At 39.4% G+C, this 72089-nt stretch overlaps 2 protein-coding genes across 2 annotated transcripts in view; both read left to right on the forward strand.

Annotated features, from left to right (window-relative positions):
• Positions 1-6766: 6766 nt before the first annotated feature.
• SLC17A8 (solute carrier family 17 member 8) lies at positions 6767-46198 on the forward strand. The gene is made up of 12 exons (XM_075209251.1): positions 6767-7440; positions 10675-10927; positions 11036-11154; positions 24235-24349; positions 24531-24618; positions 28405-28491; positions 31428-31567; positions 33635-33784; positions 33936-34068; positions 34809-34919; positions 43634-43761; positions 45002-46198. Exons 1-12 carry the CDS (start codon positions 7340-7342, stop codon positions 45341-45343), a joined length of 1767 nt encoding a protein of 588 aa, XP_075065352.1. The 5' UTR covers positions 6767-7339; the 3' UTR covers positions 45344-46198.
• A 20210-nt stretch (positions 46199-66408) lies between these two features.
• NR1H4 (nuclear receptor subfamily 1 group H member 4) overlaps positions 66409-72089 on the forward strand; it is a 95946-nt gene continuing 90265 nt past the window's right edge. The window contains exon 1 of the mRNA XM_075209243.1: positions 66409-66511. The gene's annotated coding sequence lies outside the window, so the exon portion shown is untranslated. The remainder of the gene's footprint in view (positions 66512-72089) is intronic.

The raw sequence follows: 72089 nt of genomic DNA on the forward strand, positions 1-72089 counted from the left end.
CCAAATTTCTTAGATGGTTCAATAAGTGGAGGGAGTCTCGAATGTGTGATTTAAGTTGAACCACCCTAGGTTGAAGAAATGTGTCTACATAAAAGGAGAGAGAAGAGGTCAGAGATCCTATTCCCGAAATTATCGGTCTCCCTGGAGGAGAGACCGCATTTTTGTGGAGCTTAGGTAGATGATAGTAGATCGCTGTGACAGGATACAGCGGATACAAAAATCTAAATTCATCTCGATCAATCACCCCAGATTCTAGGGCTTCATCTAATAGCATCCTCAAACTTCTTTGGAAATCTAGAGTGGGGTTGGAATGTAATTTCTTATAGAAAGCTAAATCAGTCACTTGTCTATATCCTTCACTAATGTAATCCGTAGTGTCCTGAACAACTACCCCTCCTCCCTTGTCCGCTGCCCTGATGACAATTGTGGAGTCCTTTCTCAATTCCTGTAATGCTGTTCTTTCCAGTTTAGTTAAATTAGGATGACTATATCTACTTTTCTCACATAACTCCTTAAAATTATTTAGAGTTAACTGATAAAAGCATTCGATTTGGGGCCCTTTACATGAAGTGGGAAAAAATTCTGACTTCAATTTGAATCTCTTCAAAGGTGGATCCTTCCCATTAAGATTTGTAACATCATAGATCAATTCAGAACTGTCATCCCTCATTGATCCCCTACCCTCACAGCTAAGCTCTTCTAGTATATGGAGACATTCACGATCACTACTATCCAATACAATAGGACTCAAATCTGAATCAATTTTCTTTATGCTTTTATTAGCAAAGTATTTTTTCCTGCATAAAGTGCGTACAAACCGATTGAGCTCAACAAATAGTTCAAACAAGTTAGGTTCTTTAGTTTCTTATTAGACTGGCATGCTGTGCGTCCTTACCACTAGAAGTCTTGAAATCTCTGCTCTTCCATATTGGACCAAATTCCTGCATCACTCCCAAAAGCATACCTGGAATCCGTGTAGATATTGGAAGTGGTTCCTTCTGCATATTCCAATGCCTTGGTGAGTGCTATCAGTTCAGCAGCTTCTGCTGACAGTATCGATGATGGTGGTTCTGAGTCAACTACTTCATTTTCTGTAGTCACTGAGTATCCTGTAAATGGTGATCCGTTATCATAATACCTGGAACCATCTACAAAAGATCATACACAGCATTAGACAAGGGAGAGTCAGTAACATTTGGAAGAGTCTGTGCTTCCATATCCATAAGAGCGAGGCAATCATGTGAAAAAGAAAAATTGTGGTTAATATTTTCACCCAATTCATCGTGATCACCTTCACTATCACAATGTCTTTCTTCTGACGGCTCTTGTTCTTCACTATTATTCCCTCCTTTTGAATCTTGAGATTCATACATTAGTGGTAACAATGTTGCTGGATTTAATACTGTGCACTGTTTGACTGTGACATGTGAAGCACTTAACAATGCTACCTCGCACTTAGTGAGTCTGGCTGCTGAAAGGTGTTTTTACCTGTTGTATCGCTTGTACTCTTTGTGGCGTCAGATGTTTAGTGCCCTATGAAATGCAGTGTCCTAAGAAAATTACCTTCTTCTGAGCTGCATGGAGCTTGGATTTGGACACTCTGCAGTCCTGCTGGGCCAAAAAGGTTAGTAGAGAAACAGTTTCTTCTTTACACTGTTGTTCACTATCAGCAGCTATCAACAAATCATCAACATACTGCAATAGTCGGGTAGTTTCAGGATATTGCGGTAACCAACCTTGTAAGACAGTTGACATTGCTTCAGAGAATTATGAAGAACCTAATCCGCTGTACCGTATTACCGGCAGTAGTGCGCATTACCGCGGATCGGGATCGGAATTGAATATGCCCCATTGTGTGTCTGTTTTGACTAACTATTGTCTAAAGGTGTGTGAATGTGTGTGTGTTAAACTTTACCTATTGTTCTAGGTGTTTGAATGCATTGTGTGTGTGTGGGGGAGGGAGAACACACAGACAATCAAGCACACGTTTTAAACCTTTCAAATATTCTCACATACTCTACCACATTTAGCCCTCTATCATTTAATTTCACTTATCTCAGTCAAAGTCCAACAGCCATTATTCACTATCCACATTCCCTTCACATGAGAGTTTCTAGATAGCAGACATTTTACAAGCATGCCAGATACTAGATCCATTTTCTCTATTGTCTGAACTTGGCATGCTCTAAACACATGGTATTTAACCTTGCTGCCATATTAACTACATCAACATTTCCAGCAATAAACCACATTATTTCAGAGATTCAGAGTTACAAACTACGCTTTAAAGCAACAGTATAACAAAATGTTATATTAAACAATCTGACCACTTCCTGAACAATCCAATCACTTGCTATGCATCTAAATACTAATTTCCTCCACACTTTTAAACAGCAGCATAGCAGACTTTCCAATACCATCTACACAGTTTCTTCACTTTCCCATGAAATACTTTTCCAACTCCACCATTCTATCTTAGAAACAAGCTATGCACAACCATTTCCATACACTTACTATACATTTTACACTAAACTGCATAAAACAACTATTTCCATACACTTCTATTACACAACATTTGCAATTTGCATTAGCCTTCCAAGAATAACCTTTGTCAAAACCACATATGCTTCCATGACCAAAACTTTACTAGCTCCATTTTATCTGACAATTTTAAACCAACACAGAACCACACAGAATTATGTATAACACAAATGCTACCATTTAAACCAACAATACATCCCAAATATAACAGGAACTCCAGGAATTGTACAGCATTACAGGAGTCAACACATTGTCAGCCATATTAATAACATGTGCTTGTAATGGCCTAATTTACTGCCAATGCAACTTTCATAGCAACAGGGCGCAGTTCTTATTAGGCTACATAATCACATACAAATCAGACTAACAACATACCATTACCTATGTTATATCTACACAGCATTACAATATTATTACAAGACATGCCGTTATGTAACACTATCCATACCAAACTGAAGTCTAACTTTTAAAACCAACACAAGCTCCAAATAACTCTTGCACTAAACTCAGACAATTCCATTCACATTTACCATCTGTAGTCAAACTTCCATATAACCAACGACAAATGATCATTCATTCTCATATACTCTACCACATATGCGTCCAGATTCGACCACCTTCCATTCAAAAACACATTACAAACTATATATTTCCATATTCATTCACCTTTCATTCATTCCATTCAAAAACTCCATTATAACATTCATCCTGCTAGCCAGGGCCAAAGGCCCTCGGCAACTTACTTTCCTGCATGTCCAGCTAGAAGCTCTGTCTGCATGACTTATCGGGTTGGGAGCAGGGTACGAAAAGACCTTTGTGCTCTTTGCTACATAAGATGATACCTTTTCTGTGGGCAGAGGTTACCTTTTCACAGGAACTGCTCACAGCATTCATATGCTAATAACTGACCAACTGAATAGACTTGAGCAAACATTCACAAACCAAATGTTTCCAGTGGGGGGAGGAGGGTTTGGTTCAGACCAACTTCTGCTTCAATTATAAAATGAAATATAAATAATAGATTATTTATATACTCTTCATCAGTAAGTCTCTTGCGCATAAAAGTTTGTACCTTGCTTTGGCACAATTAGTCATGGTTTGACACACTTATCAAAGACTGCTATGGTCCAATTGGTTAGGATCTGCTGGTATGCTGCAGGATTCTACACTAGCCATCAAAATCTGTGCTAGTTGTTTGACCTCTTTTTCAGGTAAACAGGACCCAACAGACCCAGCACACCTCCCAGCTACAGACTGGACCCTTCCAAGTAATCCATATAGGCTTCATTCAACTTCTAGTGGTAAGAAGGTTTATAGTATGCTTTAGTTTGTGTAGGTGTATTTTCTGGTTGGGTTGAAACATGCCAGTGGCCACAGCAACAACAAACATAACTGCAAAGAAGATAGTTCAGGAATTTGTATGCAGGTATTGGTTACTACAAGTGCTATACTCAGTTCAAGATATGCAAAACATCCATATCTGCATTTTACTCCCACAACTTATTATAAAGTAAATGTAAGTATGATCTTTCTAAAAAGGGCAGATTGGAGTTAAAATATTTAAGTAAAATAAATAATACATACCATTTTTCCTGCTATTGTAAGTTCATGCTGTTTTTAGATCACAGATGATGTTTTCCGCTATTTGTTTTGACCATATTATGGTAGATAATAAAATCTGAGGTGTAGTACAATGGATAGTGTAATAATTAGGCTCCTGCTGTTGACATATGATTGTATGTTCCTCTAGCATTTCTTTCGTCTTAATTTGCCTAACGTAATAGAACAGCTGTTTTCCTTGCCAATTAATTGAGGTATTCATTATATTCTAATATTAACTTTTTAATGGAATTATGATGATTTCACAGTTTGAAATATTTTGTTGTTTCTACTTAATACACCAAAATCCAGGATTCGGGTTCTTGATTTAGCAGAATACTGTTTTTTCAAGATTAGAATTTGGAGGCATCCTTATGATTTCATCACAGTACGATTCATCATAATTCTGCCAAATCTTTATCCCGATTTCATTGTGATTACAGTGTGATAGGAGAGAGATTTTTTATTCCATGAGCTAACATTACAGAAAGGATTTAATATTTAGGCCTCTAATGTTTTACTTTAAAAATGTAATTACAGTTCTTATTTATTTCAGTGTCTGACAGAATCTTTTGTAAAAGGATCTATAATTTTTCTTGCCTCTTATTGTGGTTTAGTTAGGGCCCCCATCTCCCTAATGCAAATCTGAATCAGGCCCCCTATCTTACTTGCACTCCTCTACCAGTCTAATGCTGCAATATACACTGTTGCACAGGAAAACCCCTTGAGTGTCTCTGATCACAGAAATATGCATGTACTACTGACAATACACTGTATCCTCTGTGTTTTTACTATGTAGATTGGAAAATCACATTTCTGTTGCATATGGCGCTATTGCTATTATTATTTGGGGGCAGCACGGTGGCTAAGTGGTTAGCACTACTGAATCAAAGTCAAATCCCGACCACGGCCTTATCTGTATGGAGTTTGTATGTTCTCCTTGTGTTTGCGTGGGTTTCCTCCGGGTGCTTCGGTTTCCTCCCACACTCCAAAAAAACCACATTTGTAGGTTAATTGGCTGCTATCGAAATTGACCCTAGTCTCTCTCTCACTGTGTGTGTGTGTGTGTGTGTGTGTGTGTGTGTGTGTGTGTGTGTGTGCGCGCGCATGTGTGTGTGTGTGTGTGTATGTTAGGGAATTTAGACTGTAAGCTCCAATGGGGCAGGGACTGATGTGAATGAGTTCTCTATACAGCGCTGTGGAATCAGTGGCGCTATATAAATAAATGGTTATGATGATGATGATCTGTCATGGCAACAATGTTGTGCAGATGCCATGAAGATTGTAGCCACTCCTCTATACACTATAGTAGTAGTAGTAGTAGTAGTAGTAGTAGTAGTAGTAGTAGTAGCATGACAAAAATGGCTCATTATTTTTTTTAGTACTATTGTCTCTGCATTCCCGGTAATATAATATAAACCAGTAGTCAAAGTGGATATTTAGAAGTGGTGGTATGGAAATATAAGTGGAATTTGTTTAGTTCGTTTTACATTGAAGGCAGTAGGAGAAGTGGCAGTATGACATACCATCGTATACATCCCCACTTTGACCACTGATATAAACTAATATTATAGTATGGTGTTTGAATTTTTCTTTTACATTTTACACAATAGAGCACATACATGTTATTTGTTGACTTTATTTTACACTATATTAAGCACTTATTTTCTCTTTCACATAATTAAAGTGCCTCTTTTGATTAGACACAATGGAGGCAACCACTTTGGCTGGATTCTAAAGCATGCTGGCTCAAACCACAATCAGTTCACTAGGAAGCAATGATATCACTGAAGCACTTTCTGATAAATATTCAACTAGTATTCATGAGGCTGTAGTAATGAATTGATAAGCTGTATTTTCATAAATCTTTCGTCCGCCTATAAAACGTCTGTCTCTGCTGTGCATAAGTGACAGATGCTTTTTACCTATGTGTGCATTACATTAAGAAGAGACACACAGGAAATTATTAGACCTTTACGCTGATCCTCAAAGTTATTTTTTCTAAATGATACTCTATAGTTTATTTTATGTTAGTATAATATTTTATTTTAGTTAACTTACATTTGAAATCTAAATGCTGTTTTTACTTTATAGGTTGTTCCCTAAATTTATCTTCTCTTCATTGTGAAATATACACTTTATTGATAAAGTCAAGAATCTGGATGCTGTCAGCATCATCCAGACTTTGTTGGTAATAACTAATAATTGCTGTTCTTATCGTTCTTATCATTCATATCCAAATATGCCTGTTTACATGTAATCTTGATAGGGTCCACAGTATCCACATTTCTGACATCCACATATTATAGCTCAGTGATGACTATTAAAAGATTCAGTTGAAGAGTAATGTTAGTTTATTCACTGTTTGCTCTCAATCATTTGAACACAGCAGATGAAACACGGAGACGCAGCTGCATTAATGAGACTTGCTGCTCATGAAAAAAAAGAAAAGGCTCAGTAATAATATATGTGAATTGCAGTCCATGACCACCTGCATGCGTCATGGAGACGGGAGGAAGCCCTTAAATGTTTAATAAATGTGTTCTTTGTCTCCATTTTGTATGGGATGCTATTAATAACTAAACTGGTAGGATCATATGGTATCCGTTACTATAGTATCTACTAGTGTAGCATCGCTACCAGGTCAGGGACACATGACAATCTAGGAGGATCATTATCACTTCTCAGAATCCTGGGACCCTGACTGGGCAGAATATTAGAAGGAACTTTTCTTTCTTTATGTTCCCATACTGTTCATTAGCATCATGTGTGGTTTTGTTTAATATTTTAACGAGGAGTTTTCCAAAGTCTGTTCCGCATCAGACACTATTGCCCAACACTCCTTATGTGAAATTCGGTTGATTGGCTTTGCTTCTGTTCTGAACAGCTGTCAGCTTCCCCTACAGATAGAAGATCTTTGATGTGAGCTTCAACCATTTCTTGGATAATTACACTACTCATATACTTTATTTCAACATCTCACTTTGACTCCATAAAGACTTATCTGTCTCATTCAATACTTCTAAAAGTGGAGGTATAGGGCCATTTGGCTTAGGAATATTACTTGCTGAGATGTGTTTGTAAAAAATGTGATCACAAGATTTGATATTTTTAATCAAAGTGGCAGAGTTAGTTCTGTGTGACACATAACGGTGAGGATGAGTGTTGTGCTGTAGGGTTGTACAGATAAAGAAACACCATGCCTTTCCAAGCAATCAGTTCGTTCAAAGAGAAAATCCTCAATCCAGGAAAAGAAGAAGTGAAGAATAGCATTGGGGACTCGCTGGGGAACCTGCAAAGGTAAAAGCATTTTGTATCATTTTTTACAATGTTCTAGTTAATTTCGTAGAGCTAAAGCATTTAAATTAAAACTGATTTTATGTTGTCTTTAATAAAATCATACAAACTCAATGGCTTACATTTACATTTTTGCATGTATCATTTATTTTTAAAATAGCATTTCTGTGAATAATTATATGGTTTATCTGATTATTGTTTACATATATATATTTATATTTATTTTAAATATTCATTAGAATTGTATACATAGACAGGAAATCTTATCCTGTGTATTCAAAAGCTAGTTCTGTATTGAAAAACAAATTGGCACTCTACATAATAGTGATAAACAAAAAACCCCAAAATAAAACACATTTTAAAATAAATCAAATAGCTCCAAATGTTATAGTCTTTAGTTAAAAATGAAAAGGCAAAGCAATTAACACAGTAGTTATATTATTTTTGTATGCAATAACCTGGTAATGTAAAAATGAGCTGGGAAACCACATCAAGGTGTATTATTTTCAGATGGTTCTTCAAATTAGTGTAAGTCTTTACTGCAAAACATGTTGCTATTGTTTATATCTTCTTATGACACAACTTTTAATCTCTTTCTTGGTTACAACATTATTTCAAACACTTAACACTCGTTTATAAAGTATACCACAAGTAATGACCCTTGTAGTTACATTAAAACATGTAATAAATTAAAACATTTTTTTTATCTGAAATGGAAATCAATACTACCATGTCAGGCACTGTTTCTGCAATATTATGTTTATGCTCTTTTTTTAATGTTTTATTCATGTGGAGTTCTCAGAGGTTGGAATACAGACAAAGTGTCTGCTTCTATCCCTTGTTCAGTTAAGTCACGATTCATTCAGTACTTTCACATATAGACATATAAAATAATGACAAGAAACTGTATTTAATAAATATATGTAAATTAATCTCATTCTAATATACATATTCCTTATTTAATACAAGATAGAAAGTGGTAAAGACCCCTCCAAATTACATTTATTAAAACATGTATAAAATAGTGTTTTTTTTTTCTTACATAAGGGAAACTCTTCAGTTGCTGCACTAAACAATTTTATGGTCATTCTACAGTATCAAGTTATTTAGAACAGTAGATAAGTCTTTTTAATTGGGTTCTTAATGTGTGATCCCAATATAATATGTCACCAACACATAAAAAAGTATTCCTCAAATAAATAAAACTAGAAACTAATGTTCAATATAAAGCATATGTTTACACTTTTTTCAGGTAACATATTAATACGAATGCTAATAAATGATTAATGGATCACAATGAAATTCAACAGCTTGCAGACATCCAATAGGTTTTATGAAGTTCATACCAGCTAATTTGTCACCTAGTGCTCAACATGAATTTCCATATATATATATATATATATGTTACATGCACACATTAAGCATACTTTTAGACAAGTGTGCACAGTAATGCAACCATTTTTATAACAATCCTTTGTGGTTTTGCAGAGGCTATGCGTGGAGGTGCATATAATATATTATATATACAAGAATAGAGTGCTGTACAGCATATTACAGTTGTTGGCAGGAGGTATTTAAAGGTACTCGGCAAACTGTGTTCCAAGTTTTGATATCACAACTTTTATTATGGTATCAATAGCATACTGTCCCATTTAGAACATCTAGCTACAATAACCTGCCCTTTATTTTAATGTCTACATTTATTTAATCAACCTTGTATGTCTCTATTTTATGTATGACCTGTTTTCTTCACTATCTGGTACTGCAGAGCACTGTGGTGCCGTACAAATCAAATATAATAATAATTTCACAGGAATTTATAGTTTACAGAAATTCCCATATCATGGCAGTAGTTAAGATGTTTGACATTGAGTGACACAAATCACCTGCACTTCCTCCTGTAGTTATTGCATTAGCACTGTAGAGGGTGGCAGTGTAAGTAGAAGAGGTAAAGAAGGGAAAAGATACTTCCTCTCCCTCCTGACTCCTCTACCGACACCTCTACTTACACTGTCAGCCACTGCTCAATGACTGCAGGAGGAAGCGCCCATTATAGGTGGCGTTGCACTTCCTCCTACTATCAATGTTACAGGAGATGACAGGAAGACTCATGTTTATAAGAAACATGCTTTCCCCTTATCACACAGATATTATTTCTGATTACCTCTTTCAACATGTACATCTATACTTGTGGATAATATTAGCAATGCTTTTATATAAATCCCTTGGCATGTTAAGTCGTTCTGATCACATGATGCAAACATATCATGTGACACTTTTCTGTTATGAATTCCTATGTGTTGTGTACAGAACAAAATACATACAAAAATTGACCCCTACCGAATGTGAAATGACCACTTGACATGACCATAATAGCCTTCAATCATACTCCATACAGACATAAGGAACTAAATCTACCCACCATGACCTGACCACTGGGCATGATTCATATTACAATCCTATTACACTCTGTACAGACGTAGAACACTACACCTACCCAACATGATAGGCTGGCCGGGGAATTACTACTGGAGAGTAAGCCAATATTAACATTGAAGGGTACAATCTACAAAATCTTTGACTGTCTTTACATGTCAGAGGCTGTTGCCAAATATGCAGCTAAATTGCAAAGTTAATTGCTCCTCATAGAGTAAGGAAGTGCACAGCTGAAAGTAAATGCAATTATAGTTGTGATCTGTAACAGCAGGTAATCATCATCTCCATTTATTTATATAGCGCCACTGATTACGCAGCGCTGTACAGAGAACTCATTCACATCAGTCCCTGCCCCATTGGAGCTTACAGTCTAAATTCTCTAACATACACACAGACAGAGAGAGAGAGACTAGGGTCAGTTTTTGATAGCAGCCAATTAACCTACTAGTATGTTTTTGGAGTGTGGGAGGAAACCGGAGCACCCAGAGGAAACCCACGCAAACACAGGGAGAACATACAAACTCCACACAGATAAGGCCATGATCGGGAATTGAGCTTATGACCCCAGCGCTGTGAGGCAGAAGTGCTAACCACTACACCTCTCAATGTCTGAACAATTTATGTTACAGTTAAATAATGCTCATTTCTTACTATACGGATATGATACATTATGTGACAATAAAGCAGCCTGGGTGGATATATGTAATATACATAATAGTAAAGATTAGTTTGGAAAACATAAGGTACTAAGGTTATTATATAGTGTATAGCATGATAACGACTATGCTGTGTTTTGATCAGGAAAATTGATGGAACAAATGCTGAGGAGAACAACATAGAACTGAATGAAGATGGACAGCCAACCCATGCCCCCACCCACACGCCCCCCAGATTTGACTGCTATTGTTGTGGACTCCCCAAACGTTATATCATTGCCATGATGAGTGGGCTGGGTTTTTGTATTTCCTTTGGAATTAGGTGTAATCTTGGTGTAGCTATCGTAGAAATGGTGAACAACAACACTATTTATGTCAACGGGAAACCTGAGATCCAGGTGCGTCACAGTTGCATGATTTAAATTGTACTGTATATCTAGATAGAAAAAGAAATTTACTCCTCATGTTTACACTGTCTTCAATTAATGGGAAATGTGTCTTTACAGAAAGCCCAGTTCAACTGGGATCCAGAAACAGTTGGTTTGATCCATGGGTCATTTTTCTGGGGATATATTGTAACCCAGATCCCTGGAGGGTTCATTGCGAACAAGCTTGCTGCCAATAGGTAATTACACCTGCTATCACTTTATTATTATACACTAACATTTCCATAGCACTTTTAATGAAAACTCAATTTACAAACATCACATATAGATATCTGAAAATTGGCTTTATCCAAACATATAATCAATATACATATTTATGTGTTGTTGTGCAAGGAAATAATAATAGAAATCAATACAAAGTTTTGGTTTTATAAATTGTTATGATGCTTCTGGTGTTTATTGTGCTTCAAGCTGTAAAATGCTTTTAGACACAGGCTAAATATCTTATTGGACGTTATGGCGTAATGGCATATTTTTTCTTTTAAAAATTATTTAATTTTTCCTAATGAAATACAAAGCGTAGTTAAATTATATACAATGTAAAAATATATTTTTATAATAGTTTCTCTCTAAACCTAAAAAGTTTGGTAATCATATGATAACCACTAAAATGTACAAATCTAACAGTTCAAATCTTAGAACCTTATTAGAATTGTAGATATCCAAGGTAAATTTGGGAAGAATATATGTTTCCTATTCATAAGACAGCTCAGCAGTAATCATTGGAGAACACTGAAGTCAGTCTCTCTAAATCACTGCTAGTTCACTTCTCAAAACACAGTATTGATTAAGCTGTAAACCTGACTCCTTTTAACAGTGTAATGATAGTCTGCTTTTGTTTTGTTTTTTTAGCAGGGGAATAACATAGCAAATTTTTGGTGAAGAGGGTCCAGCAATGCTGATCCATCCTCCAGTGGCCCTGTCTGTGCTGAACATGTGTGGGGCTGGCACTTGAGCAGTGTAGCTCTGTTTGGTCCTTCAGTTCGACAACTGAAAACCCAAGCAAGGCTTTACTTATCATTAACTGCCCCCTGCCTATGCTTAGAAGAGCAGACCAGGGACTTTGCACAGATGAACCGGCATTGCTAGGCTCCACTCATCTTGGACCACATAGCCTCTTTAGCTCCTGCAACAGTGGTAGTTTTACCACTGGCTTTCAGGTTAGTTTAAGATGATTCTGTAATACAGGCACAGGGGATAGCAAGGTGACCAAGTATTACTATAACATTCACTTTGTTTTGTGAGTTTTTAAAGTTTTTGTTGTTATTATGTTTTCTTAAAGCACCAACATACTACGTAGGACTTTATATTGAGGGGACCAAGATACAATCAAATGGCATACAATGACGTAAAACATAATGCAACGATGGCTTTGCCCAAATGAGCTTACAATATAAGAGGGGTGGGCTACACCTTATACTAAGGGTAGCAGAATAAGAATTTGAGCTGTTGCTAGTGATACATGTTCATGGCTACAGGCACAGTGCTTGCTCTCAGCTCCAGGCAGCTAATTACTGCTACAGTTAGTAGTTGGTGACTACAGGCAGGTTGCTAGTTCCTAACTCCCAGCAGTTTGTGATTAGTGGAACTATGCTAGTTCCTTGCTGTGGGAATTGTTTAATTACAGTTATTGTGCTAGTTCCTGGCTCCATGCAGCTGATGATTACAGACACTGGAAAACATTATAAGAAAGGTAAAATGTCAGTGAGAGACGGGCACACAGACATAAATGTAAATCAAATTGAATGCGTTATGATGGCTAATTTTAGTATAAAGTAGTTATATGTCTCTGTAATTGGCATACGGGTTGGCAAATTACATAATTATATATGCTTGGTTTTCGAGTAACTTTATTATACTTGTTTTGTTTTTTACTGCGCAAATTAATTTTATATTGCAGTTAATTTCCATTTTTATTAAGGGTGTGCACCGGGCACTTTTAGTGTTTTGTGTTTTGGGTTCTGATTAGCTTGAGGTTTTGGGTTCTGATTTGTTTTGCCAAAACACCTGACGAAAGGTTTTGGTTCTGATTTCGGGTTTTGGGTTCTGATTTATATTTAAAAGAGCATAAAAAGTACTAAAATCCAGTTTTTTTGTTTTTTTCCACTCCTACGCTATTATTAACCTCAATAACATTCAATAACTATCATTTCCACTAATTTCCAGTCTATTCTGAACACCTCACACCTCACAATACTGTTTTTAGTCCAAAACGTTGTACCGAGGTAGCTTTCTAGACTGCGTAGTGGAGTGGGCCCGGTACCCAATTTGGTACCGGGGCCACAATACCTCCTCCAACTGGCCTAAATTCCACTGCACATATAGCTGCTCCTACATCCTCTGCAACATATACAGGGTGTAGTTCGAGCGTGTCAATACCTCTTGTTTTTGACGATGACAGGTCATTTTCATCAATTTCGCATTTGGCAGCAACAGTCAACGTTTTTTAATATCTGATACACCTCTATCTGGACTGCGTAGTGGAGTGGCCCTGGTACCCAATTTGGTACCGGGGCCACAATACCTCCTCCAACCATGGTACAGAGCATTCATCATTGAGATCCCATCAAGTATGTAAAAGACAGACAGGGTCGAAGTGTTATTTGTTGACTTTGGGAACAAAAAAACTGTTCCTGTTGCAAATCTTCGTGCAATGAAGAGTGACTTTTTCATTTAAAGGCTCAAGCTTTCAAGTGTAGTGTTTATAAGTTATAAACACTACAGTAGTTCTAGCATGTCAATACCTCTTGTTTTCGACGACCATGGTACAGAGCATTCATCATTGAGATCCCATCAAGTATGTCAAAGACACGACAGGGTCGAAGTGTTATTTGTTGACTTTGGGAACAAAAAAACTGTCCCTGTTGCAAATCTTCGTGCAATGAAGAGTGACGTTTTCATTTAAAGGCTCAAGCTTTCAAGTGTAGTGTTTATAAGTTATATTATTCTTTTGGTTTAATTTGTTTAATTTGTTTTAATTTTGTTTTACTTTGTGCTCATGGCAAACGACTGTTGAAGGGTCACATAATGCCAAAAAAAGAGTTGCAAGATGGAATTGTCCTTGGGCCCTCCCATCCACCCTGATGTTGTTGAAATAGGACATGCGCACTTTAAAAAACCAATCATTTAAGCGAAAGGGCCTACCAAACTGTGGCTGAAATGATTGGTTTGTTTGGGCCCCCACAAAACGAGCTGGCAAAGAAAAAAAAAAGGTGCAAGATGGAATTGTCCTTGGGCCCTCCCACCCACCCTTATGTTGTTGAAATAGGACATGCACACTTTAACAAACCAATCATTTCAGCGACAGAGCCTACCAAACAACTGTGGCTGAAATGATTGGTTTGTTTGGGCCCCCACACCAAAAAAGCTATTCATCTCTCCCTGTACAAACTAAACTGGCTCTACTGAGGCAAGATGTCGTCCTCATCCTCATCCTCTGATTCCTCTCCCCCTTCAGTGTGTACTTCCTCATACATTATCAATTTGTCCCCGCTGGACTTCACAACCACAGGTCCCTCTGTAGTATCTGGAGGGCAGTGCTGTACTTGATTGAGGAATTGATAATTCATTTTTGTGAACATCATTTTTTCAACGTTCTGCGGTAGCAACCTCCTTCGCCGCTCACTGACCAGGTTCCCCGCTGCACTAAAAACTCTTTCCGAGTACACACTGGAGGGGGGACAACTCAGGTAAAATAGAGCCAGTTTGTACAGGGGCTTCCAAACTGCCTTTTTTTCCTGCCAGTAACAATATGGACTGTCTGACATGTCTATTTTGATGGTGTCAGCAAAGTAATCCTCCACCATTTTTTCAATTGTGACAGCATCAAATGCAGCGAGAGTAGACATGTCTGCAATGGTTGGCAGGTCCTTTAGTCCGGACCAGATGTTCTCAGCATCCCCACCAGTGGGTCTTTGAGGAAAACTGAGCTTTTTCCTCGCAGCCACAGGTGTGGAAGAAACTGATGGAGGAGCTAGTGGCATGTCACGGTCCTCTTCAGAGGACAATTTCCTGACCAGCAGGTCTTTGCACCGCTGTAGACTTGTGTCAGCCGGAAACAGAGACACAACATACGCTTTAAACCGAGGATCCAGCACGGTGGCCATAATGTATTCCTCTGACTTTAAAAGAGTGACCACCCTCGGATCCTGGCAAAGCGTACGAAGGGCTTCATCAACAAGAGCTACATGCTTTGTTGAATCGCAATGGTTTACCAGCTCCACCCTCACTTTCTCCAGCTGCTTCTGCAACAGCCTGATCAGGGGAATGACCTAACTCAAGCTGGCAGTGTCGGAACTGACTTCTCGTGTGGCAAGTTCAAACGGCTGCAGAAGCTTGCACAACATGGAAATCAGTCTTCAGTGCGCTTGACTCAGGCGCATCCCCACTCCTTTTCCTATGTCGTAGGTAGCTGTATAGGCTTGAATGGCCTTTTGCTGCTCCTCCATCCTCTGCAGCATATAGAGGGTGGAGTTCCAGCGCGTCACAACCTCTTGTTTGAGGTGATGGCAGGGCAGGTTCAGACTTTTTTGATGTATCTCGAGTCTGCAGTAGGCACTGGCAGAATGCCTAAAGTGTCCAGCAATTTTGCGGGCCACCGCAAGCATCTCCTGCACACCCCTGTCACTCTTCAGGTAATGCTGCACCACCAAATTAACGGTGTGGGCAAAACATGGGACGTGCTGGAAATTGCCCATATGTAATGCCCGCACAATGTTACTGGCGTTGTCTGACACCACAAATCCCCAGGAGAGTCTAAGTGGGGTAAGCCACTGTGAGATGATTTCCCTCAGTTTCTCTAAGAGGTTGTCAGCGTTGTGCCTTTTATTAAAACCTGTGATACACAATGTTGCCTGCCTTGGCACGAGCAGCCGTTGTGGAGGTGCTGCTACTGATGCAGCTGCTGCTGTTGCTGCGGAAGGAGATGCATCTACCCAGTGGGCTGTCACAGTCATATAGTCCTTCAATTGCCCTGAACCACTTGTCCACATGTCCGTGGTTAAGTGGACAGTGGGTACAACCGCATTTTTAAGAGCACTGAGGACACTTGTTTGTACTTCTCTGTACATCTTTTGTATCGCCTGCCTAGTGAAGTGGAATCTCGACGGGATTTGGTACCGGGGACACAATACCTCCATCAACCGTCTAAATCCCACTCCACTGATGGTGGACACCAGACGCACGTCTAACACCAACATTGCTGTTATTGACGCAGTTATCCGCTTTGCCATAGGATGACTAGTGTCGTACTTGGTGCTCATGGCAAACGATTGTTGGACGGTCAACTGTTTGGTGAAAGACGTAGCGTTCTTGCGACTTCCCTTCTGGGAAGATGACCGACTACCAGCAGCAGCGGCAGTAGTAGGCGTACCGCTGCAGGATTCCTCAGATGAATCCCGTATTGGAGAGGACTCAGTCTGGCTGGTGACATGGCCTGCAGGACTAAATCTGATGGAGATCGCGGAGGAAGTTGACGAGGAGGGTGTTGGTGGTGTGTATCCAACAGGACCAAGGGATTTAGGTATCCCTGGACTGATGACGGTCCTAGCCCCAGTTCCTGAACTAACCACTGAACTATGAAGGTTATTCAGGTGACGTATAAGGGAGGATGTCCCTAGGTGGCCAAGATCCTTACCCCTGCTCATTTGAGCTTTACATAAGCTACATATGGCCAGACATTTGTTATCCGGATTGGGGTAAAAATAACTCCAGACCGAAGAGGTGCATTTCTTGGTCTTCTGACCAGGCATGCTAATGGGCTTTTTCATCCCATGGACATCCACTTTTTTCCCCCCTGGTGCCTCATTTAAAAATAACCACATCAGCATCCTCCTCATCAAGTTCCTCCACAACGCCAGCTACATCAATAGCCTCCTTGACACCTTGATTATCCAAATCTGGAGCGACACTGTGGGTCATCCTTCCAGAATATGCAGAGGGTGTGCTGCAAATGGTGGATGGAGTCACCTCTTCCCGTACAGTGATGGGAAGGTCAGGCTTCGCAACCACCAACACCCTTGGACTCGCCTTGGGGATTTGTGATGTCATCTGTTTAGAAGGCAGAGTTGTTTGCTGTGTTGTTGCTGAAAGCATAACTCTTTTAAATTTTTTGGAGGGGGGAGGAGGAGGGCTTAGATCCTTGGGTGAAGCTGAACCACTAGTGCTGAACACGGGCCATGGCCTAAGCCGTTCCTTGCCACTCTGTGTCGTAAAGGGCATATTGGCAAGTTTACGTTTCTCCTCAGATGTTTTCAATTTTCTTTTTTTACTAATTGTAGTGAACTTTTGCTTTTTGGATTTTACATGCCCTCTACTAGGAGATTGGGCATTGGCCTTGGCAGACGACGTTGATGGCATTTCATCATCTATGTCATGACTAGTGGCAGCAGCTTCAGCATTAGGAGGAAGTGGGTCTTGGTCTTTCCCTACTTTATCCCCAAAATTTTGGTACTCCATTATATGCAGCACACGTTGTATTACAGTACTATTTTTTAAATACTGCAAGAACAGTGAACAATTTTAAATAGATTGCAGTATTAATGTTAATGGACTGCAATAATTTTTTTTAGACTTTTTGGAATATTTTTTTAAAAGGATTTTTGTCGAATTATAATTTTTTGGGAAGATTTTTTAATACTTTTAAAATAAAGATGCACTTAGCAGAACAAAGCACAGGACAAGACAAAACGCACCGCTGGACTCAGCAAGGACAGAGCACTGGACTGATGCACCACTGGACTCAGCAGGACAGAGCACTGCCAAAAGCACCACTGGACTCAGCAGGACAGAGCACAGCACAGCACGAGAAATAGAAATAGCAGGACAGAGGACCACCTAACACACCCTCCCTCTTCCCTGATCAATGCCAGAGTGAAGATGGCGGCGGCAAGCGTGGAATTTAAAGGTTCCGAGTATCGAGAGATCTGACAGCGGGGTTAAGACTCAGAGCCTCGTTTTAAGTTTCGGAATCGGCGGGAATACCCGGACAGTGCTCGGATCTGACTCGGATCCGCAATGTTCAGGGGGGGGCTCGGATTCCAGGAATCCGAGTGCGCTCATTCTTAATTTTTATGGTGGTTATAATCTGTTTGTGTGTGTATGGGGGTGTACACCACATACACACACTGGCACAGATTGACACGTTAATACAATGGAACAAACTGATGCACACAGTCACTGGTCCTCACTGACACACAGATACATTGACCTCGGCAGCATGAGAGAGAATAGAGGCTGGAAGTGAAAGCTGGAGTTGCAGCATCTGGAGACTGTTGAAAAGATGCACAGTCAGACCAAGCTGTGTAAGCTGCAGCTTAACACCCAATCTCAAACCTGCTCACTCTGATATAGAGTGGGTGAACTCTGTTGGTGAATATGGACCTAACATAGAGAGGAAGTACCGCCCATCACCACTGTTCAATATATATTTGTTTTTGAGGCTGGATTTCTCTTTTACGTTATTCTGGTCTATGTTACACATACTCAGTACTATAAACTTGTACTTCATTGCAAAGCAAAGTGATTTGCTGACAAGAATGTTTACATAAAGAGCAGGGAAATAAAACACTGCTCCCTTACTGACATACTTGATATGGCAATATCTGAAAAGACAATAAACCCCTAGAACCTCTTCATGAGGTCTTTGCCTATAGCAGGCCCCTTTACTAAGAACATGAAATCTTCCAGAGTACTCTGTTGGCTCCAGGTCTTAGCTTGTGGTAGTAGAGGCTTATTAAATACGATATTGCTGAATAAGGTCACGGAAGACGGTAATAGATGGTAAATGAGAGCAGAAAGATACAGTTCAATACACAGACACGGATACACAGGTCAAAAATCAGGATGGGAAGAGTTCAATAACAGAGTCTATAAACAAGCTGAAATCGGGGCTGGCTACGTTCAATAGTAATATCAGTAATCCAAGCTGAGGTCAGGGCTGGCAGAGAACTGTGCAACATATAATAATCATGGAGAGGAAATGGCCAGAAGGGATCAATTACGAATCCAGAAAACAAGCAGTGGTCAAGGGTAGGAGTAAAGAAGCAAAGTTAAATAACGTTTGGGTCACAACTACAGGTCAATTCAAAGAAATTATTCAAAGCACACTAGCAAAGCAGTAACTATCAACAGCACAGGTGATAGACAGGAAGAAGGTTTCATTTGCTGGGGAAGCATTGTGAGGGAAAGCCCTAATGAGCAGCTTCTGAACAGTTGGAGACACCGCTAGATGCTGGTAGCAGAAGATGTTGCCATTGGCTTGGCAGTTGTCTCAGTGGATGGCAGAGCCCAGCACTACTATTAACAAGACTGGAGAATTGTGATGTAAACGTTTTCGAAACCGGAGACATTTTCCATTATCTTGGTTTACACAATAAACACTGTGCAGTTTTGGCATAGTTGCCTTTCACAGGCATATTAATACACTGTACCATACTCCTAAGTAGAGGTGTTCACTGACCCCCGTGTTTTGCTTTTGGATCTGGATTAAGTACGTGTTTTGGTTTAGGTTTTGGCAAAACTGTCCTCGTGTGTTTTGGTTTTCGATCTGCATTTCTTACAAAGATTGCTAAATTGCTATATGCTAAAATCACATAGTTTTGCTCTTTTTTCGTTCCTACATTATTATTAACCTCAATAACACTAATTTCCAGTCATTTTCAGTCAATTTTGACCACCTCACAGATCACAATATTTTCATACACTTTAGGACAAAAGATTGCAGCGAGGTGGCTGGATGCTAAGCGATAGAGCAACGACACCAGCACACGGCAGTTCATAGCACATCTAGGAAACATTGCCATACAGCAGTGGCAGAAAAGAAAAGTGGTGCAATATGGAATTGTCCTTGGGCCCTCCCACAAACCCTTATGTAAGATATTAAAAAGGACATCCACATTTTAACAAAGTAAGCACTCCAGGAGTGCCACTTTTGTGGCTGCAGTGCTTGGTTTGTTTGGGCCTCCACCAGACGCAGGCTGGCAATGTTCAGTCCGGGGGGCAGACAGGCGGCCGCATCACGTGACACGCGATGCGGCCGCATCATTGATGACGCGGCCGCATCGCGTGTCACGGGATGCGGCCGCCTGTGCGTATCACGTATATTGTGATGCAGCCGCTGGTAATATTTGGAAAATATAGTATCTCCGGGGGTGGGCGGCCGGCCCGAAAAGCCGTCAGACTGACTAGCCCGGGGTGCCGATGCCCCCCGGCCCAGTCCAGCCCGCCCCTGGCCCCCACAAAACAAGCTACCAATAGCTTAACTACTTTAAGCCCAACAGTGTTGTCAATGAACTCTACATTATTAAAACATGTCTGCTAGTGCTGCATCTTTAATCTCCTTCTCCTCTGTGGATACCTCCATCTCATCCCTGAAGAACTGCCAAACTTATGTAGACACAGGAATGGCTATTACAACTGGAGTGGCATTAGATCTGTTTAAGACAGACTGTGACATGGATCATGTGGGCAGCATGGAATCTGTAATGTTGGAATACTCTGCACTGAACAGAGATTTAGACCAATATATAGATGGAGTTGAGGAGTATTTAAGTTAAAACGTGACCCACTGGATGAGATCCTGGATTTAAGAGAGCATGTACACGAGAGGTACACTGCACTTCAGGAGAATAATACAGAGGAGGCCCTGAGGCAGGACAATAAATATGTCCAGATTAAAGAACAGCTAAGAGACCTGAACCTGAGAAAACAATTGGGTGTGTCACCGGCCCCTGCAGACAAAGCTTTGGAAGATGAAGATGAGGAGATCGCCGTCATCCAGAGCACTGTGAATTTTACTTGTCAATTCTTTTAGACCAGACCAGATGTCAAAATGTTTTGCTGAGTCATCTGGGTCTTTTGGGAAAGCTAAGTTTTTTTCCTAGCAGCAGTCAACAGAGAAACTGAAGGAGTAGACGCTATCCTGCAACGTAACACTTGAGCTGTCATCTTGCTCACCAAGAGATCTGGGTCAGTTGGAAACAAAGAGAAGACATAGCTCTTAAACCTAGGATCAAGCACAGTCGACAAAATGTTGTGATCCGATTTCAAGGTTTTGATAACTCTTGGATCCTGGCAAAGCAAATAAAGTACTTGATCTACAAGTCCGACATACTTAGCGTAATTGCTTAGCTTCATCTCCTCCTTCAGTTTCTCAAGCTGCTTTTCCAAAAGTCTAATTAAGGGAATCACTTGGCTCAAGCTAGTGTCTGAACTCACTTCACAGGTGACTACTTTGAATGGTTTCAGCACCTAGCTCAACACAGAAAGTTTTCTCCACTGCTCTTTAGAAAATTACATCCCCCCTCCTCTCCCAATGTCTATACAGGGTGGAATTCCACCTTGTTACCACCTCTTGCTTCAGTTGGTGGCAGCGCAAATTAAATTGTTCTTGTAGCTGCTGTTGCAGAATGCCGGAAATGTCCAGATATTTTACGGGCCACAGACAGCATCTCCTGCACATCCCTGTCATTTTTCAAAAAGCTCTACACCACCAAGTTGATTGTGTTAGCAAAACAGGGAATGTGATGGAATTCACCCTGCTGTAATGCTCTCACAATATTGGTGGTGTTATCAGAAATTACATATCCTGAGGAAAGTCCAAACAGGATAAGCCATGTTGCAATGACATCCCTTAGTTTTTGTAACAGATTGTCAGCTGTATGCTTCTTAGTGAAGCCGGTGATACACAGACTAGTCTGTGTCTGAAAAATGTGACGTACTTGGGTACATGCTGCTGCTGTTCCTGCTGGTGAAGGCAAATCACCATCCCAGTGGGCTGTCACATTCATATAATCTTTGGTTTGCCCAGTTCCGCTTGTCCACATAGCTGTGGTTAACTGTACAGTGGGTAGAATGGCATTTTGTAGCCCAATTATTAAATTTTTATGAACCTTCTTGTACAGGTGAGGAATAGCTTTTCTAGTAAAATGGTGTTGTGATGGAACTTGGTAACTGGGACACAAGACCTCAATTAACTGTCTAAAACCAGCTGCATTATTGGACGCAGATCTAATACTAGCATAGTCGCCATGGTGTCTGTGATCCGCTTTGCGACTGGGTGTCAGCTTTCATACTTGCTTCCTCTTGCAAAGGATTTAAACAGTCAATTGTTGTAAACTACTAGTAGTCTTCTTCTTGGTCTGCTTCTGGGATGAAGATCCACCCTCGGCAGCAGCAGCAGCAGTGGGACTAAAGTTCAAGAATTCTTCTGAGGAATCCTGGATAGTGGAGGAGTCATCTAGCCTTAGCAACTTGGATGAAGCACTAACTCCGATAGCTACTGAGGATATTGATGAGGATGGTGTTGTGGGTGTAGATCGCAGGTGCCAGGATCTAGGTGAGAGAAGGGAGCTAGCTGATGGTGGACTGCTTGTTATTTTCTTAGAATAAGTTTCAGATTTTCCAAACTGCTTGCCATGAACTCACTTCAAATGGCGTAACATGGATGAGGTTCCTAGATGGTTAAGGTCTCAACCCCTACTGACTGTGGCTTTACAAACAGCTAGACAACTGATGTCAGGATTTGGGTAAAAATAATTCCACACATAAGAGGAGGAATTTTTTATTCTTATGCCCGACATGACAATGGCCTTCTTCTTATCACATGCTTCCACTGGTGCAGGACTTACACAAACAACATCATCGTCATCAATATCCTCATTAGCGCTGTCGTCAGCTAGACAAATATACCCCTCATCCTGTTGCAATTCCAAAGTGGCATACTCAATTTGTGTATCACCGACTTCACTTGTTCTGCTCATCCACACACCTGCAGAAATGCTGAAAAGTGGCTTCTTTACGAGTACAGTATCAGAAAGGTCAGGCCTACACATAGCACTCGTGAATAGACTCTCCTCAGGGATTTGTGTCATTTCTGAATCTGTACATATAGTTTCTTCTAATGCCTTACTGTTTTCTTCCAACTCGACTGTTACACGTAAAAGTATTTGGGAACCACTTTTTGAGTCAGAATGACAAGGTCTTGCATCGTCATGACTGACCTTACAAGAAGACGCCTCATTCACAGTTGCAGAACTAGCACTCATAGAGAAAGGCAAAGGCCTGATTCTCTCCTTGCCACTGCGTGTGTAGAATGGCATGTTGTCAATTTTTTTTTTTTTTATGCTGTTAACTTTGCCTTGATTACCAGTGTTTTTTCTTTACCAAGGTAAAAGGTGTTTTTTTTTTACATATTTGTTTCCTTGACTTAAAAACACTATGCACATTAACATAGGCTTTAGCAGATGACATAGAGGGATTACTATCATCATGACTGGTGCCAACAGCTGCTTGGTGCTCCTGGTCTTCTGTGGACTGATGTGAATCCATTTTGATAACACAGTACAATGTGACTCGAGACTTTTAAGAACACTGCCAGCCCTATTATTTCTGTTTCAGCACTGAACACTGCCACCTCTCCTGTTTCTGGGTGAGCTATAGCACAGTAGAATGTCACTGGAGACTTTTAACAAACCTGCCAGTCCTCCTCCTTCTCTTTCATTAATCATGTTGCCCAACTGCACTGGAGACTGCCAAGATCCCTGCTACCCCTTCTGTGTCTCTCAGTGAAATTGCGCTGGATCTCCATTGAAGGTGGTACTTAAAATCAAAAACTCGCGAGATCCGACGTTTTCAGTTCTGAGGGTGCACGAAAGTACGATCTGTGGTGTTCGTGTGGTTTTGGCTTTCCAAAAACTGAGCCTGAGCTTTTCTACTCATGACTGATTTTCCGCAAAACAACAATATACTCTGACAGGAGGAGCCATGCTTTGTACTGTGTCACAGAGGGGTAGTGTCTATTTAAATACAAGAATACTTTGAGATAGAACTTGATAAAATGTTGAGCAATAAGTCATGCCGTGCTGGATCTTTTCCTGGTGTTGTAATACAACTTCAGCTTATAGCTACTCACCAAGAACAAACACTGATCTACTGGGACTCTTTTATATTGGGTTTCCCACAATATTTAAATTAGATCCTTGGCTTGTATGGCCAATAGTGGTTCAATATTACTTTAGAAGGAATTATCAGATTAGCTTCTCCACCAACATAGTTGCTGTATTATGTTATTTTTCATCAGAAAACATTATGAGGATATAGTGAAGGAACATCATAGAAACATGTAGGACATGATTTGGTAAAGTCAACACATGAATACCTTATACTACTTACTAAACATATTCTGCTATGGGAGCTAAGTGGGGTATGATATCTTTGTTATATTATGCCTTACTGAAAATGTTTTATTGTTTTTATCCTAGGGTATTTGGTGCCGCTATTTTTTTAACCTCTGTCCTAAATATGCTGATTCCATCAGCAGCAAAAGTACACTACGGGTGTGTTATATCTGTTCGCATTGTGCAAGGTCTTGTTGAGGTAGGTACCAACAACATAGTAATTAGGAGTTATTTATTATTTTGCACCAACATTAAAGAAACTTCTAAAATGGCAAATAAATAATTGTGATAATCATTTGGGCAACTCAGAATTCTCTGGAAGTTGGATAACCTACTTAATGTGAAATCAACATTTTCTTTATGTTTTAAAATGTTTTCAGGGTGTCACCTACCCAGCATGCCATGGGTTGTGGAGTAAATGGGCGCCCCCACTGGAGAGAAGCAGACTAGCAACCACCTCCTTCTGTGGTACTGTAGCCTCTTTTTTTCTAATCATTTATTGATTAAATTTGGAAAATGTAATCAGAAATTTTTTAGATGTTGTTAGACACTGCAATGACTTGCTATTTCTGTGTATTTATATTTTCAAGGACCACTGAACCTAAAATGCAAAAGAGCTAATATGATTTGCAAATATACATATGTAAAATTTTCAGAGGCTTATCAGAGATAAAGTGCTGATTGTATTTTCCTACACACATTTTTCTTCATGTTCAGCCAAGACGAGCAAATTGTGGCAAAATCAAGTTTGGGGCTCTCAGGGTATGGGGTGCTAGAGCTGTAGCCCACACGATCAACCCCACTACCTAAGTTAACATGTCACACAGGTAAGGTAGATAGGAAAGATACAACACTATCTTTTAATGCAAAATACAATGATATAATGCAAAGCAGTAACAACACTATGTACAAGCACACTTAATAATTTCCAGCTGCGTCACTAACCCCTACAGTAGTAACCTTACTCACTCAGTCCAGCATAGCACACAGTAGGTAGAATCTGAGTCTTTAGTTCTCAATGGTAACAAGGAATAGCACCGTGTTTCACAGCTTGAGATAACGTCTCAAATGGCTGGCTAAACCAACAAATCTCTGAATGATGGAACCTGGATCCCTGCTCAACCCCCTCCCAAGGTAGCACACACCATTAATGATTTTGCGTCACATTTTTATACCCCTAAACTAGTGATCTTTGATATGGGCAAGCTTTATGGTGTCATGATACTTATCTGATGATAACCATAGAGTGTTTTGGGTGGTCCTGTTGATCGTTTTTTGGGAAATTGTTGTTCTACAGTTTGTTTCTGAAGATTAGGTGCTGGTGGTTTGGGAAGTGAGATGCTAAGATTTAAAGGGATCCATATGAGTAGTGAAAAGTGAGAGATAGCTTACAGAGAACCCACTTAGGAAGCCATGCACAGTGGCGAAATGAGCTTTGTCACTGTTATGACTGCCTATGTTTTGTATCTGACAGCAGTACCTATAAATCCACCAGAGGTGCTCCTGTTTTGCTCCTGAACTCTGCATCATGCCTGAATGAGTTAATCTCCTTGTCTGATGCCTAATTAGAACTACACCTGTCACACTGCTTCAAATATCTGCCTCAAGCTGTGCTCTGTGCAGTTCATCCATTTATTCCTGACTGCTGCTGCCCTGTTCCTGTGTTTGCTCCATTGATCTTCTGTTGTGACCCTCGGCTTGATTCCTGGACCCTGTTGGTTTTTCTGTTGCCCTGACCTTTGTCTCGACTTCTGGACCTCGCTTATTCGCTTGTGACCTTGATCTCTGCCTGGCTATTTGGATTTTGTTTATCTGATTTCTCTGCTTGATCCCTGGACTCTGTCTACTTCCCTGGACAGCCTTGTGCTTTCTGCACTGGGGTAAACTTATAATACCTGTTGTTGCCATTTTATTATACAGTCTCTTTTGGAACCTGTTAATCGTGGATTTGAGTTATCTTTGTTTATGTATTTACCTGAATAAAGACACTTTGCTTTATACTTCCGTTGCTCTTCATGAATGTACTAGGAATCATAACAGTCACCAACATGGTTTGATCCTTCCCTTTTTTTATTTTCTTTTTATCTGTTTATTATATATTTGTCTGTTCATTTATTATTTTCTTTTTATCATCATGTACACTGTTTACCTAATCTTACTCTTTACAACACCCTGCCTCCTCTGACAAAACACTTCACACAATCATTCACATTCCAAAACTTATCCCTAATCCCATCTGCTTTTCACTTACATCCCCATCGCCTGTGCATCTCCTCTCCCTATCTGAATAGCTATCTCCACATACATAATTATTCTATACTGATATTCACTTTACAAGTATTCTTCACACACAGCTTTATTATTTGCTCCCATTTCTTTACCTCCTCTTTATTTTATCTTCACTCTTATTCCTAATACCCCTATGCTCACCCCAAAATACTTATCCCGTATGCACATCCTTGTCCCAATCACATACACTATAAATCCTTGTCACACCACTCTTGTAACTCACCCCTATTCCCTCCATACACCACTCGCCAATATACCTTAATCAACTAGCTTTCTTGTTCCCTTTCTCATCCCCTTATTATATATCATATAATATAACTTATATCCATCATTCTACTATTATGTTACAATTTTTCTATTCTGCTTTCATTTTTATTTTACATGTCATTCATTTATCTCCATCTTATTTGCTTATATTTTTACTGTTCTTTTAGACCATTCTTCACTACTTACGTCTATACTTTATCTCTCAATTTTCATATGTATAATATATGCTTTTAGTATTATAAACTTTTATAAGGTGTTGTAAAAGTACATTTTTTTTGCTGCTGTTCCTGTGTGTTAAAACAATTATGCCAACTACTGAACCTTTTCATTCTTCTGAAGCAGACCTTTTCAGTAAAAATACTACCTTTGCCCTTTTTTCCCCCTCCCCTGCTTCTCCACTCCCCTCCCCTGCTTCTCCACTCCAAAGGGTAAGGAGGCAGTTCTTTTCCTTTCTCCTCCACCACCCATTCCCTTGTATCTACCCTTCTCTTTCCATTCCCTTCTTCAAGTTCTAATAAAGAAGAACAATATCACTTTAGTAACTTAACTACAAATCGATCAATAATTGAATAACACATCTTTTAGGAATACTCCAGTTTTAAAACAGAACTGAAAATACAATGGCATGCTTAGGGAGGGTGATTTCAGGTGCTTGGAATCCTCCTAGAGAGGAAATATTTTCTAAATAATGCTAAAGGTGAAAAAGAAAAACAGAACCACTTATGGCCGCAAAGTGGCAAAGCAGGGTCCTTCCATTCAAGCCATATATTTGTTGTACAAAGTAGTTTATACACTATACTAGGGCAAGGACCATCTATTATTATTATATTTTATTGACAAAGTGTCAATATATTATGTAACACTGTATATTTAGGGGATCATATATAGAATTACATGAAACACAAAAATAAAGACAGTCATGCCCAAACAAGCTTACAATATATAGTGATGTGTAGGAAAAATGTGATGTGACAGTTTGAAAAAGCAAGGATGGAAAGATATCCATGAAAGTATTGTATTTGCCTCTGTGATAGTTTACATATTGCTGTATACTTTACATATGCAATTCGCCTTTAAAAACCTGCATTTACACTGTATTTTACAAGGTTGGCAAGCACTGAAAATATTTCTTATGGACAATTATATTCAAAGTTACTGAGAGCAGTCTATTATTACTGACACATAGTTTATGTAATTCTGAAGTGTTTCAATCAGTGAAAGTAGTAACTTCTACAGCAGTAATACTCAACCTTTTTTAAGTGTACAATCCAAGAGTCAGTGTACCATTGTTCAGGAAAACCTGAAAGAAGTGATTTTCAATTATATTGCATATCTGACAATCACCATACCACAAATACAGATTCTGAGACCCCAGTTTGGGCCTCAAGTTGAGTAAACAGGGACAAGATTTTATTATAAATAAAAGGACTTTATAACACTTTTCAGACTAAACCGCATAGATATGGTAATTTCTAAATAGAATTTAGTATTGCCCATCGGCAGCATATTTTTTTTAACCTTTTTTTAACCTTTTGTTTACTTTTTTCCTTTTACGGAATAATAGTAAATTGGCTGTTGTGCTCTGTAGAGTGACATAAAACCTTATACTTTGTTTCTGATAAAATATCCTCAGATGGTTATGAATAAATGGTTATGAAATCTATGATTGTCTCACCTGTTGTTATTTTTACATTTCAGGGTCGTATGCTGGTGCAGTCATTGCCATGCCACTTGCAGGGATACTCGTACAATACATTGGTTGGACCTCAGTCTTTTACATTTATGGTAAGTGTCACGGACTGGGTTTGACTGATGGCTAGTTGCTGGTTAGACTAAGGCACCTCTGGTTTTCGCTAGGGACTCCCGCAAGGAGGTATGGGTTTTGTTGCAAGAGACGCACAGGTTGCTGTTCTCCAAGTCAGCTACCAACGAAGTAGCAGGTGAACAGACATAGTTCTATAGTCCGAGGTCCAGCTGTGCGGGAAGCGAGGTACCCAGGGTTAAACCAAGAGAGTAGTCAGGAAGCCAGGAGTTAAATTCCAGGAGAGACAAATGGAGCCCAAGGGAATATCCAAGTTTAGGGTCAGGAGTAGCTGAGTCAGAAGCTGGGAGATCAGTCAGTAAATTAGAGCAGAACCTGGAGTACTGGAGCATGAGGAGATCTGATACTCTGGCACCCTAGTGGTGCCAGAGCCTCCAATAAGTAGGGGAAGCTGAGGCCTGATTGGCTTGTGATGATTCTGCTGACAATGCAGCCCAATAACGTTCCGTTGCCTAGCAATGGAACGCAGGAACCACTCCGCATCCGCCTGTAGGGCACCAGCCTGGAAATAAAGAAAGTCGGACAGAGAGGGTGGGCAGCTGTCCCTGGCATCCAGCGGAAGTGAGGTGTTTGTGTCTGACAGTGCCCCCCCCTTCTCCCAGGTGGGGGGCAATTGGAAGCTCGTCTCTTCAAAAAGTCAGCTAGAAGACGGGGACCATCCACATCTTGTTTGCCTACCCAAGACCTCTCCTCAGGACCGAAACCCCTCCAGTGGACCAGGTACTGAGGATACCCTTGAAGGCGACAAGAATCCAAAATATGGCTACTCACATATTCCTCGCCAGAAGTGGTCAGAATGGGAGAGGAGCGAGAAGGTCCACAAGATAATTTGTGAAAGGTATTGTGGATTCTGAGAGAGGGAGGAAGGCGGAGCTTGTAGGTCACGGGGTTTATGACTTGAATGATGTTGAAAGGTCCAATAAAACACAGAGCCAGCTTCATCGAAGGAACTCTGTGCCTTAGATGTCAGATGGAAAGTCATACCTTATCCCCAATGTGAAGGATAGGGAAAGCCGTTCAATGACGATCTGGAAAACATTTGTAGCATTGGGAGGTCTTTACTAAGCTCTCTTTTGTCCAGAATCGAGGAAAGTCTTGTACTAGAGATTCGGCTGCAGGAACAGTAGAAGCGGAAAGGGGAAGTGGAGTCGGGCAGGATGGGATGGGCACCAAAAACAGTAAATAATGGAGAGGTCACGGAAAACTCATGGACATGGTTTTTATGGGCGGATTTGGCCCCTATAGAGTAAATTGCACCAATCGGACTGGTTTTCCAAGGAAAAATAACTGAGAAACAGCTCAAGATCTTGTTAAACTCATTCCGTCTAACCGCTGGTTTGAGGGTGGTATCCTAAGGAAAACAGATCAACCCCTAAATCCTTGCAAAATGCTCTCCAGAAACGGGACACAAATTGAACATACCATTAAGAAATGATCTCCCGTGGGCAACCATGGATGTGAAAAATCTCCTTGATCAAGATATGGGGGTAATTTGGAAGCCGAAGGTAGTCCTTTTAAGGGAATGGAGTGGACCATCTTTGAAAATCTGTCCACGACTACCCATATGGTGTTGAACCCATTGCTGGGAGGCAAGTCATTATAAAGTCAATTGAGATGCTGGTGCAAGGACGCTCCGGAATAGGAAGTGGATGGAGCAGACGTAAAAGGCAGCATCTAGGAGTCCTATGCTGGGCACATACCACACAGGGTGAAACAAATTTGCGCACATCCAGGTGAAGAGTGGGCCACTAACAGCGCTGGTAGTGTAACGCATACGTTTTCTTAAACCCAGTGTGGCCTGCAAACTTCGTAGAGTGAGCCCAAGATATAGAGCCTTGAGCCTGGGTTTGACTGATGGCTACTTGCTGTTGTTAACACAGCTGAACTTGGAGGCGCAGAGTCTAAAGCGCCTCTTGTCTTCTCCAGGGACCCCCGCAAGAAGGTATGGGTTTTACTGTAAGGTCGCGGTTCTCCAAGTCCGCTACCAATTAAGTAGTGGGCGAACAGGCGTAGTCGTACAGTCTGAGGTCAATCCGTGCAGGATGTGAAGTACTAAGGGTTAAACCAAGAGAATAGTCAAAAAGCCAGGAGTCAAATGCCAGGAGAATCAAATGGAGCCCAAGGGAATATCCAGGATCGGGGTCAGGAGTAGCAGAGTCAGAAGCCGGGAGGTCAGTCAGTAAACAGGTGCAGAACCTGGAGCACTGGAACATAAGGAGACCTGATACTCTGGCACCCTAGTGGTGCCAGAGCCTCCTATAAGTAAGGGAAGATGAGGCCTGATTGGCCATTGATGATTTTGCTGATAATGCAGCCCAATAGTGTCCTGTTGTCAGTGGCCGGACAGAGAGGGTGGACGGCTATCCCCGGCACCCAGCGGAAGTGTGGGGGCGGTGCCTTGACAGTAAGGTTGCCAATGTATTGCTATGTCAAGAGAGCATGTGTTAACTGATGCTTACAGGGAAAATACTGTTTATTGGAGATTGAGATTGTGTGTGATTGATACAATTGTACCTGCTTGTGACCACTTGGTGCCAAAAGATTACACCTATTGATGCAAAGTTTCCCACCCTAATATGCATTCATATTTAGAGGAACTGAAGGGAGGATGACCGGAAAATTGTTGACTAAACTGTTCTTGGAAGATTGTTGATGCTGATTGAAGGGTAAATCAAGACAAAAGACAGTTAATGATATGAGATGGATGAAGAGGAGAGGCTGAAATTGGTAATGGGTTTAATAATGGAGTTTCAACTAAAACATTTTTTTTTCTGCTTCTGTGTTTGAAAATACTTAGAAATAGTGTAATAGTTAAGCAAGTTTTAACATGGAATGTGATACTCATGAATAAAGTAGTATTTGTTGAACAGACTGAAAAAAACCCCTTTCCTCCATACAGGAATCTTTGGCATGTTCTGGTATGTGTTTTGGCTGCTGCATGCCACAGAGAGTCCTGCGGCACATCCTTCTATTACTGCTGAAGAAAGATCATACATTGAGACAAGTATAGGAGAAGGCTGTAGTTTAGTTACAACTGGCGTAAGTATCTGGACTGTAATAACCTATCATCTTGTTTTCTGGGGTTACCATTTTGAGGAATTCCTGCTCATATAAGAGTCGTCTCTTTCTGACTTTGCTTGTGTGGGCCAGTCCTCTCTTCAGTTAGCTTTTTGTTTTTCAAATCTATTTATATAGTTCAGGTTCTTACTGTCTGACTTGTTCTTGGCTGGTATGAAGAATAGGATTCTTCCAATAATTTACAATATGTGCAGTTGCCTTTATGTGTGTCTGCAGCAAAATGTCCTTTAAAATAGACCAGCTGTAGGGCCCTGATGTGAACATTCTTCTTTCTTATACTTGGAATACATTAGTGCCCAGAACTAGGTCTAAAAGATGAGATTCCCTTTTGAGTCTTTTACTTTATTTGATGTTCAAAAAAAATAATTTTTATGACAATTTTATAATAAATCTACTGATTGACCAGTCCATGCAAGGGAGAATATGAATATATATATATATATATATATAAGTCAGAACATCTGCATGGCAACAGTAAATGTTATCAAAACACTGCACTCTTTGCTATGTTCATTAAACTTCTCTGGGTTCTTGAGTCATGGAGAAAGAGACTATTACTGGATGTAGTAGGAGTTTTAATGTGGAAATACAGGAGACTACTACCATACTCCCAGTTGTGCGAGGGATAGTTAATCCCTCAAATAAAAAATAGCTATATTTCTACACATTTATTTTAAGGTTTACAAATATCACACTTCATGGCAGATTCAATTGGCCTTGAGGTGCCGCCGAACATTGCCTCGCTGTCTGACTGCGAACATTGTGGGTTAATGCGGTACAGAATCTGCACTCATTTTCTCCTCACATCTTTAAGGGATGCAAGGGAAAATGAGCATAGATTTTAGTAAAAAGATCAAGGCGATACATCTCCGCTGACTGTTCCAGAGACATCTTGCGGCACCTCACAGCTAACTAAGTCTAACTGCTTGAATCTTGATTGAACCTTCTTAGATTAATAAATGCAGTTACCAGTGAAAACATGTGCCACATAAATGGTTAGTAGCTAAATCGGTTATTCTTTCATCCCACAGTAAATCTGTGTATATATTTGGCATTAAGATAATGGTGAATTTATTTTTTTTATATTATATTAATTTTACATGTTATATTATAGTTTGTAGATCCAAGGATACCTAATATAGCCCTCCAACATGTAATGTTTTTTTTTGATCACTAGAATGCTTTATCTTAATGTGTTATTCTTAAACTCCATTTAGATGCAAAATCATGGCAACTAATCATACATTCTCTTTCATTGTCTAACGTACACTGTGCAGGTAAATGAAATTACTGATTGACTTCTATGGTTTTACGGCAAATTTCACAAAAAAATGATGGATACTATCCCATCTAATGTCTATTTCTCAGATTTCAGACGGTTGTATCTAAAATAACACAACCAGAGAAGTCAATCAGTAATTTCATTTACCTGCACAGTGTACGTTAGACAATGAAAGAGAATGTATGATTAGTTGCCATGGTTTTGCATCTAAATGGAGTTTAAGAATAACACATTAAGATAAAGCATTCTAGTGATCAAAAAAAAACATTACACGTTGGAGGGCTATATTAGGTATCCTTGGATCTACAAACTATAATATAACATGTCAATAAACGGAAATATTTTATTGCACTTGGCACCAATAACAAATCAAGTGTTGCAATGTAAAAGTGGATTTTTGTATGGACCCTAAGCTTTAGTGGCCCCTTGAACATATTCAATACTAGAGCATGTTCAAGGAGCCCACTTGAACATGTTGCCCAGAATCATATTTTAGAACCATATTTTAGTAAGATATTTTAGATATTTTTTTTATGTCTGATATTAAATATGTGTGTAATACATATATTTGAAATTTTACAGTGGACACTGGTAACTGGACGAACGGGTGGGCCGTGCTTGTCTGATGTGACAGGGAAACATATGCATATTTCATTTACACTACAACAATAACACAAAATAAAAATAAGAAATAGGAGCAAAGTGTTTTGTTAGTCACCAAAAATTTGTTCTGTTTATATTTCTAGAAATTTAAAACCCCGTGGAAGAAATTCTTTACCTCCATGCCGGTTTATGCAATCATAGTAGCAAATTTCTGCAGAAGCTGGACCTTCTATTTATTGCTGATCAGCCAGCCTGCTTACTTTGAAGAAGTATTTGGATTTCCAATAAGCAAGGTAAATTGATCGTAGTTTTTTTTTGTTGTTTTTTTTAAAAAATGTCTATACAAAATGATACACTTGTGTTATATTTTAAATATGATTTTGTACCCTACATCAAAAACGCTTAGCTGTGCCATACATGATAATGATATATTTTTGTACTTAGGTTGGCCTACTTTCAGCGGTTCCACACATGGTAATGACAATCATTGTACCAATCGGAGGGCAGCTGGCTGATTTCTTAAGGAGCAGACAGATATTGAGCACAACAACTGTAAGAAAAATCATGAACTGTGGAGGTACTAAAATTATTGTGATAAGTGAATTAGTGCCCTCCTGCCTGTATTTTAGTCTAGAACTCTTTAATGAACCGCTCAGGAATTTAATGACAGGTTTCAGAGCTCCGGTACATATGTTTTGCATATGGCTTCCCACTGGTAGGTACAAGTGGAACAGGATATTGCATGTAAATATATATTGCCCCAATATGTCAGCAAGCAGCACATGAAGTCAAAGCATAGCAATTACAAACATGTTTTGAAAAAAAATCCATTTGGAGTGCCATCAAATTAGTGACTAAATCAGTGATTTTTTTTTTTATAGAATTTGGACACAGACAATATACTTAATTATTTTGTATAGTTGGCTGTTAGTTGAAAAGTTTACTAAAACCTTCTTACATAACTGAAAATGATTGATGTTGGGCTATGTAAAAAGTGACATAAAGGTATACAGGTTTAGCTAATATAATCTTTTTATGCTATATCTGGTATTTACCAGAAGATAACAATTAGACAGAACATTTTTGTAAAATACAATAGCATTTTAACACCTGTTCACCAGGATGTGATAGAGGGTCCAGAGCCCACAACTAAAATCCCTTCCCGTGTACAACAGTGTTGAACATGGCCTGCTGATCTTGAAGGGACATTAGGACTAATATGGCACCAATGTCTGCTGTCTAACAAGTAATGAGATTATTGATTGATGTGAGTCACCACTTTGTAATAACTATTTCACCATAATTGTGTATGTGCAGGGTTTGGAATGGAGGCCACTCTTCTTCTGGTGGTTGGTTATTCTCATACAAAGGGCATTGCAATTTCCTTTCTTGTTCTTGCTGTAGGATTCAGTGGCTTTGCTATATCCGGTAAGATCTCTAGAAGACCTAATTACTTTTCTGCTTGCCATATTGTACAACTCCTTATTTTATTAACTCTAGCAGTGTTTCACCATTTTATGCACTTTGGAATGATGGAGTAACATCGGAGGGATGATGACCATGGATAAAAACTTCCATACTGTTTTTTAAAAAAAAAAAAATAGTCACAGAGAGGGATAGGATTAGTAATATTATTCAAATTTAAATAGAGTAATTGGAATTAAGCAAAGACACCATCCTGTTTATCATTATTCCCTTTATAGCACTACAGTCCCTATATTTGGTTTACAATAAATGCCAATGTCCCTTTGCATTCAATAAATAATATAGCTATCAAGTCATGGTCAGTATCAAGCTCTCTATAGTAGAGTATAGTAGAGACTTATGATAGCTGACTGTATAAATAAACCATTGTTGCATTCTCATTAGTACCTGAAGAGGAGTTCTCGGCTTGCAAGGGGGGATAATAAAAGTCAATGCTGAGAGGTGGTCAGTTTTATCCTGGGAGGGGAGAGACTCAGCTCAACAACATATTAGGACAATTTTAAAGGAAAAAAAATTGCAGGTAGCTCAGTGACCCTGCCCAAGGTAGCTCACTATGAGACCGGCCTGGGGGACAGATGCCCCCTTCCTCCCCAGCCTGCCCCTAACGTTTATGTGATGGCAGCTACTGCAGCTCACAATGCAGGAAGGCGATCTACATCTAATCCAATAGAGTAGAATATTAGCACTGCTATTCCACTATATTGAATTGGACTGGGCTGACTGAACCTCCCTGTACTGTGAGCGTCAGTGGCTGCCTTCACATAAACAGCATGACCTGGCCTGGTAGGTATTGGTAGTGGTGCTGGGGCTAATATGCCCCAATAATTTTAACGTAATTGTAGTTATCCATCTACGTGATACATTATAATGTCAGAAAAATGTGTAAATATTATTGGTTGTTCTATAGAAAAATATCCAGTGAGTTAAAAGCATAATTGAATTGAAATTGTCGCCCTAAAAATTATGATTTTGAGGTTGTTTTTTTTTTTTTTTTTTAAATGCATTTTAGAAAAACAATATTTTAGGGGTAGCCAGATATTCAGATGGGGAGGGAGAAAGAAAGGAGCAGAGTAAGCGGGGGAGGTGTGTGTGTGGTTAAATGTATTGCTTTAACCTATTAACAGAGATGCAATGTCCATCCCTTTTGAAAGTTAGATGGCTGTACATGAGGCTCTTGCAGTGTATCAGGTTGCTCATCACTAAACTTGAGCAATCAAAGCTAATTTTCTGATTGCTTGCTCTGTTATTGTGTTATGTTATTATTCAAATGCAACTATTTCATTTATTTATTATTGTATATTTATATAACGCCAACAACTGGCGACCAACATTTTACTATGGGACCCGGCAATGCCCTGTAACACCCCCAACTGGGAAAACATACACAACTCCAAAACTATCTTATTATCCAAATGTGATTAGCAACTGTTTTAGATATAATTTTTTTTGGATTGTGTCTTCTTTCCAATGTTAAACCATCATGAAATAGAGGATAATATTTCCACAATTTATCACACTTTTAATTATTTTTTATCACTGATGCCAAAAAGGATACTTTTAACATAATCAGTACTTAATTAAATATCCTTCAGCATCACCTCCTGTTTTCATTTCTACAAACAATGATACTAATATTTGAACATTATTTTAATTAATGTTGAGTCCTGATAACATCTGGGTAATCTGCCAGTTGGAAAATCTGCTATTCTAGAATGTAAATCATGTTTGCTTTCTTACTTGTTGTCACATTACTAGCTCTGCAATCTGATGCTGATTAGTAAATCACTGAAGAAACATGCCAGAGGCTGCCATTATACATGAGTAAGCTCATAGAATCTTATTATGGCTCCTGAAACAAATTATAATGTTGGTCTATGTGTAGAAAGGAAAAATGTATGTGTGTGTTAAAGGACCACTACACCTGGAATACAAGATCGCTTCTACAAAATAGAGATAACCGTAATATATACAGATATATATGTAACCGTTTCAGGAGTTTGTGGTCATGGAAGAAAGATAAATTCCCTATAGACAGCAGATGTCCTATCAATATGCCCAGTGTAGCAAACAACAATCAGCTGGGGTCGTAACATGCAATCACCAGCCACCCAAGCAAAGTTTTTTAGCCTTGCTGCATTTACATCTCGACGAGGGGCTGGTGGCAACTTTTTGAGACTCTGCTCAGCAGATTATTAGGAACATTTTAAAGGAAAAGCAATGCAGGTAGCCCAGTGACCGACTCTAAGATAGCTCACTATGGAACTGTCCCAGGAGGCAGATGCCCCTCAGCCCAGGAAGCCCCTGATCCTATCTGCCCACCTACATAGCTCCTTGTATGGACTTCTCCATCCTCCTCATCTCTGCTTCCACCCCTGCAGTCAGCCGTTTTAGTTTTCACAAGCACAGGCAGCTAGTTTTCTATTACCTCATGTTTCATCTACCTTGTTCTACCATGCAGTGTCTATCTCTCATCTCTAGAAAAATGCCTGGTATGAACAGCGCCATTTTAAGACATTAGTGGGTCTTGGGCAATATGGAAAAACCAAATCAGTTTCTCAATAGGCAAATTATGCTGTTTGAGAGTTTATTATGTTTTCAGAGTTTGAGTAGGTATTAGAGCTTTTTAGGATAGTTTCAGGACGTGTGCTAGTATTGGTTGTATAAGGGTTGCATTTAAGAAATACTGTATCTGTTGGGAAAATAGTTAAAAATGTTAAGAAATGTTAAGAAACTGAATACACATTTTCGTCGTGTCCTTTTAATGCATTTTTTTTTCATGTGTTGCACATTTACTATACAATCTATTGTGCCTGGAGCATGTGTTAATGCATGAGAAGTATATTTTAAGTACAGTGTTAAAATTTTAGAGTGCAGTGGTGAAAGCGAGCCCATAGGGAGCCACTTATCCTACTTTAATGTGCTTTTGATGTTAGGAGCTATAAGGCGCATTAACAATGGATGGGTATGAATGAACGGACTGTGGTTGAGGTTAGTATTATTTGGTTTACTTTACCCAGGAGATCAAGTCATGGAGATTCTGCTCTTTAGGGCAAGGAGTCTCTATCTTCCTGCTCAACAAATACAATATCAGATATCTAAAATTGTGTAATAAGAGAACAATTACATGTATATTTGGAAATATTATTAGTGGCGCCACAGTATAAGGTAACTTATCATTACTATTAACCTGCTCTGGATACTAGTTACATTTTCTTGTTATGAATGAATGTTAAACAAACAAATTTATGTTATTATAATTCAAACCAGTTTATACAATGGGACTCCCACAGGCAATATGATACAGAAATTAATATACCTTAATGTAATAAAGGTAATGGGTCTGATTCATCTTCGAACGCAATATGAACACAACTTGCATTTAAAAAAAAAAAATCAGACTGAACACGCACACATGTATGACCATATCCAAGTACGAGCGGATCTCAAGAATCGTTTCCACTTGACTATGGGTATAAGTACGCTCAGCTCACCGTATGCAGACAGACAGAACACACAGCAGGATACACACATGCATATGTGCAATATAAAGTCTCATCAGAACGCATGCACCCAAAACATTATTATAAAATTAATTTACAAGCTATTAACACTATAATTATTAATAAAAAATATATGTAAATTGTCTTTTTTTATCAATGGAATATATAAATCAGGATGTTCTTAATGCATACTGTACATAAAATGCATTTTTATAGTTCCTTCTACTTGCAAATACATGTTCTGGCATGCATAGATGTCCGTTATCACTATCAGCCGGCATTTACACCTGCCCTGCCGCTGGTTCAAGTGATGCAGCTAAACACATACCTAAGTGATGCCCAGAGCTTGAATCAGATGAATGACGGTGCGCTTGCCCACAGCAGGACCATACTGTACGTCGCCTATGATTGTTCACCCCTTCCCACACTCATTCCACCCTTCAAGTTGTAGGCAGTCGGAAGTGTCATTTGCTTTTCGATTTAAATTGGATGCAATTGCGTTTGCTGGCGTAAAGTCTGTTTCTGAGCATGCGCAGTGCAATTTCATGCAAGATACGGTATGCAATGGGAGGTCCGTAGATTAATTAGGCCCCAATGTGTGCAAGTCCATCAATATCTCAATTTATGAAGTCTCCGTATGGATTATATATCAGAAACATACTTTCTGGATGAAAACTTTTCCTTGTGATGAGTTATATTCTATAAACATGGTTACTTCTTTTCTCCAATTACAGGTCATGCTAAAACAGGACAATTTCCTCCTCTTATCAAACACACATGCAGGTGGTAAAAATTTCAGTGATAAGATTTCATTGAAAAAATGAAGGACCACAAAATAATTAAAGTTACAAATAAAAGATAGAAAACAGGGCCACTTAAATATCCTCCTGTTGTTAATTTTTCCTTTTTGAATATAATTAAAATCATTTCAAAGAGCTTCTCCTTGCGGTGAACACCACAGGCAAGTCCTCTGACGTCAACTGGAAAACTGGTATCTTGTGCAGTTCACTGGAGATCCAGGTGATCCTGGAAGTGCTGCAAGAAGTAATATATAAGGTTTTCATTTATTTCATTCAATCACAAAGAGGCTCATTAGGAGTGTGTGTCATTTGTCTTCTTGTCAATGATGTCTAAGCACTAATTTTCTTCACCTTTATGGAATCACCTGCATGTGTGCTTGATAGCAGGAGACAATTCACCCTATTGGATATTGATGGACTTCAAGGGGCTACTGCAGAAGGGGCAAGGCACAGCCAATAACATAATTTGTACCTGCTCCTACTGCGCCATTGCATGATTGGACCATCGCGTAGCAGGGGCGAGGCTAAAATGACATAATTTGCTATTAAACACACCATTGAAGTTCAATCTCTAAGAAGTTGGCAGGGTGCGGGAGGATAGCCTGCTCTAATGGGAGAGGTACCCGGAATTTGTGTGTCTCCCTGACATTCCCGGGAGAGTGGGAAAGTATGATATGTACTGCTTTGATTTTTACTGCATTGTTTGGGTGAGGGGGCACCTTTGGTATAGTTAGGACAGCACCTTTACAATAAGTGTTTAGGAAGTTTTTTTTCTGTTATTAAAATTATTTTATTTTTATTATTTAAAGGGCGACTGAACCTAAGTCACAAGTTGCTTTACATAAAGTAGCTAATAATAAGAATTACATACATCTATGTGCATGTTACTGTATCTTGACAGAACTTGAGATATTTTACATTGTATTTACATTACCTGGGCAGCTGAGTGCAAACTATTGTTTAATGTTATCAGTTGTCCCTTAAGTTAATGTTTAATCATCCTCCTACATGGTAAACTGATGTACGTGGCTGCATGGTTTGCCCTTGCACAATTTTTGTTAAATTTGCTCTCACCGCTGTTACTGCTATTTTTTCTTTTTATATCTCCAATTCCAGTCTAAACTCAAAGCTGTGACAAACATGGCAGCTAAGTAAAGGGTGATATAGGGGTGTTCCCAGGTAAAAGGAACACATAGGGCATTACATCTTTTTACACATTTCTGGCACAACAAATCAATGCTCACAGCAACCAAGCAATACAATCAATTCTAACAAATTAGCACTAATGTAATAAAATATAACAGTGTAAGGCTGATCGTAGAATAAACATACAGCCATATGGACTCGGCAGTGCATTGAGGCATGCTTGCCAACTTTTTAAACCTCTACGTCGGGAGATCCTGGAGTTCATGTGACCGGGGGTAGGAGGGGATGTGGCGACGCTATTGCGTCACCGTAGCCCCGCTCCTGCTAAGAAATGCTAACATTCACGGCATTTCAAAGCAGGGGGTTGGGCTTGATGATGCGAAATTGTGTCATTAAGCCCCACCCCCATCACGGGCGGAATTTTTTGGAGCCTCCCAGAAATTCCTGGAGAATAGGCAAGTATGCATTGAGGTAATACCTCGAGCTGCTTGAAATTCAGAGATGTGGCATTTAAATTTCTCTAGATTGGAGACTAGAGGGACAAAGTAACCAAGGAGCATACTAAGCTCTGGGCTGTTATACTTTAGGTTAGAGAGAGAACATACGTGGCTTACAGAAATGCAGATATATAATTCATTAAAATAAAGACACAATGACGTCTGTATGCTGAGCTGCATGTGTTTTATAATAGGTTTGGCTGCATATACATGTGCTGCATGAAGATACATTTAAAGCATATTATATACTCTAACCGTACCATGTGGTAAACTGATGACAATCATCTCCATTAACCTGATAATGAGTACTGGTGTTTTAATGTTAAGTGTTTTAAAAAGAAATAAATAAAACATCATGTAACACCCCCCCCCCCCCCCCCCCCCCCTCCCTCTGGGGAAAAAAAGCTCTCTTTGGCTAGGCTAGTAGCAGACATTTTGAGGAAAGGAACATCATGGTGAGCCCCTGAAAAAGCTTCAACAAGCCCTAGGCTACGACAGGCTGGGCGAGTGACCCTATAACAGAGAAACACACAGCTTCAGGTGTCCCTGTCATAATGTCACACAGCCCTAGCCTGTTCAGCACGGGGTTTAATTCCCTAGAGGGTTCAGGCCCCCAACAAAAATGTGCCACCATACCCTAGAATAAAACAGTCTAGGTTTCCTCCCAACACATCTGCCAGTTAATATACAGCTAATATAGTAAAATCAGTATTTTTTTCCTTTGGCACTTTTAGAACTACAAGTGCCAGCATGCCCTAGCATCCAGGGCCTGGGACCTGTAGTGCAGCAGGAAAAAAATACTGTTATTGTGGAAGCGTGTGGAAACCCCCCCCCCCCCCCCCCCCCGCATCTCTTCTCTAAAAGCACATATTTGGTTTATTGCCAACGTGGAAAAAAATCACTTCGTTACAACGAGATAAAGAGGATAAATTCCATCAAATCTGGGCCCCGTGGCTCTATTTCTAGAGTCCCACGTTCTCCCTCCCACTAAATAACGCTCCCCCTATACTACTATTTATAACATCGGGCCTAATGTTTTTTTCAATCTCCATAGTACAGTTTCAACAACACCCCCTCTTGTGGGAGTTTATGCTCCTTTTAGCTCTCCTTACTCGACGACCACTCCCTTCCCCCCTTCCCTACCCTACCCCCCTTCAATACCCATAGCCTCACCCACCTTCCCATTGTTTATTACTATTGTGTTGTACTGGAGTTTATATTTCTACTATGGAAAGTGACATTGATTGATATTTTATTTTGAAAACTTTACTCAAGTCTTTGATATTTTTGTCTATGTCACTCATGTTTATACAATAAACCTTGAGTTAAAAAAAACCAAACTGTTAAAAAAAATGAACAAACTGTGGCAAAATAGTTTATTTAAAAAATAAAAAAAGACTTCCCCCACATATCCGGACAGTCTGTTAGATTCTCTTCAGTACAGAGAGGCTTTGCTCTGATTGATCAGAGGTAGGCACACCTCATATGGATTATAACATGAATGAAATATATTGATACAAATGTAATTCATTGAATAATTTGATACAAGTTGCCAATACTCGCTGGGACCAGTAGTGCAAATAGGGTGAAATACAGATTTTACTATATTAGCTATATGCAGTATATTACCCCAACAACCACTAGCAGTTGTTTTGGGAGAAGCCCTAGGGGTATATTTACTACACTGCGCGTTTGCAAAAGTGGAGATGTTGCCTATAGCAACTAATCAGATTCTAGCTGTCATTTTGTAGAATGCACTAAGTAAATGAAAGCTAGAATCTGATTGGTTGCTATAGGCAACATCTCCACTTTTTCAAACCCGCAGTTTAGTAAATATACCCCCCAATGCTTTCAGAACGGTGCTGTTTTCTCCCACAGGGGTTGTTGCATGTGTTTTGCAGGCCCGATTCCCCGAGGGAATTCAGCGGCTCATGTAGTCAGCTCTGTTCCATTTTTGAGCAGAACTTCATTATATATAATAAATAAATATTACATATGACGCCACTCTGTGGAGCACTGGGGCTTCATGTACATAGAGCCCTTGACTTATAGCACCTCTTAAATATCTATAGAATCCAAATGAAATTGCTTTTAGCCTCCTGCAAAACAAGGGACACCCCTCTGAATGTGCTTTCCCCATCTCTTGAATGTTATTTAAATAATCCTGGCAAAATGAAATCATGTTTTTATATGCGGATCCTTATCTACTTACAGTTATGAACCACCTCCAAACGTCCCATCTAAAGATGGTATACCCCTGCAGATGCCATCATGTTAATGTGCAAACCTATGTGCTGCCTCATAAAAATGTGACATCACAAAACATACCTCCCAACATTTGGGTAGGCAGCATAAGGACGTAGGTGTGGTTAAAGCACTTGGATGATCCGTTCTTTCCTCCCCTCATCTCCCCTCCAAACCCCTTCATTGCTGTGCTTATGGCATCCATTCTCTGCTACTTTGCCAGGCAGAGAAGCAGTGAACAGAATGCCTTCCACCTTTCCAATCGATCGGAGACAAAGCAGTCTCTATCAGAATGGTGAGACAGAGCCTTGACCCGCCTAAATTAGGACTGTTGGGCGGTATGACAAAACACCACTGGCATTGCACTTTTGCAATTATGTAAATGGGCCTTAAAGTATATATCGTGTTTGTGTAAATTGACTAATTGCTTGATGCATTACTAATCTTAATTAGCCAATATCTTTTTCTAGGTTTTAACGTGAACCACTTAGACATTGCACCGAGGTACGCCAGTATTCTTATGGGGATATCTAATGGTGTTGGAACTTTATCTGGAATGGTGTGTCCACTCATTGTTGGTGCAATGACAAAACATAAGGTAAAAGCTCTGTGGAACATGGTATTCTGTATTATGTGCCACTTGTTCCCCCCCTATATTATATGTGGATGTAAGGATGTGCTGGCACAACAGCTATTTTAGACACCAGGGAATCTTGATACATAAAGCCACCTAGTTCCCCATTGGCTGTATTGTATCATATGACAGCTTTTCCTGTACAGTCATAAAAAAAGATTTCTAGATTTGATTGCCATTTTAATTTGTACAATAATCTCAGCACATTTCCTGCTTGCATGAATCTTCATTCACTGTTCATATGTTTAGATATCAAATATAGTTCACACATACACCTGATATTTAACATAGACAGGACAGTGATTCCCCTCCATAATTTAATATAAATGACTTTTATTCTTTATGCCCAAATCATTTATTGCTGCCACAAGTGGTGATTTTGGGCAATCCACTGTTGTTTAGAGTTCAGTAATTAAAAGTACCTATTGAGTACTCTCATGGTTACCTCGTAGCAGCCTTCACTCACTGCTGAATTAGAAGAGAAGGAGCTGAGGGTGTTCAGGTTTATGCATACCATGCTAAGTCAGGAGGTGCTAACTTGTAAACAGCACCTGGTTGGATGGCTGCATTTCAGGTGCTGCATTTAATACCGAACCGTCTTACTCCATTTAAATCTCCCACCTAAACCCAGTCTCCAGTATGGCTGCTATGAGATAAAGATGAGTTTCCGGGGCGAACTTTGATACACTGTATGGGAGGGGGATATTGTACGTAAAACTAAATCACAATAAAAATACTATTACCCAAAAGTTGACAACAATTTTCCACCACCTTAGGGTTTAAAATACAGGTGGTAAAAGTCATGAGGTTTGTCTTCACTGAATCTGGTCATATTTTCAGATCTTTATAATGCTTAACTGCCGATCTGCACTAACACAGTGGGAAATACACCAATAAATGCTTGTTAGAGATAAGTACATGACCCCTTAGTCACTGTTAGATTGATCAATTGGTGACACTGACTATATGGTCATCTGTTGATTGTTGTATTTTCACTAAAAATCTGCTGAGATGGAACCTGCTATAGATCATTTAATGTTTCAGTATTACTATTAATATTATTGTTGTTAATTTGTAAGGTACCACAATGCTCACTGTTCCGGACAGTGGGAAAATAGGGCACACTTTTTTTAATTAATAATTCATAATATATTTTAAATTTAATTCTTATTCTATCATTAAATCAACTTGAATTTTATTCTAGACTCGTGAAGAATGGCAAAATGTGTTTCTGATTGCTGCAATAGTCCATTATAGTGGCGTTCTATTTTATGGTATCTTTGCTTCTGGAGAAAAGCAGGATTGGGCAGATCCAGAGAGCCTTAGTGAAGACAAGTGCGGCATTATTGACAATGATGAACTTGCAGAAGAAACTGAACTGAATAATGAATCATTCACCAGTCCGAGTAAAAAGTCAAGTTATGGTGCTACCATACAAAGCAATGAGGCCCGCAAGTCAGGCTGGAGGAAGCAGAAAGGGATGACCCAGGACTTTGACGAACAGACGTCCTACAACTATGAAAATGGAAACTTTCAGGACACCTAATTCTGGGAGTGGTTAAGTGCTGAAATAATCACAGCCTATTTGTTTTAAGAAAGTTTACAATTGAAGATTAAGGATGCAAGATGTAATGGATAACAAGCTGACACTTTACTACACAGGGGATAATATTGTTTGACCTCTTTTTTTTTTAAATGTAAATGATGTGGGAAAATGTTTTGTACATTACCCACTGAACATATTGATTATACCATTACATGGTATAGTGCACTTTGATATAGTTTACCTTTTCACACTATGCAACAGTAACATGTATGTGTCCATGATATCTGTAAACGTTTCTCTTTTAAATAACATTTTAAATTCTTGATACAGATTCCCCTCCAAGAGCTTATATTGTGTGTCTACTGCATTCTCTTCCTTCTTTTAAATATTCCCCGTTCTTTGATGTGTTGATGTTTTGTTTCTTTATTTAACTCTATATAGACAATTCAGATACCATTTCTACACTGTTATTGTAACGTTTCTAACTGAAGTACAGCTGATGATCATTGGGACAATCCGTATGTCTCATGTGTGCAGGGTGATTATATTTGTGTTTCTTTATTTCGGAGTCCTATTTTTATATTCCTTGTGAAATAGGTATTACTTGAAGTAACTCATAGCAAATATTTCCTATTTTAGCTTTCAGAGAGGAATAGTTTCTTAGTAGAATTGATTGATTTCTCAGTATTAAAATTTATTAAATGAACGTCTTCACTGTAATCAATGTTAGAATTAATGAAAGGAATAATTTGTACAGTTTCCTCTGTACATGGAATGTGATAAGATCATCCACTGTCCTTCTCAATATTTTATTTGGACAAATGACTTATTTAAATAAATGAAATTTTATTGTGATTTTATGCTCGGTTATCAACATTACATCAATCTGCTTGTTAGTTATGAAACATAGTTTTTTTTTAATAGCTTAGAAGAGCAAAAATATTAATGTACTAGTGCATGAACAAAATAATATTATACAGAATGCACAAAGATAATTTGAAATGAACATCACTAAATATTTTGGATGTCCTATAATGACTAATTAAGTTAAATTTATAAGAAAATCTACATAACTGTCTTAAGAACACACATTTAACAGCACATATTTCTAGACAAAACATGGTATTTGAAAAGTAAAACAAGTTCTGCAAGAAAAGAATATGCTTATATATTCTTATATTATTTCAAAAATACATGAAATTATTTATTTGGCTATAATTTAATGCAAATTACATTAAATTTAGATTACTAACATATACATTTCCGCATAGGTAATAGAACTAGCGAATGGATGAGTAATGTTATGTGGTCATGTAGATCTAGGAAAATAATGATGTAAAGTCATTTTTTCCACATAGAACTTCCCTTGTCAACATTTCTTTTGCATTCATGCATCTAAGGGGATTCTGGGATTTACTATTTAAATAACGCATTTTTTAAATTGTTAATTTTTTTAAAATATTTTTTATTTAATTTTTTTCAGATTTTTTAAAACATTTTTTTTGTCCCTTAGTAGAACTAAAATCCCAAATCTGGACTTTCAGTTCCACTGGGCTTTCGCAATTTTGATTAGCTGGGACCTCTAAGACTAACTAAACCTAAAGGGGAGAAAAAGTGATTAAAGAAACAGCAGTGTTACAGCTGATGACAGGAAAATGGTAAAGTCATAATTAGCCTGGGTTAAAGCATAATTGCAATGTGCAGTTAATATCACACATTATTGTACAAAAACAGCTTTAAACTTGTTCCCCTCCTTCTCTAATGCTCATTACGAACAACAAAAGTCTATCCCAAATGCTGTTTTGTGATGTCACATACCTTCATTTGAGAAAATCACCTTGTCTTACGGTGCAGTGCATGCTGTCTGCATGTGTGCATCTAGTTTTGCATTGTGGTGCAAAAACAAAGTCCATTTTGCAGGACAGCATTATTTAAATGAGATAAAGGGGTGTAGAGGGGGGTGCATTTATATTCATACTCCCTGATCTGTGGGAGGCGCCCAACCTGTTTCTCCCTTCAAGTGGCCTTGAAATCTCTAATAACGCTTTCATAGTGCCGCCCGGCAATATCCCAGCTATATGAACCCAGGATATTGCCGGGGGACAAGGCTCCCAGACAGGCAAATTTCCGGGTTGACCGGGTTCACACTGAATCCGGGTCTGACAAAAAATGTATAATGTAATCCAGGCGTAGGGTCCGCTATTGCCACTTTAAATGCATAATTTTCTCCCTGGCCAGTAACAATGATGTAATTTCTTCATGTTACCCGCCAGACAGTCAGCGTGGAGGAAATACGAAGGTATTAAGAGTACTTTTTTATTCTTTTTTTTTTTTTTAGTTCAACTTTCTTTTAATACAATTTTTTTTTTTTTTTTTTTTACTTTTTTTTTACACTAGTCGGCAAGCCCTGGCAAAAACCCAGGTCGTGGGTGCAGTATGAAAGGGGTATTATACCTCTGATGAGGTCACTGGGCTCATGTTTCATCCATAGACTTATATTGTAAATAAACAACTAGCACATATTAGATATTTGGCATGGTAACATCCACAGTAGGCCAGGCACACATTGAATTGACTTAAGAAGTGCCAGCTGATTATAATCTATATCTATGCTTATAGGGCACACTTCACACATTTATTTTGCACTTCTAAGGGAAAGTACATTTCAAGGGGCCAATGCAATAGAAAGCGTCTAAAGCGCAAAGCTCGCAATTGTAATAAATTCACAAGTCATGATAAATGTAAGTCACAAACTGAGTATGGTACTGCTAGAAGTCTTTCAGAAGTAGTCATGCAGTTTCTTGTGTAGTGCTAGACATATTTTATTCCATAAATCTGGTCTAGAGGGAGATTCCAGGCACCTGAAGTATCCTCATTCACCCACGCCTGCATGTGCTATTCACATTCCATAATACTCATGAATATCCATAGCTGTCCAGAAAGTGGCTAAGTTCATGTAGGCATGAAAATGGTAAATGTTGAAGAAAATATACAAATGAGACATTCTTTAAATGTAATGTTTCTTGACTTATGTTTTCGCTGGTCATATCTCTTTAATGTACAGCTCTATGTAGGTGTTATCTTCAAAACTCTATAAGACACTTAAGGACAGTTTCAATTCCACGCGAGGTGTCGCAATATGTCTCCAAAACAGTCCATGGAGAAACATGGTCTTGATGTTGCTCGAATCTCTGCTTATTTCCTTGGTGTCCCATAGAAATACAAAAAGAAACTGAGCGAAGATGACTTACCGTATTGGCCGGCAATATGCCAAGCCATGAACCTTGCGGCCAATTGAACCTGCACCATAGGGGTAGATTTATCAATCCTTCTAAAAAGGAAAAGCGGGGGTGTTTCCCATAGCAACCAATAAGATTCTAGCTTTCATTTTCCAGAATGTACTATATAAATGATATCTAGAATCTAACTGGTTGCTATGGGCAACACCACCACATTTTCTTTTTACAAGGTTTGATAAATCTACCCCATAAATGTGAAGGCAGTGGTCCGGAGACTGAATAGGAGTCCAGTGGCAAGAAGGAAGGCAGGCCACAAGAGGATTATATAATAAACAATGGACAGCAGTAGCTGGGTTCGATACACAGTAAGGCAATGGGTTCAGGCAGAGGCATAGTTGAGGACAATCCGAGGCCAGTACACGAGTAGTAGATAACTAGAGACAGAATACAGGATCAAGATTACTCTCATACAAGCCTTGCCTGTTGGTGACTTCTTTGTCTAAGACCTCAAGGAGAGAAGCTAGAGCCTGCTGGAACATCTAGGGATCAGTTACACTGAGCTAGAACACAGAGTAAAGTCTGAGCTGTCCAGCAGCCAGAATACCTCAGTTAGCAGGGCAGCGGTCTATAGAAGCCCTGGGTTGAAATCTGACATGTATACATAACACCAATAACCCACCAACTTAGACATTTCTGCATGGATATTATTTCCTCTAATTGACCACATTTCTGGACAAAAATATAATCTTTCTAATTTTATCTTCCACTAATCCATTAACTTTGGTCATAAGTGTAAACAATGAAAGTCATTTACAAAGTACAAAATGTGTTTGGAATCATTTTTCCCCAAATTGTTATGAAATTGTAGTCTGTGGAGCCTCTAAAAGATTGTTCTGCCCAATGAAGTCAAAAGTCATTACCATGCGCCTTGTGAGTGGTCCTTTCAACAACTTGATGAGCCACAATCCTCTGTTACTTCTGCTCTGTTTTTAAGCAAAACTGCATTGTACACAATATTTAAATAAGATATATGGGGGTAAATGTATTAAGCTCCGGGTTCTTCAACACCCGTGAGTTTGGCGTCTTCGGCGTTTATATTTAAAGCGGCGCTGCCTTGTAAAGGGAAACTTTCCTTTACAAGGCAGCGCCACTTTAAATTTAAACGCCGAACTCGCAGGTGTTGAAGAACTCGGAGCTTAATACATTTACCCCCTGGTGTCATTTTACTCCCATTGGGGCACCATGTATGTATTAGATCATACATTTACCATGATTCATGGGCCACTGTGTGATCCAGTCAGTTGGTCCCACGTATTGAATAATCAGATCTGTACAACTTGGCCCTTTGTGTGTGGATAAATCATATTATCTATAGCAGTCTAACAAAAAATATAGAATATATAAAGAGTAAAATATAAGTCTGAGAAACAACAACCAAATTAGTTTGAGTTACAAATTGTGTGAGCTTTGCCGTACACCATATATACATACCGTTTTATTTTGCAAACAGGTGGAACAGAGATGTATACATTAACATACTATAGGGACTGTAATCACAAAATTATCTATTTTTATTGTTGCTTGAACTCCAAAAACTAGGGCAAACATTGAAACTTATATTGCTGTAGATTGCAAGCTACACTATTCCTTTTTATTGATTTGGTGATGAAATGTAATGTTGGCTCATGGGTCTTATTGTGTTTATATTATTTTTGTACTCATTATAAAACAGAAATGTTTCTTTGTAGACTTACAAACCAAAAAAAGATTTTTCTTGAAGAAATATCTATATTATAACAAATCTAATATGTTAGTTATACATCTTCCTTATTCCTGCTCTTATGTGCGTTAAAGGTACGCTACTAATTGTAGTGTTTACGGAGTGCTTATATCTAGAATACATCTTAATAAAGATAGCATTTTGTGTACAAATGTATTTAGGGGCATCATTTGCATAGTATGAATGATTGTTCGCTAATACTAAGTAAAGAACAGTCTAGATCATTGTATAGACAAGGCAATCTTAAATGTCAAACTTTTCAGGAAATATTGAAAGGTGTGTGTGTCAGGGCTGAGATGGGCCATTGTCTTTGGCTTACATTCATTCATGTGGCTGGCATGGAAAGACATCCCTTCCAAATGTTCCCTAGGCTGATTGCTGTCCAATTTGACTATTAACACTACATACCCTTTAAGATTTTCCATAGAGGTACACCTATATCCCATATGTTTGAGAATGTTGTTATGATTATTATTAATGTATTTTTTTTGTACAAGGCAGTCGGCAATATTTTTGCACCCTTGGCAGATAGTAGTTTCTAATTGATTCTCCGCTAAATAATGGAAAATGGCTCTCATTTGGGAGCAAAACTTGTCCTGCAAAATGAGTACTTGATCATGTCTAGCCAACAAAACTAAAACACTACATCATGTGATAGACAGTCTGACAGCAAATTGCAGTGTCACAAATTCATTCTGATTCACTTCCAGGCTATCTCTTATTAATGGTTCTGATGAATGGCCGTGTGGTGCCCACCCCACAGTGAGACCCGAGTCCTGGAGCAGTGCGGGACAGATAGATGGAGAACTGGGACTGATACGCGAAAGCAGGACAATCCTGATTAAATTGTGATGGTTTGCATTTGTGTATATTAATCAGTCATGTTGACAACTCATATAATCAAACACCACAGGCTTTTGCTTGGTCCCACCATAGCTTGGACCGACAGTGACCATCAAATTACTTTAATTGTTTCTACAATTGAACTATTGTTGTCAATAATGGTTAGTGATTGATAAATAAGATGCTTGTGCAAAATCAGGTTAACCTACACAAATTAGATATATTAAATAGAATACTAGGAAATCACATGGTCACTTTCTATAACATGGAACAGGAAATTATCGGTTAAGGATATGACATTAGCATACCCTTAATATTCCACACAAAATTACGCCATTTAGCTTAATTTATTTTCCTTTTGTTTTATTGACATTGTGGCTATTAAAAACCCTGTAGAAATAATGTGACAAATCATTCCACTAATTTCTACATAACAGTGCTCTTCAATTTAGTAGGGAAAAACCTAGCATCCCAATTCATGTGTCTGCTCATGATGTACATATAAGAACACTAATCTTCATAGCCTAAAATATTTTTACTGAATCTATAATAATTACTTGCTAATAAAAGTGAATACATTGTTGTAAAAAGATTTGTCAGCTACAGAGCCACAAATCTTAGGTGATATAGATGTGCACAGCCTGTAGATTGATGTGTGGAAAATTCTATGTTTGAAACAGTATCTCTGACCAAGTTTCAAAGTGGAGCCTTGAATGGATTATGATAAAAGCCATCCAGCACTTTTATAAATGATGTTATTATCAGTAGCTTATTCACAAGGTAGTGAAGACTTATGTCATAAATGGCACTTATAGTCTTCATTCTCAATAATATATTATTACAAGATATTTTAGAAACCTGTGGGGGGCCTTACTGTAAATAGTTACTTTTCCCATAGTTTCTTTGGGTCCATTTAGGCTTGGGGCACACTAGTGGATTCATTGCCATTATTTAACTGCCCAAAAGCTTCTTTTGTTTTGTGTCTGGTGCAGTTTTCGTGATGTATTCCCATTCTGCATGCTATATAAGTTAATATTTGCTATTGGCAAGTGTTTATAATAAAGAACTGTGTTTTTTTTATGTCTGGGGCTCATATCATGTCAGTCTAGATGTACAGTGACCTATATATTCACAGAAGGCCTGATTCATCAAGGAACCGAAAGCAAATGCAATTCGTCTTTTTTTTTTAGATTGGATGGAAATTGCGTGCATGTATGCTCGTATTCAAGTACAAGCCGATCTAAAGCAATGTTTCCGTTTGAATATAGGTATAAGTACACTCCGGCTATACAGTACTTGCCTTATAGAGAGAGAGAGACAGAACAGACTGCTGGATGCACACAATGTATATCTGTAATATCAAGTCCCATCAGGGAAAGAACTCTTAAATACATTAATACCTCTTAATACTGTAACTATTTATAAAAATCCACTTTAAAAAAAGTTTTAGATACTACTTTTTTACATGAAATACATATATCAGGATGTTAATGCCTACTGTACATAAAATGCATTTTTACAGTTGCTCTTAATTGCAAACACATGTTCTGGCATGCATAAGATCAGAAGAATGTGTATGTGCTCGACCCCAGCACACCCTTACTGTACATTGCCTACGTGCATATGCCCGCCCCCCCACCTGTTCTGCATTTAATTTCTGCAGTAAGAAGTGGCATTCACTTTCAAACTTCAATTGCATGCACTTGTGTTAACTGGTGTAAAATCCATTTCTGAGCATGCGCAAAGCAATTTCACTAAAAATACAGCAGGGGACTTGTATACGTAGATGAATCAGGCGCAGAAATGGGCATCTGTGTTCTTAAAGGTTGACACCACTCAAACTTCATGCTGTCTAATTGTTGTCTTTTAGAACTTTACTGCTGAGCAATGCATCTAATTGGGATGATGATCAAACACCTAATATGGCTTGTGGGAAGATGACCGCACACCTAGTATGGCTTGTGGGAAGACGACCGCACACCTAGTATGGCTTGTGGGAAGAAGACCTCACACCTAGTATGGCTTGTGGGAAGATGACCGCACACCTAGTATGGCTTGTGGGAAAGGACTCCACACCTAGTATGGCTTGTGGGAAGATGACCCCCACACCTAGTATGGCTTGTGGGAAGATGACCCCACACCTAGTATGGCTTGTGGGAAGATGACCCCCACACCTAGTATGGCTTGTGGGAAGATGACCCCCACACCTAGTATGGCTTGTGGGAAGATGACCGCACACCTAGTATGGCTTGTGGGAAAGGACTCCACACCTAGTATGGCTTGTGGGAAGATGACTGCACACCTAGTATGGCTTGTGGGAAGAAACCCCACACCTAGTATGGCTTGTGAAAAGATGACCGCACACCTAATGTGGCTTGTGGGATGATGATCGCACACCTAGTATGCCTTGTGGGAAAGGACTCCACACCTAGTATGGCTTGTGGGAAGAAACCCCACACCTAGTATGGTTTGTGGGAAGAAACCCCACACCTAGTATGGTTTGTGGGAAAATGACCGCACACCCAGTATGGCTTGTGGGAAGATGACTGCACACCCAGTATGGCTTGTGGGAAGATGACCGCACACCTAGCATGGCTTGTATGAAGATGACCGCACACCTAGCATGGCTTGTGGGACGATGACCGCACACCTAGCATGGCTTGTATGAAGATGACCGCACACCTAGCATGGCTTGTGGGACGATGACCGCACACCTAGCATGGCTTGTGGGAAGATGACCACACACATAAACCAATAATATTTATTTTGAAACCGCATTTGGGCAGCAATGATGATCTTCAAGATAGGATCATTACCACGCATGATGGTCATTTTGGGTCCTCAAAAGTAGCAATATTGTAGTGTTTGTTGCCAGCAAAAAATTATTGGTGACTATATTACTTCTGATGTGATATTTCTCACAACAATGTTATTAAATGTTGTGTCCTACTAAGCGATTCGGGAATAGCCTAATTAATTGTTATGGCAATCAGTGTGACATAAACTTGTGGAACTTAGCAGAAGAGGTCTTCACCTATAGAAGCCGCCTTTCCCGTAGAGACTGGTTATGCTCACAGGTACTCGGATGCCCCCAGGACTTACACTCTTGGTAGTACAATTTTAAAGTCACACGGCAGCACTCAGGTACAGGAGGTAATACACGGAGTAGGGACAGACAACAGGTCTGCGGACTGGACAGAGATGATAATGTCCGACTGGCCTGACAGAGCACAGGTGGAGATGTCTGGTACAAGCTGGGTCAGGGCCACAGGCAAAGGTTCAGAGTCCGGGTACAGGCAGAAGGTAAGGGTCACAGGCAAAGGTTCAGAGTCTGGGTACAGGCAAAAGGTCTGGGTCACAGGCAAAGGTCACGCCTGCGTGTGGGCCCAGCTGCTTGACAGCTGGCCAGGCGCGGTGGCAGGGAACCTCAAGCATCCCGGTTGTTGCCTAGGCATCCGGGATGAGGGAGCTGGAAGCGACGTCCCAGTCGTCCTGGAGAAGGCCGAGACGCCAGCAGCAGGGAACGGAGAGCTGCGGCAGTGCCCGCGGCTGCAGGCGTTGGTAACAATGATGTAATCAAAGAGCTTCTTCACTGTTTCTTCTTAAACACAGCATAGTTGGTAGTTTTTGTGGCAAATCCCTTTTCATGACTGTGGGTTATTTCATCCATTATTAAAATTGTTCTTTGTTACAGGATGCTTAGACTATACTTAGTGAAACTACAGGCTTATTTATTGAGCTGACAAAGGGATAATTGTTTAATTCTTAATTATGTTCTAGTTCTAGAAATAAATTCTGTGGTGAAAATGTTGCATTTTATCAGATGACTTTAGACTGTATTGAGACATATAAATAATATAACATTTTTATTGCAAATTTCTCTTAATGCCTATGAAGCAGACTGTAGCAAAGGTTTTATTTGTCCTGGCTAATTATCTACAGTGTTTACTTATACAAGAAAAATCAAGCACTGGGTACAAAGAAATCAAGAACTAGTGAGTGAATAAACATATAGACACTTCATACATGAGCATAATGCTTTTTTTTAAAAAAAAAATAGAATATTATGATAGATTATTTAATTAGATTAAAGCTCAGTGACTCTGAAGGGTGTCCCAAACCTGTCTCGCTGAAGACTCCTGCAGTGCTGCTTCCAGGAGGAGGCCCTTGGCAGTGATAGTAGTCAGAAATACACACGTTTCACCAAGGAGCTTGCCTCTGGAGGACAATTGCTGATGGATGGTTAAATGGCTAAAAGAGAGGAGACTGTAGAAAGTGAGGGATGTAGGCCAGTGTTAAAGGTGCAGACATTGCAGAGTAGTAATAGAAAAGAAGAGGTCAATAACATGGTAACACAATGCTGTAGCTTTAAACATGACAACAAATGAATCTAAACTTTGATTTTGCAAAGCTTAACTGCGAGTGAAAGGTATATGGGCTGCAGACTGGTGCACCTCCTTAGCACCATTGTTGATGTTAGCAGAAGTGCTGAGATGTGCTTTAAAGTCAGGTGTAGTTCATCCCTTAATTATGGTGCCAGGAAAAGTGCCGATATGTATTTCACATTATTGTAATGTGTTGAATTATTCCAGTACTCAAGCTGATAATGCAAGTTTCTATAGTGTGTGCAGTGCTGCCATCTGCTGAGAATCATAGCAATGATGTCAATTTCTTACAGTTTCCTCCACTCTAGAAGAAAATTCTGGATGCAAACCTCTGTGTCTGCCACTTGTTAGTGCAAGTAAAAATATTGCCTGATCAGAGAATGTTCATAGTTGTCAGTGAACTTGATCTATGAAAGATCTTTTGGGCTGAAGCACTTTCAATGCACCAAATACTGCACCCATTTTTCCACTCTGCAAGTGATGATAATTACCTGAATTATATAGCGCTAGTGGTCCTTAATGTTCACTCCTTGAGTAGATGCCACTACCCATTCAAGGAAGAGATTACGTGTGACTGACTTCAGGATAGACACATGAATCATCAGATAGATCCAGAAGTTCGTTGATGACACTACTTTTTCCTGACAGACCACAGACCCATCTGTCAACGAACTTTATTACCAAACTCCCCAGCTCCCACCTAACATCTGTATCTACCTGGTGTTTCACGTGTCTCTCCTGAATCTAGTCGCCCCCAACCTCTTTCTTAAATGAGTGAACATCAAGTGATAGCCTGTATGCTACTAGACTGATTTTGCTCATGATTGGGTGCAGTTCTATTTACCTTGGCCCTAGCCTCATGGAAGGCATCTTCAGGCTGAAGTAGCTTAACCCCACAAACCTCAGGATGGCTTTGACTCTGGGCACTAGCCAGCTGAGTACAGCAGGCATCCTTTTGGCTTCATTTTCATCCTTGGGAACAGTTGCTGTCTATCCAGGTCATCCAAGGCAATTGGTTGAAATGTCAAAACCAGAGAAAGATCCTAATGGAGAAAGTTAATGAAGCTCTCATCGGTATCCAAAAAAGCCTTGTGGATGCTATCCAGTATCCATATTCCAGGGTTATTGAGAGAGAGAGAGAGAGAGAGAGATTCAATTTTCCATGTTAGGAGGCTAATATGGCTAATATGCTCACTGGCCTTCCCTCCTGTTCCAGTGAGCATTTGTATTTCCTGGCGGATCTTGCTGGTGTATCTGGAGACACTATTGTTTCTTATGACCTATGCACTGTTGCACCCCCTGGATTGTTGAACTTCTTTTGTGTAGAGCATGAACTGACCGACCTCCATTGTAACTCCTAGAATACATAGTAACATGTAGGCATGGAGATGGCAGACACCATGTGGCAGACACCAACTGTGTGGTTGGTGCTCTTGTAGGTCAAAGTCCAGTCTAATACAGAGGGTAATGACATGTTCCAAGGTATGCAGGAAGTTAGGCAGTCTTCTTCATCTCTTCTGAATTTTCCCATAGAAAACTGTGAGCAGTGCTATATCGTTACCTACAGTCTCAACTGCTATGGTCCAAAGTAGATGGCATACTGAGAGTCAGGGCAGCCCCCTTGCTCAATCTAAACCAGTAATGCATTAGTCAGTTATTCAGTGAGACACACAGGGGTATATTTACTAAACTGCTGGTTTGAAAAAGTAGAAATATTGCCTATAGCAACCAATCAGATTCTAGCTGTCATTTTGTAGAATGTACTAAGTAAATGGTACCTAGAATCTGGTTGCTATGAGCAACACTTCCACTTTTTAAAACCTGCAGTTTAGTAAATATACCCTACAGAGTCAAAAGTCAGGCACCTCTGATTGTCATCCATCATTAAGGATATTCTAGCTCATGAAGAAGTATGGCCAAGGCCAAAGGCTGGCCAGGGAGTAGATATATCCATCCTACCTTTATACTATCTGAAGGGTAGGAAGACATTTGCAGTACAAAACTGTAAACCTGTAAGGTTGCCGATCTTAATGGGAACTGAGGTCTGTACACATACTGCCTTCCAGCACCTAAGTTGGGTCACCATATGTGGCTTCACCAGAAAGAGTAACTTGCTTGAGACATCACCTCATGCATATTGTACTAGCTCTTTCATGTTCCCTTTTGTTGGCTATATACAGTACGTGCTGGAGATGAAGGCTACACTGGTGACTCTGGTAAGACACCAACAATGTGAGATACTAGCCCTACATATCGGTAATTTCAACAAAAGAATTCAAGGAATACACACATGTAATGTGATCAACAAGGAAAGTGGGACAACAGTATGTTTCTGGGGAATGGTACCCTTCTCAGATGCAGAATGTTGATGACATTGTGTGCTCTGTCAATCATTTTACTAAAATTGTATGTGGATCCAGAAGGGGATTGTATGTTGGAGCAGCACTAGGTTGAAATAATCATGTATCTTATTATAGTAAACTGGTTTGCAATAAGTTGGACTAAAAGGGCTGCATCTACATAATAGCAGCCATTAGGTCAAATTGATCTGAAGTGCACACTGTTTATTGGTAAAAGGCTCGTAAAACTATGTGATGAAAAGCTGATTCAAGGTATCTGAAATAAAGGAACATAATTTTGAATTGAGGCCAATGATATCAACAATTTGTCATCACTTATCTAACTTAGATAACCAACTAATCCCTGAAGATAAGATCTTCTTTCGAAATCAGATTAAAGTTATCGATATAGTTCAGATAATACAACATCTGTAATCATTGATATGGACTCTGACCGCCTTTTGTTCAGTTTCATAATAAAATCTTGTTTTTACCTAACAGACCAATGTAATTCGTTCATAAACAGTTGTGTTTTCCACCAGAGCAGTGTTCACATTTCATATGTACATAATACGTCAATAAAATATATAAGTCCTACATTGTAATTCTTTTCACCCAAACATTATTTTCAGATATAATGAGAAAAGCGGAATTCACAATTATTTGACAATTTGCTTTTTATAATGAACATCAGCGCTGGGTTCAGCAGCATAATTTAAAGACAATTCCCTGCTGATCAAAAACCCAGACAAGAAAATCTAATGCATTTTATAAACGCATTTCACTTAGGAAACTTGACAATACCCCCTAAGCAAAACGCGTGTTGGAGTTCACTATGCTCTGCTCGATTCATACCTAATTTACTTTATGCACTACCTCACTTCTCATAGGGTCTGGCACCTTCAGCCTTACCCTGATTATAGATTAGGATGCCTTTGGCTCGCCTTAACAATTAGGTAATAATACCAAATTTTATCAAGTTATATGTACCTTTTTTCAGCAGCAGGTTATTTTATATAGAGAAGCGCCGGTTTTTTTATCCATTGAATTTAATAATACCAAGTTACTTTACCTTATCAGGGAGAGACTACCTTTTCAGATCATTTGCATCAGCTTGAACATGATCGTATGGGCATTCCTAACGATGATCTCTTGACCATATAGGGATCATCTACATTATGCAATCATATAATTATTTAAGCATATGAATGCTACAACTGGATGCTATATAAACAGTAATTTGCAGTTATCACAGCACATTAGCCTTAATTCTGGCTCAATGGTGTTGAAACTATATGAGAGAACATAACCATTAGGACCAGTTATTTAATATTTGCTAAATGTTTAATCAGATAAGCTAAATATAAGCTGAAGCAATGTCTGCCAGTAATGTTAGTAGTGCTATATTATATATTGAAATATTACCATTTGAAATTAAAATTAGGTGAGAACTAAATATAAATATAATTATTGACACCTGGATGCTAACAATAATAATACAATATATTGATGTCTAAAAATATTTTATTCAGCAGGCAGAGTTCTTTTTGCGGTTGATCCGAAATTTTATTTATCACATTCACTTCCCTTTTCTTTTAATTGTTTCGCTAGCTTTCTCTTGATTATAGATACTTTTATTTTAATTTGAAACAATAAATATTATACGTTTTAACTAATTGTGATCCACATTCCAGAGTGCCCCTCTATACACTTATTTTTGCTTCCCCTATACTCTTGGATAATTTTGTGTGAGGGTGCACCTCTCAGGCAGCAATATTTTCACATTTCCTGAGTGGCTTAAAATCAGACAGCTTTATATATGGATGTGTAACGATTTTCTTGTCTGGTGCGCTGTATTCCCTTTTTGTGTATAAAATTACAGACCTGTAGCCCCCTAAACACTGATTTGATGATATATGCAAAAATGTTAGCCATTCAATTTAATCTTAAATTAACCCGTTGGGGTTCATTAGAAATAGAGATAACACAAGCCTCAACTTCTCCTTGTTTGGTCAATGCTCCTTTCCTCCTGCTCTCCCTTGACATGGGGTCCATAGACTGCATCCATTGGAACTATGGGCATGATATAGAGTTACGTCAAAAATGCAGGTGTAAATTTTGTCTGCATTGATGTTGCCTTGGATCATGGAGGATCTACACACAAGGAGTCACTGAGTGCTGCTGCTGGACTGTTGCCTTGAGAGTTGTTAGCAGCTAAAGTTCCATCTGTAAAAGCCAGCCCAGAAGGAAACATCTTTGGAGTTCAGGAAATGACCCAGCCCTGACACTGCCCATTAGATGTCTGCATATGAAGACAGACAAGTTTATGATTTATTTTGCATCACTATGTTTAAGTTAATAAAGTGAAACAAGTGTGAAATCAGGTTGTGTTATAAAAACCTCTGACCGGGACTGTGACATTGCTATTAAGAGGTTATGGTGCTGTCTAAAGGAAGATTTTATTCCAGCCAAATCTGCTGTATTTAAAGCTTGTCTGCAAGCTGACAGAGTGCTAGGGGACATAGTGAGAAATCATTTGTCACAAGAGTTTGTCTATATTGCATCAAAAGTTTGATCCTATTGTGAAACTACCTAAAATGGTTGCTGAGTGTTATGACTCACTTCCTGTTCTCCCCTGCGTCCCGGCCTTCACCTTGAGGACCGGGACGCCACTATTAAGCGCCGCGACCTGGCAATGCAAGGAAGCCAGGCGCGTGCACAAGCCTCCTCACTAGCCTACGGGCTAAGTAATTTAACTAATTATTATTATGCTGGGGCTGTGGATGCTTGCAGAACTAGGCTCTGATCGGCTGCCATTAATATTTAAGGCAGGGAGGGCTTAGCCTCCCTGCCGGTTATAGCCTCCTAGTTGTGTACTATTGCTGACCTGCTCTGGATACTCTGATTGCTGGATACCTGTTGTGACCTACTGCCTGTTTACTGGACCTTATCTGCTTGCCTGTGAACCTGACCTTTTGGCCTGTACTTTGGATTCTGCTGTTCTGCTTGTGACCCTGACCTTTGGCGTGTTTTCTGTCTATTCTACCCTGCAAGTGACCCCTGACCTTGGCTTTCGTCTGACCATCCATCACCGCTGTCTCCGGGCCTGCAATGCGGTTTAGTATAACAAACCTACACTACATTGGAGTTAAGTCTTGGGGGCATCCAAGTACCTGTGAGCGCGTCTAGCTCTACAGGAAAGGCGGCTGCTATAGGTGAAGACCTCCGCCTATCAGTTCTGCAGGTTCGTTATCTGACCAGACAGCCTAACACTGAGGAGAGAATTGCAAGTTGTTTAACTGTACAGTTGTTGGGAAAGATCTGCTTATCCTACTTGATGGATTACTAAGTGAAGTTTGTGTGCATTTCGCAGATTTAGTTTCTTACAGTGAACTCAGGAGTCACATATGCGTCAAGTTGATTATTGATGTGTCCAGCCGTTGCTTTAGCCTGCAGATTGCAATTTATCCTCCGGGGTTCTGTCTTTTGTAAAGTGACCATAGTCTACCGTCATTTCTTCTAAATCATCCTTCCTGATCAAGTTGGATTTAGCCTTGTTGCATCTCTACTGAATTTTGTGTGATAACTGTATAATTGCACTAAAAGTCTATTGTGATTGATTTGTCTAGATAACAGCAGACTTTAGTGTAATTTATAATTAACTTGTTAGCAACCGGTTGTCTTACAAAAGTATTTATCCAGTGAAGTTATAACAAACACACACACAGATAAGGTGCGCTAATCCACCTAAAATGTACGATAGAGATGCTGCTTATCTAGGCAGGATCTGGACCTGCTATAATAGATACAAACTAAAAAAGGGATAAGATAGCGCAATTCTCAAAAAGGCAGAGTTTATTAATCAAATATATAAAACCAATATAAATCTATATCACCTTAAGTATGAATGAACATGCGAAATATTGCAATATACACTGGATTGCTATTAGGCAATCATTGATATGAGGTACACATATAGAGTTGTTAGTGCAGCTTGATATATGCCATTGCAGCACCTAGTACAGAAAATAAAATCATAAAATAAAATTCACCTAGGTTCCAGGACACCAAATATATTATAGATAAAATGTCACTATATTCAAAAGAGACTTGTAGAATGAAACTACACATTCAAGTGTGTGAATAGTGACGTCCTCCTTGTTGTCTCCTCCGCCAATATGCGGGAACTAAGCGACATATAGCGCTGTGAAGTTGTCAGATGAGTTTGTATTGCCAGCGTATGTGCTATGTTCAGTATCTTGCGCTCTCCGTTATAGGTTCACTTGTTCGATGTTGAGTTATATCAGCCCACCTGCGGTACTGATTGAGTATGAAAACATGTAGCGCTAGATAAAAGAAAAAAAACTTGTATTCACAGTTTGTACGCTGTATTGGGCACTCCCCACTTGGGGTCCTTCTATCCAATAATGGAATATATGAAACCATGTAACGCTGGACAATAAAAATAAGAATAAACTTGTATTTCCAGCTTATGCGCTGTATTGGGCATTCCCCCCTTAGGTTTCTTCTATCCAATACTGGAATGTATCAGCCTGCCTGCAGCTCTGATGTAATGTAAGGGCGTGTATTATCAGCCCGTGTAACGGAGACAACGTCCTCCACTTGCGGCTTAAAGGTATGGCCGTATATGCTGGGAATGTATCGATAGTATCAGCGTAACAGATAGTAAGATAATAGTCCTACCCCGGGTATGCCGAATAGAAGATGTCCGGATCTCCAGAACTCCAATGTGTAACATCCAATGTGTAAAATCTGCAGTTTGCCTGACGCATTTCTCTGCAATCTATTGCCGTTTCATCAGAGGCAAAGGGTAATCAACCACTAATGGGAGGGTTGTCTTATACTCATTCAATTAAATCATGTGATAAGTGTTATCCAGTGTAGGATAAGAACAATCATGTGACTCCATTGAGCCAATAAAATGACATTCATTCAAAAAAGAGTTGAATAAAAAATGCTGTACATCGCTAACCATAAAGGAAAGTTTGTAAGAAAAAATACATATGAACACTTCATGAGTGACACCAATGTGTCCGTTATCAGCTTGATTTGTCTGCGCTGCAAAACAGCATGCTCGAAGAATATAAATAGTAAAGCATAACAGTATTCATACCTCTTCCTGTGTAGAGGCAATCAAACATTGCTAGGAACTTAATAGACTCGGAGAAAATGAACAATCGAATAAACATAAAACTAATAAACATAATATTTAACCTGGATGTCAAAAAATTACAATATAAATAAAAATAGACATACAAACAACTTTGTTAGGACATTATTACATGTCCAACAATCCTTAATGGAGTAATGATATGAATAAGCATATACAAGTAGAAGGAATTTGTGGAGCTAAGAGGTTCATTATATATAAAAATAAATATTCAATCACCATTATGTGTACATATATGTCCCAATGGAGGATTGTACATCATAAGACTAAATCTAAACTAAGAGCTTGTGGCTACTGGATGAGATAAATAATTACACATTATTGAGTTCTAAACTGTCATTTAGACCCTGTGGAACCATAGTATCAAGCTTGAAAATCCAAAACGCCTCTCGTTTGCATAATAGGTTATATCTATTACCTCCTCTCTTTGTCTTCTCTATTTGTTCAATGGCTCTTATATTTAGGCCAGATAGATTTACCACTATGACAAGTGTTAACATGTGACGACAGACTGTGTTTTTACTTTATTTATTATATTGCGTCTGTGTTCCATAAAGCGTGTACTCAAAGACCTAGTGGTCCGTCCCACATATTGGACTTCACAGGCACAATTGATAAGATAGATCACAAAAGTGGATTGGCAATCCATAACTTTCCTAATGGGGAATCTGGCTTCTGATGAAACCCAGGTGAATTTTATTTTATGATTTTATTTTCTGTACTAGGTGCTGCAATGGCATATATCAAGCTGCACTAACAACTCTATATGTGTACCTCATATCAATGATTGCATAATAGCAATCCAGTGTATATTGCAATATTTCACATGTTCATTCATACTTAAGGTGATATAGATTTATATTGGTTTTATATATTTGATTAATAAACAACTGTGCCGATTTGAGAATTACGCTATCTTATCCCTTTTTTAGTTTTTATCCAGTGAAACCCATTTCACTAAAGCACTAGTGCCTCACTTCCCAGTGAAATACACTATATGGACAAAAGTATTTGAGTATTCCTCAAACTGTTGCCACAAAGTTGGAAGCATAGCATTGTCCAAAATGACTTGGTATGTTGAGGCATTAAGATTGCCCTTCACTGGAGGTAAGGGACCTAGCCCAAAACCTAAAAAAAAAGCAGCATGCCATTATCCCTGCTCCACCAAATTTTTCAGTTGGCTTAATGCAGTCAGGCAGGTAAAGTTCTCCTGGCATCCGCCAAACCCAGACTCACCCATCTGACTGCCAAACAGAGAAGCGTGATTTGTCACTCCATAGAACAAGCTCCAACCACACGGTTTTTGTGCTGACATTGCCAGTGGAAGTTCGAAACTCTTCAGCTATGGAATCAGCAGAGCGTTGGTGACTTTTACGCGTCCATGCAGCTTAGCAGTCGTTGACCCCACTTTTTGATTTTATGTGTTCTTCTGTGGCTGAGTTGCTGTTGTTCCTAAACGCTTCCACTTTCTAATAATATCACTTACAGTTGACCGTAAAATATACAGTAGGGATGAAATTTCACAAACTGTCTTATTGCAAAGTTGGCATCTTATCACACAGTACTTGAAGTAACTGAGCTCTTCAGAATGACCCGTTTTGTATCACAAATGTTTGCAAATGGAGACTGCATAGCTAGGTGCTTGATTTTATACACTTCCGGAAACAAGTGTGATTGAAACACCTCAATTCAATAATTAACAGGTGTGGCCAAATACTTTTGTCCATATAGTGTATATTTATTCAGTGACCTATGTGTTCTAGTGATTTATGTTTCCATACTGCTGATATTGCTGAAACAAGATTCCTAAATTATTATTTATTTAGTGACGGTAATACTACAAGACTATCAATTATCAGTATTATTCAACAAATAACACTGATAATGGAAGGTATTGTAGTATTATCATCATACACTACTGCTACTTATCTGCCACTGTAGTAAAACCTTACTCCACAAGCAAAGAGAATAAACCCACAAGTTTGAGGGCATCATTAGTCTTGAGCCCTGATTGCATCACATCCACTAGTACATACCAATGCTGCCAAGATACCTTGAGATTGTTTGCTTAAAGCTTTATAAGCATATTAACATTTCAGAAGGGAGGAAAGGCAGATGCATGCTAAAAGTAGTACCTGAGGGCGGCAGAGACTGTGATTTCCTGTTTGATAGTAACAGTTGAGCACGAGGTTAGAGTGAGTTTGTCAGCAAGTAGGTAAATCCAAGCCACATTAATCAGCAAGATCAACCAGGTGAGTTCTGCAAAAGGAGTTAGGGTAAACCACGTACAGTTACTCTAAAGTACGTTACTCTAAAGCTGCAGTGCAGGAGTCAGAGAAATAAAGTAGATAGAGACAGCCCCCAAAGTCAGTGAGTGTCAGCTCCTGGCATAAGTGACAACTGCTAAATCTGACAATGGGTGAGTGACTACACATGTGATTTGTAGTAGTAAGTCTAACTGTGTGTGTCTATATGTATGTATATATATATATATATATATATATATATATACATATATATTAACACACACACTGTAAATCAATCAATCAATAAATCCATAACGTCTGTTTATCCAAAGTAGATAATCTAGGGCCCATTATTTACATCTGTTGCACAACACTAAATCTGCTGCTTCTGCATTACAACTGTTTTCCTGTTATGAAACCTGCATGTGCAAGGACACCTGAACCCACAATATCCTTAGGTTGATCCTGAGCTTCAGCTAGGTGGTTGGTCTAAGGTAATACCTGGTAAGGGTTATGCAGAGAACACTACGACGGTGCACCCAAGCACATAGGGGTTACACAGGGTAATCTCCATTAGCGTGGCCACTGGAATGCCAGGTGTAGTTTGAATCATGGACAAAATTTCTGAGGTAGCTCATCAGTTGTTGGTTTCCTACCCCCCCTGCTGTTCCGGGCTCTGCTCCCCTCTGGCAGATCCCTGTATCACATAAAATCTAAGGGTGGGGGAGCTTAAGAAAGTTAAATATGTACATTAAGTTATTTTTGGTGACTCCAACATATTGTGACATTCCAAAAACCCTCTGGTTTTGAAATGGTTAAAATGCAATTCTTAATAATAAAGGACAAACTTGTCTTAATTGAAGAAAAGTTATGTATGCAGATTTAGTCATTTATGTCTCCCTTCACATTGGCTTCTAGCCCAGTACCGTATTCTTTCGGAGAATTCCAAATCTGTTTATACAAAGCAAAGACACTAGTTAATGAATAATCCATGTATCTGCTGGACACAAACAGTTGTATGAGGCCACAAGTTAACCAGCAAGCTCATTTCTACATGTAGTTTTCTGAAATTCAGAGGCAGAAAAATAGTATATCCGACGGCACATAAAAGTAAATTATTTGCATCTGTGGAAAAGGCGTTTTAGGTAAGTGAAGTTGCATATTTTGCTAGGAATAGCTATTATAGTAGTTGAATGTGTTGTAGACTTTGTTTTAGTAACGTGAATAATATATAATTTTTGCCCAAATGTTTATTAATGGGTTCTTGGGCTGCAGAGATTTATTAAAGTTTTTCCTTAAAGTCAGTATTTTATTACAGAAATATATGTGGATTCATATTGGGCTCCAAATACTAACAAAAAAATACTATTTCAATAATGAAAAAAGAAAAATATTATGTAGTTCTTTTCAATTTTAATTAAAATAATATTGTAACCATCCCCATTATGCTTCCAATAACGTTTATGTGAACCGTCACCTTATCACCTTCACAGTTATTGTGACACAGCTTAATTTAGCGAGTTGTTTTAGGATATTTTTGTGTGCTGACACACTGGTTGATAATTATGGATCTGTAACGAACACCAATGTTCATTAAAATCTGTATTTGTTTAATGTACTCTGATGTGGCAGCACTATTTTATTATTTTTCATAAACAGATGGAGGCTTTGCTTTCCCTGAAGCTGTAAAATTGTACCTGTTAAGAGTTATTTTGTTTTAACTGAAAAATGTTTCTGATTTCAAACTTGATACATACAGTGGGTTACTGATTTATTTTTTATCTGACCACTAAGGCTTGCTTACTCATTCACGTTGAGGGTTATCTTGTTCTCTGCACTCCTGTTCATTTTCCAGTATGCGGATTTAGGCAGTGAGTTATTTCCTGTTGGATTTGACTGAAGTCGATTGCAGCTCAAAGCACTTTCTACAACCTGTTCTATTGCATGACAGAAGGGAGAAAGCTATGTTATGACCTTGAACTATACCTCACATTTTAAAGCTGTAGCTCTACATAGTATGGATGAGTTTCATCTTTTCCGCACGTTTTATACAACCTGTTTTGTGAACTCAGTACATCACAGGAGACAGTAAATTTACTTTGCATTTAAATGTGTGTTGTGATCATAATGGTTTAGAATTCATAGTTGCCTACTCTCCACGAATGTCCGGGAGACTTCAGTTTGCAGGGCAACCTCATGCATACTGCCGCGTTGTTGGTGAAGTGGGTGAGGGCTAGGCTAATTGCTGCATCTTGACCCCACCCCTTGCTGTAATAGGCCTAATTAGGTTCAGTTTAGCAAAAACCCCCAAGACGCAGCATGGTGATCTCCTCTACCGACTCACCATGTAAAATACAAAGTCACACACAAGGGAGCACCATAAATACAGCTACTTTGAATTATTCAATTTGCAATGTTATTCATCTTTCAATGTTTAAATGGTTCACTTATGTGATAAGCTAGTGTGGAAATATTGTGTGTCCTACAAGCCACATTCTCCATTCAATCCAGAAGTAACAAAGGCTTAAACATTTGTTGCCATGGAGTGCTGGGTGGACTCTGTGCTGTCACGTGGCTTTGAATATCCTACATCTGGATTTCTAGACAGGAGGGGCAAACACTGCAGAAGCTGAAGCCATTAGAAGTGGATGAATTCAAGAGCAAAATGGTAAAAGTAACAATAATACAAATATATAATTGCAATAAAATAGTTATGAATGGAAATAACTAAACAGTTGATAAAAAAACTATGGTGCACAGAATGCCCTACTTCAGTAATATGAGCAAGGGCTCGGGAAATGGGCATTAATATGTCCTCTAGAGCATCTGTCAAGAAGATAAGAGAGGCACTAAGGAGGTGTGCAGAATGTAACCTGTGAGAGGTGGAGAACAGTGATAGAGGCCAAGGTGACACCCAACCATCACCTACAAGGGCCTCCCAAGGGCTCATTCTAATAGTGCAACACCAGTGCAATAATGTGCAGTGGAGGGCTACCGTGGCCAATGCATATTTAAAACATTACACCACTAATCCAGAGACTTGGTCTATCTAAAACATTATGGCATTACTCTAAAGACTTGGCCAATAGCAGCAATAACACCCACTAGGAATTAATCAATCAGCTATGGCAGATCCTGGTGAGGTGGGTGGTTGAATCTGCCAATAATGAATCAAAGTAATGGACTTATTTTGACAAGAACAGTGTCAATGCTGGTGCGCACCAGGGGTGAAGGAATGGGTACATCACAGTGTTTGTGTTTGTGGCTCCACTTGCAGAAGTGCCAGTCTAGCAGCCAGGCCCAAAGAACTATACAAGCAGGTTAATGCCCCTCATATGCAACCCTCCCATTGCACAAGTATTCAGGTGTTTCTCAAGATGTGTCCAAATCTGTATCTGTAGCATATGTGCCAGGTTTTCAGTGCTTACACACACACACACGTCATATGCCCAATAAAACTTTCACAAAATTTATTTTCATAGGGAAAAGGCATTTCCTATTAGCATTCATATAATACAGCAGACATAACCTTCCTTGTTGCCGACACATGAAAGTAACATTTTTTTATTTAAATGCACAAGAAAATCATATTACATATGAACAATCATTTTTATCGTGACATATCATGCAATGTTCCTCTGTCAGTGAATGTTACACCAGTGGTGGAACTACCATTGGAGCTGCAGGTGCCATGCACCAGGGCCCATGGAGATAATGGGGCCTGCTGCATTGCAGATGCAGAGGGTTGGATGACACCGGTCTGCGCGAGTTGGGTAGCGGAAACTTGCTTCCCGGAGTATCCCACTCCTGACACCACTTGTGGCAAGAGCCCGCTACTGCAGAAGCACACGCGAACAACAACTTCCTTTTTATGGTGCTTTATTGTCAGGATGGTAAATGTTTGACACCGTATACTTGTACAGCAATCATGGAGACCCTAAACACTAGCTATACATAGTCCAGCTCTCTCTCAGGACCAGCCAGCTCACCCAGCAGTGGTCTCAGTGCACAAATGATATAAACAAGATTTTATACCTGATACTCCTCCCCCAGCCTTAGCTTGATGGACAGGTGACACACCCACCTTCTCGTTAAAAGGAAACGCCCATCACTGGCTCTGTAATTCAGACACACCCTGTCTGTTTGCTGAGAGGAAGGATTTCAAGTCATGTAAGTTAACCCAAACTTAAACTATTGCTTTTCATACATAGGTCTTTATATTCAATCTAGGTGCATTACTGAACAAATGTTTTACTCTACTTCCCTGCTTTCTCTCAATATTGCCAGCTAAATGCCTCCTTTTGTTACATATCCCTCCCCCTAGCGTCTCCAAGTAGGAGGACGCGGACTTCGCGAGGAGCGAATATTTTTGTGACAACGCATCTGCATTTTTGTGTAGAATCCCGGGTCTATGTTCAACTGAGAACTTGAAAGGTTGCAGTGCCAAGAACCAGTGGGTTACTTTGGCATTTACCTCCCGGTATTTCTGCATCCATCTCAATGGTGCATGGTCTGTTATTAAGGTGAACTCTCGGGCTAGGAGATAATAGCACAGAGCTTCTGTAGCCCATTTTATGGCGAGACATTCTTTCTCCACAGTGGCATATTTTTGTTCCCTTGGAAGCAACTTACGACTTAGGTACAGGACAGGATTTTCTACTCCATTCTTCTCCTGTGACAGGACTGCACCTAAGCCAACACCAGAAGCATCAGTTTGGAGGAAGAACCTCCGGGTAAAATCCGGTGCTTGTAGAACTGGGGAGGAACAAAGAGCTAACCGAAGATCAGACCAGGCGGTTTCTGCAGAGTCAGACCAGGTTAATCTATCTGGACAACTTTTTTTTTAAGATGTCCGTTAGTGGAGCAGCTCTAGTGGCGAAGTGGCTTACAAACCGCTTGTAGTAACCTACTAAGCCTAAAAAGGTTCTTAACTGTGACTTTTTCTCTGGTCTTGCCCAATTTTTGACTACCTCCACTTTGTCTAGCTGGGGTTTGACATGCCCTCAACCAGCAACGTACCCTAAATATTTGGCTTCTCTCATGGCTATGGCACATTTCTTTAGGTTAGCTGTTAACCCTGCTGACCTCAACTTTGGCTAAATGTGATCCCCAGTCTGGGGTATAAATCACTATATCGTCCAGGTAAGCGGCTGCATAAGCTGTGTGAGGTCGTAGCAATTTATTCATGGCCCTTTGGAAGGTGGCAGGTGCCCCATGCAATCCAAAGGGTAGGACTTTATATTGATAGAGACCATCAGGGGTGGAAAATGCAGTCTTTGGCTTGGCCGTGGGAGTCAGGGGAACTTGCCAATAACCCTTTGTTAGATCAAGGGTTATCAAATAATTGCTACCAGCAAGATTGCCACTAGTTCATCCACATGTGGCATTGGATAGGCATCAAACTGCGACATACTGTTTAGGTGCCTAAAGTCATTGCAAAACCTAATTGTCCCATTGGGTTTCGGGACAAGCACAATGGGACTATTCCACTCACTAGTGGACTCTTCAATCACATCTAACTGGAGCATCTTCTCAACCTCCTTTTTCACGTCCACCCGTCTGGCTTCTGGAATACGATACGGCTTCTGCTTTACAATGACTCCTGGCGCAGTGACAATGTCGTGTTCGATTAAGGTAGTGCGCCCAGGAATGGAAGAGAAGACATCCCTGTTCCGGCGAATCATTTCTTCAGTCTGTTGTCTCTGCTGAATGGACAAAGCTGGCTCTATGGGCACTTCAGACTTTTCAATGGCAGTACTCACTACCTGAGGAGAAGTTTCCTCATCATGCCAAGGTTTAAGGAGGTTAACATGATATATTTGCTCCTCCCTTCTCCTACCTAACTGGTGGACTCTGTAATTGACAGGACCGAAAGCCTCTAGAACTTCATATGGACCCTGCCAATGGGCGAAAAGTTTGCTTTCCTGGGTGGGAACCAGGACTAGGAAATTGTCCCCAGGCTTGAAAGATCGAACAACAGCACTTTTATCATAACTTTTCCTCTGTCGTTCCTGAGCCTCTTTTACATGTTGCTGCACAATGGGCCCTATCTTTCCTAGCCTCTCATACATTTGGGACACAAATTGGACCAGATTTGGCTCCCTGGGACCTTGCTGCTCCCACCCTTCTTTTAACATATCCAAGATACCCCTGGGCTGTCTCCCAAACAATAACTCAAAGGGACTAAACCCTGTTGAAGCTTGAGGTACCTCACGGATGGCAAACATCAAATAGGGATTAAGAGTGTCCCAATCTTTTTTTTCTTGAGCCACTGCTTTCCTGAGCATGTGCTTTAATGTGCGGTTAAAGCGTTTCACCAAGCCATCTGTTTGTGGATGGTATACAGAGGTGTGAAGCGCTGTAACCCCTAGCAACTGGCACATGTCCTTCATCAGTTTAGACATGAATGGAGTACCCTGATCTGTGAGAATTTCTTTGGGTATTCCCAATCGTGTAAACATCAATACAAGTTCTCTAGCTATGGTGTTGGACTTTATGTTTCATAGAGGAATTGCCTCTGGATACCAGGTTGCATAGTCAAGCACCACTAGTATATATTGGTGCCAACGTGCTGATTTTTCCAGTGGCCCCACAAGGTCCATAGCTATCCGTTCAAAGGGAACTTGTACTATTGGAATTGGAATGAGAGGTGCCCTGTACATGGGTTTGGGACAGGTTCTCTGACAAATGGGACAGGACTGGCAATACCTTTTCAATGCCATG

The sequence above is a fragment of the Mixophyes fleayi genome, chromosome 4 (genome assembly GCF_038048845.1).
Source record: "Mixophyes fleayi isolate aMixFle1 chromosome 4, aMixFle1.hap1, whole genome shotgun sequence".
NCBI classification, from domain to species: Eukaryota; Metazoa; Chordata; class Amphibia; order Anura; family Limnodynastidae; genus Mixophyes; species Mixophyes fleayi.

Coding starts and splice junctions, on each gene's coding strand:
- SLC17A8 (XM_075209251.1), top strand. CDS start 7,340: ATGCCTTTCCAAGCAATCAGTTCGTTCAAAGAGAAAATCCTCAATCCA. Junction 7,441..10,674: donor TCGCTGGGGAACCTGCAAAG/GTAAAAGCATTT, acceptor TGTTTTGATCAG/GAAAATTGATGGAACAAATG. Junction 28,492..31,427: donor CTCAGTCTTTTACATTTATG/GTAAGTGTCACG, acceptor TCCTCCATACAG/GAATCTTTGGCATGTTCTGG.